The sequence below is a fragment of the Homo sapiens genome, chromosome 7 (genome assembly GCF_000001405.40).
Source record: "Homo sapiens chromosome 7, GRCh38.p14 Primary Assembly".
In the NCBI taxonomy this organism is placed as follows: domain Eukaryota; kingdom Metazoa; phylum Chordata; class Mammalia; order Primates; family Hominidae; genus Homo; species Homo sapiens.
In genome coordinates this window covers 14,032,117-14,099,371 of record NC_000007.14, presented here as the reverse complement: position 1 = coordinate 14,099,371, position 67,255 = coordinate 14,032,117, and the positions used below count along the sequence as shown (strand labels likewise).

The 67,255-nt window shown below is 36.5% G+C and overlaps 1 long non-coding RNA gene and 2 pseudogenes across 1 annotated transcript, besides 3 other annotated features; 1 reads left to right on the top strand and 2 right to left on the bottom strand.

The window, feature by feature from the left end:
* Window positions 17,914-19,113: an enhancer, noted in NCBI's record as "MED14-independent group 3 enhancer chr7:14119884-14121083 (GRCh37/hg19 assembly coordinates)". NCBI's record gives its function as "activates an origin of replication core promoter dependent on BRD2, BRD4, P300/CBP and CDK7 cofactors, and independent of MED14, by STARR-seq in HCT116 cells {active_cell/tissue: HCT116}" and the evidence as "EXISTENCE:reporter gene assay evidence [ECO:0000049][PMID:35650434]".
* Window positions 27,973-28,871, top strand: RPL6P21 (ribosomal protein L6 pseudogene 21; annotated as a pseudogene).
* Window positions 33,641-34,142: an enhancer, noted in NCBI's record as "NANOG hESC enhancer chr7:14104855-14105356 (GRCh37/hg19 assembly coordinates)". NCBI's record gives its function as "activates a minimal SCP1, AML or CMV promoter by ChIP-STARR-seq in primed H9 embryonic stem cells {active_cell/tissue: H9 hESC(primed)}" and the evidence as "EXISTENCE:reporter gene assay evidence [ECO:0000049][PMID:30033119]".
* On the bottom strand, window positions 37,687-48,245 carry LOC105375162 (uncharacterized). The gene is made up of 3 exons (XR_927051.3): window positions 48,040-48,245; window positions 40,901-41,302; window positions 37,687-38,016 (listed from the first exon to the last, which is right to left on the bottom strand). It is a non-coding gene; the product is annotated as an uncharacterized LOC105375162 (long non-coding RNA).
* Window positions 45,333-46,363, bottom strand: LOC100423044 (solute carrier family 34 member 2 pseudogene; annotated as a pseudogene).
* Window positions 47,261-47,461: a silencer, noted in NCBI's record as "peak6401 fragment used in MPRA reporter construct". NCBI's record gives its function as "represses an SCP1 promoter by STARR-seq MPRAs in K562 erythroleukemia cells {active_cell/tissue: K562}" and the evidence as "EXISTENCE:reporter gene assay evidence [ECO:0000049][PMID:32103011]".
* Window positions 48,246-67,255: the final 19,010 nt, after the last annotated feature.

Genomic DNA, 67,255 nt, shown 5'->3' with positions numbered 1-67,255 from the left:
GTTTCTATTCTGATGTGAAGGATCCTATGTATCTAGAACATTGATACTGAAGGTGATAATGGAGGTAACAAAGTGAAGGAAAACAGTTTTCTAAAGAGGTTATAAAGGATGGAACCCAGAGCACTAGCAGTGACTGTCCTTGAAAATAAGGAGCCCAGTTATTCTGTTGCAAAAGAAAGGAAGAAGAGAAAAACAGGCACAAATATAAGCAGGTTGCAAGTTTAGGGATGGAAAATATAGAGAATCTAATTTTGGTGGTTTCAGTTTTCTTGATGAATTAAGTAACAACTTCATTGTCTGAGAATCCAGTAGGAAGAGAGGATATTAGATTACTTGGAATAAATAATAGCAGTTATTTTTAAAATTAAAAAATTCACAAAATGTTTAACGTGCCACTTTTCCAGAAGGTTAAAGAAACAAAAATGTATTTATTGTGTACACAAAATTCAACGAGTATTCCTAATGGTCAAGTTATCTTCCTCATGGTCACTTATGACCCAGTTCTTTCCAGCCTGTGACTTTACCGTCTTTCAGTTCTTCAGAATCTTCTTTATTCAGTCAGCAGATAAAGAAAGAGGATTGTGTGTAGAAGATATTTTTGTGGGTCATTTCTGAAAGTGATGGATATAACATTTGCCTATATTTCACTGGATGGAACTCAGGAAAATGGCTACATCTAACTGCAAAAGACGCTGGAAAATGTAGTCAGTTTGTGAGACCAGGAGAAAGAGGAAATTGGAGAGAAGCTAACTAGTTTCTGCTTCTGATGAATAATTAAATGTTTGATAACCAAGAAAGTGGTGTGAAACAATTTCAGATAGTAAGGAAATCAGCCAACTTGACATATAATATGATCGCTGGGCCATGATGACTATAAGTCAAAAATGTATTAAGTTAATAAGCTTAAATATGTAATCAAAATGTATAGGAGAACCCTTTGGCTCAGTTGGGTAATTTCCTCCAAGCTTTGCAGTTCATACTAGACACAGAAAAGAGAGGTGGTAGGGTTCACCCAGAGCTAGTTTTTTTCCTAGGTGAGTAAAACAGAGGGAGAAACAGACAACTAACTGAAAATATTTGCAAAAAAAGGAAAACTGTTTATGGACCATAGAAGCAAGGCAGATCTAAGAAGCTGATGGATATTTTAAAAGTGATGAAGTCAATGCATTGGGAAGCTTAGTGAAGCCAGATATTTGTGGCCATAGAAATATTTGACAGAAGAGCTTTTGAAATAAAGTTCTTTGCCTCAGAGTGGATTACTTTGGGTCTCATTTTTTAGTCTGTTGATAACAGGGCTTGTGAATATTATCACAAAAGGAAAAGGCAGCAATAGAATAAATGTAAAGGTCACTGGAAGACAGGATGTCAGGGAGCTGAGAGGCCAGGGGATAAGATTTGTACATATTAAAGTTATCAAGAAAAGTGACTTGAGTTAAAATGAAAATCAAGTTTGAGTCTGTCATGAACAAACTTGGTGAAAAGTCAGTTGTTAGATGACAGCAGAAATGAAATGCATAAGGTATTTTATCCAGAGTCATGAATCTCAAAAAAATGAATTCAAGGAAGTAATGGATTATAAGTTAACAATGGCAAGTAAGAAATTCTAAGAAATATACCTAGATCCTGTGGTAGGTAAGAAGTGAAACAACCTCAACTTATTAAAAAGAAGAAGAATTGAACCTAGTAAATGTCTAGATTTCACTTAAAGCAAGAATGAAAGAAAACTATTCTAAGAGGAGGCTAAAGATACAAGGGAGCTTTCTGATTACAGAGAGGGTGACCTAGACGTTGTTGTTGGAAAGATTTGTGGGTGCTTAGGCCTGCTTAGTGGATATCAAAGGAGGTACAGAGATAAGACTAGAATAATAATATAAACTGCAGAGCTCCAACATCTGGTGGTAACTGGTGACTGGAGTGAATAGAGATAAAAAGCATGCGCGGTTTGTAAGATGGTATGGAGGCAATATTCTTAGTATTATTCTAAATTATTATCTAAAGAAGCTTCTCCTAGCATGAGGGAAGAACAGAGAGGAAGTGAAAGAAATGGGACAAATGATAGAATATTTGAATGGTAGAATATATAGTTATTGGTGATTGATTATGAGATAAGAAAGAAAGAAGAGAAAAGAATGATTCCTTATTTGTGGCTTCAGCCATGGAATGGCTTTTGGTGTCATTACCAAATACAGTCAAGCACCCCATGACAAACTCTCAGTCAATGACGAACTACATATGCGGTGGTGCTCCTGTTACATTGTAATGGAGTTGAAAAATTCCTATCACCTAGTGACACTGTAGCTGTCATAACATCATAACATAAGGCATTACCCATGTGTTTGTGGTGATACTGGTATAAACAAACGTAACGTGCCGCCAGCCATGTAAAATATAGCATGTACAAGTACGAACGGACAATGATAATGATGATAAACGACTGTGTTCCTATTTTCGAGTGTATTTCTTCTACTTATATTTTTTAAAAGGTAACTGTAAAGCAGCCCTTCAAGAGGTATTCCTGAAGAAAGCATTACTATTATAGGAGATCATGTTATTATTAGAGGAGATGCATGCATGTTATTGCCTCTGAAGACCTTCCAGAGGGACAAGGTGGGAAGGTGGAAGTGAAATTGATGGTCCTGAACTTGTGTAGGCCTAAGGTAATGTGTGTGTTGTGTCTTAGCATTAATTTTTAAAAGAACTCAAAAAGTAGAAAAAGAAGTTTAAAAGTAGAAAAAAAGTTTATAGAATAAGGTTATAAAGAAAATATTTTTGTATAGTTATATGTACCCTGTATTGGGTTTTAAGCTAAATGTTATTACAAAAGAGTCCAGAAGTTAAAAAAAATAAAGAAGTTGTAAAGTAAAAGAGTTACAGTAAGCTAAGGTTAACTTATTATTGAAGAAATTTTTTAAATAAAGTTAGTGTAGACTAAGTGTAGTGTTTTTAAAATCTGTAGTAGTGGACAGCAATGTCCTAGGCCTTCACATTCAGTCACCACTCATTTACTGACTCAGCACAATAACTAACAGTACTATGTAAGCTCCGTTCATGGTAGGTGTCCTACACAGATGTATCTTTTTTTATCTTTTTATTTTATTTATTTATTTATTTTTAAGGCAAGTTCTCACTCTATTACCCAGACTGGAGTACAGAGGCACCATCATGATTCACTGCAGCCTCAACCTCCTGGATTCAAACAATCATCCCACCTCAGACTCCTTAGTAGCTGAGACTACAGACTCACGCCACTACATCTGGCTAAATTTTTGTAGAGATAGGGTTTCATCATGTTGCCCTGGCTGGTCTCAAACTCCTGACCTCAAGCAATGTGCCCACCTCAGCCTCCCAAAGTGCTGGGATTACAGGCATAAGCCACCATGCCCAGTCCATTTTTAATCTTTCCTACCACATTCTTACCACACTTTCTTTTATGTTTAGATACATAAATGCTTACCATTATGATACAATTGCCCACAGTATTAAGACAGTAACATGCTGCACAGGTTTGTAGCCTAGGAACAGTAGGCAATACCACATAGCTTAGGTGTGTGGTAGACTATACCATCTAGGTTTGTGTAAGTACACTTTATGCTGTTTACACAATGACAAAACCATCTAATGATGCATTTCTCAGAATGTATCCTTGTCAGTAAGCTATGACTGTACAGGGAACACTGCCCAAGGACACAGATATTGTAGCCTGTTTCATTGAAACATGCTTTGAAGGAGAAAAAAGATAAATTAATAATTCAAATGGAGACGTTGAATTGAATATCTGCCAGAGGAAAAAGCTGTCTGGGCTATGGAAATAGAGGCATATCAACATTTATGTATTGGGTAGAGGTTGAAGAACAGGCAAAACAGACTAAAAAGCAGCAGCCAGACAGGTCAGAGAAAAACCTTCGGAAGCCTGTGTTATTACAAGAGCCATACAACAGGAAGGAGAGATAAATCAATAGTCAGAAAGATGCCAGATGCCAACAGGTAAATAAGCAAGAAGATTTTAAAATGTCAGTTGATTTTTACGACATGGAACACCCATAGTTTCTACTTGCGTAGTTGCCCAGAGTTTTCTGGAATGAGATCCCTACTAAGTATTCAGATTTCTTGAACACTGAAAATTATTCCATTATTTTCAATGCACGGGGAAGTTTAGATTATTATAAGATATTATACTCAGTGGAGAATTGAGTATAATTATACTCAATGGAATATTGAGTATACTCAATGGACTTGAGTATAATATAATAATTTCACTGCTCTATTCATAGTCTGTAATTTAAAATATTTATTTCAGGCATAGTGATTTAAATAGCATTATTGTTAGACAATGTATTTAGCAGTTTAAAAACTAATAAATCAGCCTCTGCAAATGCCATTTTCAGTACAGACATTAGTTCAGTTTTGTTAGAGTATACTCTAAATATGTATCAATAGTGGAGAAATAATTTGTAGAGAAAAGTAATTTATCACAGATGACTATCGTGCCGCAAATCTCCTATACTAAATACAGTACCTATTGAACTTTGGTAAACAACATTTTATGTTAATAATATCAACTTCAATTTCCAAATTAAAAAATTATTATACGTAGAGTACCTTAAGTGACTTTATTTTTTCTTAAGCAAAACAAAATTTAGCACTCAATGTAATGAAAATGTAATTTATTCACTAAAAGGAATTTAACTTATAACTACTATAAATCCTGTCAAGTCCTGAAGTCAAGTACTGAGATACTAATTTACAGTAGTTAGGGCTTACAAAGAGGAAGCTGAAGTTGAAGAAATAAGAAATCCTTCCACAATTTAGGATATGCCCCTTAAGTCTGACAGCTTTATTAACACTTTTTTGAGTTAAAAAATATATATATATACCACATAATATATATTCATAATTTGCTCAATATTGTAATAACTTCTGGACCTAGAAAATTCAAAATGTTTTACAGTAAAGGCCAAATGCATGTTTACTTTTGGCTTTTTTTTCTCCTTTTCTTTCATTCCTTTAGGCAACCTTAGATTAACAATACATTCCCCTCAATGCTGAAATACAATGTAGCGATCTGCTTGTTAGAGTTACAGGGAGTCCCAGTTATTAGCTCTTCTTAATTGTCCAAATTATTTTCAATATCTGGACCATCGAAATCCATATTGTCATACATTCACTGTTCTTGTGTTGACAACGATCACTAGGCAGCCAGCATAGTATAGGGAGGTCAGTGAGGCAATTTGGAAAACAAAAATCATGAGTGGCTAGCCATGCAACAATTTTCAAAGCTTCCTTGAATTGCTCATTGATTCTACAACTTAAGTTACAATAACTATGTGGCAGGGCTGAGTAGTACACTTTCTCAGATTTGCAAACCAAAGTCAAAGGCAAAAGATTGTTTAAGAAACCAGTTCTCTTTCTAATTAGAACAATCCTTTGCATTTATTCTATAGAGCTAATTATTTTTAAATAATATAAACAACCTCAAATGAAATATATTAACTGGTATAACTGACTAAGGATTCCTCTGAATAATGTATTACAATCTTAATTATTTGTCAGCTTTATTAATTCTAAAAGTATGGTTCCATCTGGCTGATGACAGCATAGTTCCAACGAACCAGAATATAATGGTTAAGAACATGAATGCCGAAACAAGATTGCATGCCTTGGAATCCTGAGTCTACCAATTTCTGTGTGGCACTGATGAAGTTATTTAGCCTGTTGGTGTGTGTTTCCTTATTTATAAAGTGGGAATCATAATGCTATCTTTCACGTATGTTTGAGTAAGGACTAAATTAGTTAATACATATGAAGAATTTAGGACATAGCCTGGCATAAATTAGGCTGTATATGAAGATTTGCTATAATAAACATTAGCTAGAATAGTTTTCTCTCATTTTCAGAAAAACAACCTCAATGTCTCTTAAATTCTGACAATTAGTTTGTTGGGCAAAGCGCCACCATCATCTATTGCAGATCCTTAAAAGAAATTCCGGAGGGTACAACCAGAATTTGGGAAGCATGCCCCATAGGTTTATTCAACCTTCATTTATAAAGTACCTAATATGTGCTAGATTAGAAAAAAGTGAGTAAGTCTGTCCTCAAAAACTGCTCCATTGTATTTGTAAGCATTTAAGTCGATAGATTTCATTTAATAGTGATGGTGCTACAGTGAACGTATCCAAAATGGACTGTGGAACAGGGAACACAGGGGGAAATGAGCAACTACATCTGCTCAGCAGCAACAGTCCAGATTCACAAATGTGGTCAGACCTGAACGGATCCTTGAAGCCTGACTGAAAAACCCATTCTGTTTCAGTGATTAAACATCTTAGCTATCAAGAAGCATTATAAAAGTTTCTGCCCTTTAAAATTAAATGTATCATAAAACTTTATCTTGACATCTGTCTTGGGACTTTAGGCGAAGGCATGGGGTTGACACGAGCTCTAGATTTCTTGCTCTTCTTTAATTCTCTCTAACAAAAGTCACAGATGAATATAGAGCATAAATGGTTTGTATTATGAAACCCATTACTTCCTCCTCTTTACATGTCTTCAAAGATCAAAGAAAATGCCACAAACATTATTCTTAAGGATAAAAGGATGAGGGGGGAAAGCTACAGAAATATTTGAATACCAAAATGTATTAAAATGACAGAACCCCATCAATGAATACTTAGTTGAAGGGTAGATGGAACTGTAGGCAGTTGTAATAGCATTTAACTTTTTCTGTATTTTAGGCTAATGTTCAAATACACAGTTTCATCAAGTTTGGCTTGGCAGTCACATCCCACTCATTCTGAGGGCGTATGGCAGAGAGGAGAGAAGCCAGTCTGCTCACAGAGTAGATGGATCTCAATCTCTTACTCATCTCATGGAGAAAAGCTTTTTTTAGTTGTAGTGCTGCCAACATGCAAAGTGAGGAGCAGCTGAAGTGGCTTATAATCATCTGCACACACTTTGGGACATTGATAACTTCTTTTGTGTACAAAGAACATCAGAGGAAGCATAGCAACTTAGAATTAGAAGGGTTACATCTACTTTACTACTTCACTCCCTACAGTTAAAAGAGAAAGGGTAGAAAGCAGGGAAAGATCAAATGGGCTGAACTAAATTACACATCTAGCCCATAGTAAAATCAAGCCTAGAATCCAGATTTCCTGGATTCTAATCATGTTTTATTTATACGACATTATGAATTCTTCCTGATAATGGTAAGTGAATATAGAACACCCTCCAAATTCTGGTAAAGTGCTTTCTGAAAACTTCTCATATTCCAGAAGCATGAATTTTATTTTTTCAAATGCAATGGAATATAACTGAAAGATGTCAGTGATACCTTCAGACTTTAAATGCATCTATAATATGGGACCACAGTGTATTTACACAGCTATTAAAATAAATGTCTCCTAAAGCACATTTTCTTCTAAAGTTACATGTTTCATATTACGAGTTAATTGCTTTTTCAGATTTTTACCAAAGTTTTATCTTTCACAACAAGAACAAATTTTGTACTATTTGGAACATTTGCTGAATCAGGTTCACAATCAGTTTTTCTTGTTTTCATATAGTACTTATGGTAGGATTGATAACTTCAAATTTTCATGTTGCCATATAATTTGACATACTCATTTTTAATTTATTGAAACTGTTAATTTGTGGATACAGCCATTAATACTTTTAATAAAGCTCCACCACTGGCACCTGGATTTGATTCCAGAGTCATTTTTATAAACAAACAGAGTTTTTTTAGCTCTCTACTGGAATTTTGTATGCTGTACATTTTAGAAGAGAACGTAAAGCCACAATGAAATGTGGGTGTTCAGTGGTCACCTCACTCGCTACCTGGAGCTCATTTCTACACTGTAGCCTTTTGCTTTTAGTTGCTCAAGCTCGTAATTAGCTAAATTACAAATTTCTATATAACATAGACATCTATCATTTGAGTGCCCCCTTCAAAACTCATGTTGAAATTTAATTGACAGAATAACAGTATTGGGATGTGGAACATTTAAGAGATGATTAGAGGGTGAGGGCTCTACCCTCAATAATAGATTGATGCTGCTGTCAAGGAATGGGTTAGTTATCTTGGGACTGGGCTCTTGATAAAAAGAACAGGTTTGACCCACCTTCTCCTCTCTCTACCTTGCATGTTCATTTACCCTTCTTCCATGAAATAAAGCAACAAGAAGGCCTCACAAGATGCCAGTACCAGGTTCTTGGACTTCTCAGCCTCGACAGCAATGAGCTGAATCAATCTTTCTCCTATATAAATTACCAGTCTGTGGTAATCTATACACAGAAATGGATTAATACACAGACCTATGGAATCTCTCAACAATCATCTTAAGCAGTGTGTTAAATCTATCATGTCAAGAGTAACCTACATTTGATTATATCTATCTTCTAGCCTGCACCTCAGAATGCACTTTTTTCCTCACTTGAATTAGCATTGTTTGGTTACATAGAGTGTGTCCCTGTGTACCATTTTTTTGCATGTATATATATATATATATATATACACACACACAATAGATATTCAATACCTGCAAAGTTTTCCAAAGCAAGCATAGCACATTACATAATAAAACCTTTTCTTCTCTCTCTTTCAACCAAAGAACTTTTGGCTGTTAGAATCTCTGAAGAAACCCTTCAATGATGTATTTAAAGCATTTTTGAATGGTACAACAAAATTTCAGCAAGTTCATTTCAAGAGGAGAAAGCTTATTTCTATGATCTCCTCCAGCAATTTGCTCTTTGCAGTTTTTCTCTCATCAGCACTTTGATCCTTTTCTGAAATAGGCTTTTTATCTCTAGGTTAGAGCTCTTCTCCTTATGCAATTGTCCCAGGTTCATGCTGATCTCCACAGTTCTTTCTTCAACTTCTCACTAGTTGGTAGCAATCTCTTTGTACTGAAAATATTTCCCTTTCCAATAAGCTAGTCCTCCTACCCTAAATCAATACCATTTAATCTATAACTCTGCTGATGTTTTAAACTTTGAATAATTTATAGATCTGATAGTAAATGGATTAGGTTATACCAAATAACCATTCTTTTAAGAAATAAGTTATATATGATCTTTTCAAGTTTACAGAACTCAAACTAAACCCTATAATAAATGTGAACTTATGAACCAATTATAGTAAAAAAAATAATGATTTCTTATAGTTTTCAGTCTGTATTTTGTTCTAGTAGTCCATGTGGGTTCAGGAATAAACGCTCAAAGATAGAAGATATAAATAAGTGGTAACATTTTACATTTTCACAGGGTTTCACCCTTTCATCTGTGTTCTATGAAGAGAACTGTCTAATATCTTGGCATTTATTCTAATGGAAAAAAAACTCATTTGTGATATCGTAATATATCAAAAGGCAGAATTTTAAAGCCTTGAGTGACAGCAATTTGAAAAAGAAACATTTACTTTTTAAATCTCATTGGAAAAAAACGATTGATTTCTATAACCCAAGACTTTGAAAAAATCTATCTCATAGTTTGAAAAGAGTGGGAGGACTATTTTTGAAAAGAATATTATGTTTGATTTAGGATTGAAATGTGTTATACTTAACATGTATTTTCGTGGTAATTCTTTTATAATGAACTTATGGTATGTGATCTAAATCAGGCTGAACAGATTATTTTCTGGAATATTTGCTGAAGTTGTCAAAAGAAAAGCTAGTGTTTTGGTGTTGTTAGATGGTATTATACCAGCCTGGAATTGGCAGAGGCTATCTCTACACTATGAGATTGCTGTCTGAAAATAAAAAGAACCTATAAGAAAACAGAGATTTGAAATGGAAGACAGAGATCTTGTTTCAGCATGCTTCATCACTCCTAGGGATTCCATTTATAAAAGTCAAAAATACTCCTTATTGCTTAAGCAAAACCTAGCAGATGATTAAGTTTTATCTGTCACCATGGAAAAGAGAAGGACTGAGAAAAATAAACAGAACAAATAAGCATATAGAAAAGGAATATAATTGAAGAAATAGACACAAATTTAAAAATTACAATTTTTTGAAGTTATTGGGGAAGTTACTGTTAACACCATAAGACTAATAAGAGAAGATGAGATTATGCAAAAGAATCAGTATGAGAAAAAATAAATAAATATTATTGCCAAAGTTAAAAATTTACTAAAAAGCCAAACAATACAATAAATGGATAAAGAATAAATCAGTACTAAATCAGTACCGTGAAAATTTAAATCAAATACATTTCTAGAATATAGAGGCAAAACACAAAGAGATGAAAATGGTTAATGTCAAGTTTGAAAGACATAAAGTATGTATTTAGGAACTCCAACATCAAGTCCCCAGAAAATTGTTAGAAGGGAAGAATGAAAGGAAGAAATTTAAAAGTGAGAAAGAAACACTAGAGAATATTTTATTTTCAAGCTGAAGAAAGACTCAAGTCTTCAGATGGAAAGAGAATATCAGAAACAAAATTGGAACATATTATAGAACAAAAGCCTTACATAAAGATACCTTCCATTAAAGTTAAGAATAAAACAATAAAGGTAATAAGCTAAGGACAAGAAGAAAATTTTAAAGTCTTCTAAAAGGAATAGTATATGATCCCTTAAAAAAACAATAAAATTGACATTAGACTTCTCATCACAAACAGGAAGTCAGACCAAAACATTTTACATTTTAGAGTAAAAATACTTTGAATTTATAAGTCTATACATAAAAATTATAATTTGAATGAACAGGCCAATAAAGTTATTTTTTAGACATATAAGAAATCTCTATTATAACCACCTTTTTAAAACATGATTTTAGGCCAGTCATGGTGGCTCACATCTGTAATCCCAGCACTTTGGGAGGCTGAGGTGGGCAGATCACCTGAGGTCAGGAGTTCAAGACCAGCCTGACCAACATGGTGAAACCCTGTCTCTACTAAAAATACAAAAATTAGCCAGGCATGATGACGGGCGCCTATAATCCCAGCTACTTGGGAGGCTGAGGCAGCAGAATCACTTGAACCCAGGAGGCAGAGGTTGCAGGGAGCTGAGATCACACCACTGCCAGCCTGGATGACAGAGCAAGACTCCATCTCAAAAACAAACAAACAAACAAACATGTTTCTAGAGCCCCCAGTCAATGTAATAAGGACAGGCAAATACTGGTGAGTGGTGTCTTAGCTTAGATTTCCAAAGAAGCAGACCTTGAGGCAAAAATTTGTGTGCTACTATTTTTTCAGAAATACAGTAGGTTGGCTGTAAAAAAACTTTAGCAACCTCGGATTTTGCTATCCTTGAAGGTCCTAGAACAAATCACCAGTGTATGTGAGAGACAGCAGGAGTGAGCCAGGAAACAAGAAAGACAAAACAAACAATATAAGGTTGCATTACTGAGTTGGCCACTATTTGGAGTCAAGCACAACTAGTTGCTCTGTCTCACAGTGCTGTCTTCAAAAAGTCTAGTCTTGGAGAAAAAAATGGAGTTAAGATTCATCCATTAATGCCTATGCTCTATTGGTTTCTCATCGAGAGTTAATACTACCAAACTTTTGGTTTTCAAATGCTTGAAAATGTACAGTATCTTATACCTTATTATCAAGAGGGAAGCCATGAAGTTTGAGGCAAGGAGTGAACAGTGGGGGACATTATGCAAGACTGGGGACAGGTGAACCACAGAGGACCTAAAGTGGCACATAGGACAAGTCTAATACAATTGGTATAAACATTGGAAAAGAAGAGATACAACTACCTTGTTTGCAGAATGTGCGATTGCCTGGTTAGAAATGTAAGGCACTCCAGAATTTGATAAGTGGTTACCTCTGAGAAGATAGCAACTGGGGGGACTGAAGGAGGATTTTTATATTTTGTTCTAAATATATGAGTTTCTTTCCTATAATGAAAAATCTCACTGTACAATTATCATTAAATGTGAAAAAATTTTAATATATATTTTAAAAGTAAGAAAAGGTACATCTTCACAACCTTCCCTGATCATTTCACTAGAAAATGGATTGTCTCTCAAAAGGACTTAGCTTAAACTGTATTACCATCTAGCTGTTACCTGATCTTCTATATGAGAAAGAAAACATACAGATGATCACTTAGCAATCAGAATAGCATTGGAATACTTCTTAAGCATTTGCTTTATTCCCTCACTGTGATTTATAAGTATTTTCACAAATATTGTTTGAATGAATGGAACATAATAAGAGAACACATTTCCTCAATTTGTTACCACAGCCACAGAAAATAATTTAGTACAAAGAACCTCACATAAAAATTGCATTTCTAGATTTACTAACTTAAAGGTCACAGAAAATTCAAGGTTTTGGCACTAAAACCAGTTAGTAAATGTTATAGATGACATTTTTTAAATAATCCAAAATTATTTATAGTTTATGTTTATTTTGGAAAGCAACAAAAACTAGCAATAATTTTGTAAATTTGTCTCACATGTAACCTGACTTTAGATATACTAATTGCAATTGCAACTGTTACCATAGAATTATTGTAGAAGTGTAAACCAGCCATCTACATTTGATATTTATTTGCTTAACATATATATTGTTAATATGAAGTTCTTTTTACAAAATAAATGTCAACCACTTCTTCAATAATTGTTGTTTAAACAAAGGGGATTCAAAATACCATAGAAGAGGAACAATCAAATGCATTCAAGATTTCACAGTCTAATACTGGGTTCTTTTAACCAATGGTCTCCAGACTGGAGTATGTGAACCAAAATGGATACACAAGATGATACAGCAGAATGCAAAATAAAATAGTAAAACTTGTATATGTGCTTATTTCAACCTCTCCCTTTTTAATAATCATTTTTTCTCATTTTTTAGCTTTATGATTTTACATTTTTACGCTATCATATTAGGCATTGGCCTAACATTCTCAATATACATCTTTAAATTATTACAATATATTTTAAACTAGAAATTTTCTACTTCCTATAAAATGTCTTATACGCAAACACACACACAAACAAGCAGGAAGTTTTAAAAATATAATATTATTTTCCATTTGCCCACATCTGTAAACTTTATAATACCCTTTACTTTTTTTTCACCTATAGTTTCATACTTCAGACTTAGGATCTTTTTTCCTTTATCCTTTTTTTATTTCTTAATGTGAAATTGCTGGTAAGAGAATTTCTTGTTGTTGGAAAACATTTTAACTATGCCTTCATTGTTTTATAAATATATTTTTGCTGGTTATAGAATTTTGAGTTGATATTTACTTTTTCTTTCAGTATTTTACATGTTATTCCACTGTCTTCTGGCTTCCATAGTTTCTGTTGAAAATCATCCATAAGTCTTCAGTATTAGCTATGATATTTAATTAGCTTAAAAGTCATCATTTCTATGCTCACAATGAGAAAAAAGCTGAACAAACTGAAAATCAACAGCTATTCTTAGAGCTTTCAGAGAACTGGGATGACAGGACAACCCCGAACCCTGAAAATTATAGAGACAAACAAACAAATAGAATATCAGAGCTGAGTTCAGCTTACTAGAAGAATAAGGTGCTGGAGCTAATAACTTAAAAGAATGCTGAAATGATAGTTAACAAATTGCCGGGGGCTGAGCATGACTAGTTTGAGGGTTAAAATTCCTGGCAGGACAATTTTTGGAAGGTTCCTCACATTTTTATGAGTTTTACCTCCAGAAGTCGCAACTGATTCTCCTGATAAAGAACAGAGAACAGACTCTCTGTGCTTCTGGAAGGGAGAAGGAAAAGTAACCACTTTGGAAAACACACAAGGAAAAAGTAAACACTTTTAAATATGCCTGGAACATTCAATTCTCCATATCAGAGGCCTACCCTGAAGGCAAACTACTTTACCAGAGCCTTATCTGACCTAGAAGGTCAATGAAACAACTCCAGTCCATGCTATTCTTCCTGTTTCAAATAAAGAGAGGGAAAAACAAAGACTAAGAAACTCTTCGGAAAGTCACATCCCAGGGATTCAGGCCTACTAAAAAAAATCTGAGATTTAAATAAAACACGCACTGTAGAAAAGCTTCGCCTCCCCTATGCCTACCACCACATCAACAGAGCCCAGTGTAATAGTGAATTATAACAGAGAGGTAAAAGATATACTTTCTACAGAAATCCAGTAATAGTAGACTTATAACAGAGAGAGGTGAAAAATACAGTTTCTATGTAAACTCAAACACAACAAGGAAGACAAAGGAATTAAGTCTAGAGGAAACTTCTGACAACTACATCAAACGTTAAGCACAGCCTAACTCCTAGCTAGATAAACATAAACTTCACACCAAAGTCCTATTTAGTGTGGACTTAGTTCTTATTACCTGATACATTATGTATAGCTTTCAAGAAAAAAAAATGCAAGGCATGCTAAAACATAGTCTGGAGAGGCAAAGCAAGTTTCAGAACAAGACATAGGTATGGATTGCAGAGATTTTGGAATTCTCGGGCTTGGAATCAAAAATAACTATGATTAATATACTAAAAGCTCTAAAGAAAAATCACACGCAATAGGCAAGAACAGATTGGTAACATAAGCAGAGAGATAGAAACACTAAGGGAGAATTAAAATGCTAGAAATAAACACTGTGAACAGAAATGAAGAATGCTTTTGATGCCCTGATCAGAACACTGAACAAAGCCAACCAAACACAAAAAGGAACAATAGCAGCAAAAAAGTAATAGAAGATCCAAAAACTTCAGGATGATTACGAGAGATGTAACATTCACATACCAGAAGGAAAACCAGAAGGAGACAGGAGAAAGAGGAACACAAAAATGTGAAGAAATAATGGCTCCAAATTTTCCAAACTTAATCACACACCAAATCACAGATTAGCATAGTTCAGAGAACACTAAACAAGATAAACACTAAAAGGTCTACATCTAGGCTTATCATATTCAAGTTTCAAAAGGCCAACGACAAACAGAAAATATTGAAAGAAGCCAGAAGAGAAAATAATTGCTTACCTATCTAGGCACAGAATAAAAATTACATCAAATTTCTCTTCAGAAACCACCAGCAAGAAGAGAGTGGAATCAATTATTTAAAGTGATGAAAGAAAAAGAAACGGTAGTCTAGGTGAATTTGGGTTTTAATTAGGTCTTCATCTAAGTTTTGATTGAGTCCCTAGCTAATCTCTGCTTCCTTGGCTGTGAAACATTGTAGGAGACTCATTTCCCCCATTAACAGGTTTTGAGATTAGCTTTTTAGCCTTTCAGGCCATGGAGGTTCAAAATCCAACATGTATCTTGAGGCAGAGATAAGCAAGCAGTTCCTCCAGGAGGATGTTTCAAAATACAGAATATTTCACTGTCTTTTAAAGATGCCTCCAACTCAGTCTCCAGTCTCCCATACCACTCCACAAGCCTGCAAATATGTCAGAGTGAATGCCGGCCATATATTTGGGATTCCTCAAGCGTCAATCTAAATTTAAAACTATGCAACTGTTAAAAGCTCTGCTGGCTTCTCTTTCCTACAGCAAAGTTCCCCTATCTAAACCAAACTATTCTCACCTCACACCAGTATTTTCTAAATGCCACCAGGAAAGAAAACAGCTGGAGGTCTAGAGATTGTAGCTCTCCTAGGAAAGTCTCTTTCATTTCTGGAATTCTATTTCACCTAGTCTTCACTCACATAGAGTACTCTGATATTCTCAAAATTCTGATTTTAGAAATTATCTATTATTTTCATCTGCTGTGGCAGATGCGTTGGCCTACCACAACGTGTTACATCTGTCCCAGAAGCCACCTTTTTCATTTTAAGTGATATTTTAAAATATATTTTACAATGTAGTTCGAACCCTAAAGTAGAAGTACAAGTTTATTCTTTATTGCCAAAATTAATACACTATACTGGGGGAACATACTTTAAAAATTGTTTTACAGATATGGGTATAATAGTGTTTGGTCATCACAATTCATGAAAATTATACTCTTAGACTTCTCCAAAGGCCACCCATATTTGATTTCTTAGCATGTTCACAAATCGACTTCAGATGAATTCAAGTCCTTCAATGGTATTTGCTGAGAAATATTTATACATATGAGGAAACTAATTTTTATAGAAAATATATACACACAGACATTTGCAACTGTCCTTAAAGATAAAGCAATATTCTTCATTGGTGGAATTCTTTGGAAGAATGATGAACTAAAGGAGCATTTTTAAATAAATTTCAACTTTTATTTTAGATACAGGGAGTACAAGTGCAAGTTTGTTATATGGGGATATTGCTTGATGTGGAGGTTTGGGGTATGAATCCCATCACCCAGGTAGTGAGCATAATACTGAATAGGTAGCTTTTCCACTCACACACATTTCTACCTCCCCACTGTATGAGTCCACAGTGTCTACTGTTCCCATGTTTATGTCCATGTGGTTAGGAGCACTTTTTTAAACAGATAAGAACCATATACTTTTTGCAGAGAATCATTTTACTTATTTAAACATGTACCTATATATTAAATTAGTTTTCTTCTTGAATTATTGATATTCATATTAAAGGCCTAATAAAAGAAAGATATTGTATATTTTACCATACAATTTAAACCAATTATGATGAGTTTTATCTTCCATACACGAACCTAAACTACTAGTGGTTCTATTTCCTGCTGCATCTTCTTCTACATATCTTCCAGATGTTCCCATCAGTAAGATTTTTTTGGATATTCAGTCCTTTATGGTAGTTTTATATTTCTCAAACTTTAGTATTTTTTTTATCTCTTGTCTTATTTTACTTTCTTGGAACTATTCTGCCAAGCTTTCTGTGCTGTCTGAAAAGCATTCAGCTATCTGAACATCTGGAAATAAAACCTTGCAATTAACAGTCACATTTTCATCACTGGAAGTCTGTTAGTTTGTGAACATCTTGCTCTTGCTTTTCTACTAGGTATGTTGAGAAACTGCACCATCTGGGTCTAATGAAACAAAAATTAAACTGAGCATCAGAATACTCATGACATGGTTGCCCAAAGCATCTCTGTACCTTATTTCGTCTAGGCATTTGTTTTACCTTTTCTGGGCTGAGTGCTTTTTTTACTCCATGATGCTGAATTGCCATTGACACAAAATGAGAGTATACCAATGTCCTCTCAACAATGATTTAAAATTTAAATGTTCTGATGGAGCTAGAGTTCTTAAGACAAGTTCTGAATATTAATAACACAACACATTCATTTTGTGCATCCAGTCTTGTTTTGACTTGAATTAAATAAAATAACTTAGGAATCTTATACTTTCTCTTGGCTGTCACACACAGAAAAGAATCTACTTTAATTTATGAGGCTATAAGCTACTGTATCTCAAATTCTGGCTCCCTTAGAACAGAAATATGAAACTACCTAGTGTTGTATTGTTATGTTACTTTGTCCTGAAGCCTTGCAGGAACAAAATATAGATAACATTTTATTTAATTATTGTAAATTATTAATTAGAAATGTGCTAAAATATTGGACTGGTTTTCAGGTGAATCATTAAAATGTAAACTAAGTTTTGTACTTAGAACTTTAGGTCAGTAAATGAAGCTGGAAATAGTTAAATCCACAGGTTTTCTAATTCAACTAAGTGGATTTCTAATAATTTTGAATAATCCTTTTGGGTGGGGATTTGATGGAAACAACGGCATGAGAAATGTGGGTAATGTAAATAAGTAGGGTTCTTAGACGCTTTCACATCCTCATCAGAGAAGTTTGATTTTCATCTGGTTTACATGATAATATTCTTCATACACTTGAATAAACTTTTCCATGACTTAAAAAAGAAAAAAACAATGTAATTGATGCTATCAGTGCTTTACTCTAGATTTTTTTTTTTTTTTTAAACAAAAGGAGGTCTAGAGGTCTTTTTCAGAAGCTAATTCATGAGAGAATTAGGATGCTTCGCCTACCTTTAAGTTTTACGGTCTTTGAAATGGACCAATTAGAGAAATGAAAAAAATACAAGAAAAGAATATTAAGAAATTCAAGAAAGCACCAAATTTATAACATCATTCAAATTAATAAAGACTTTGTAGAGGTTTTTGTAAATGTATCATTTCTGAAGAAAAGATGGGTTGAGGACTATTGATAATTGTAGCTTCAGTTTTTACACAGACACATACACATAAGGGATCTTCCCAAAAGTTCATAAACAATGCGTATTATTTTAGAAACAAGCATGAATTTCAAGGTTTTCGCATTTAAAAAATGGTACTAACTTGTTATAACATGTCTGAACAGGATCCGAGTTTGAGTCACTAAAAAGGATAAGATATCAGTTTGAAAAGAGACCAGAGCAACTTGAATTCTGCTAAAATTGAAGCAAGAACAAATATCAAATTTATGGTGAAGCTTAGGTGGAAGAACGGTAAAATCGTTGGTGCTTTATGAAAAGTTTTTTGGGACAATGCCCCAAAGAAAGCAGCAGTTTACAAATGGGTAACTCATTTTACGAAGGGACAAGAGGATCTGGAGGATAAAGCCTGCAGTGGCGGATCATCCACATCAGTTCGTGAGGAAAAAAATTAATCTTGTTCATGACTTAACTTGAGAGGACAGATTAACAGCACAGATAAAACAGATAAAATGATTAACACAGATAAACACAGCACAAATAAAATGATTAACAGCACAGATAAAAACCAGCACTATACTCATCTCAATTGGTTCAGCTTCACAATTCCGACTGAAGAATTAAAGTTGAGCAAACGTTCCACTGAATGCATGCCACAATCATTGCACCCAGATCAGCTGCAGACAAGAGCAGAGCTTTCAATGGAAATTTTAAACAAGTAGAATTGGCCAGGTGCAGTGGCTTAAGCCTGTAATCCCAGCACTTTGAGAGGCCGAGGCAGGAGGATTGCCTGAGCTCAGGAGTTCGCCACCAGCCTGGGCAACACAGTGAAACTCTACTAAAATAGAAAAAAATATCCACGTCTAGCTGCATGCACCTGTAGTCCCAGCTACTCAGGAGGCTGAGGCAGGAGAACTCCAGGAGCCAAGGGTTGCAGTGAGCCAAGATCGCACCACTGTACTCCAGCTTGGGCAACAGAGCGAGACTCCATCTAAAAAAAAAAGTGAAATCATGATTCTGAAGCATTTCTCTGAAGAATTGTAACAGGAAATGAAACATGACCTTTCCAGTACAATTCTGAAGACAAAGCACAACCAACGACTAGCAAGGGCAAGAGGTAGAAGTGGTCCAGTCAAAGCAAAAGCAGACCAACCAAGAGCAACAATCACGGCAACAGTTGTTTGGGATGCTGAAGGCATTTTGCTTGTTGACTTTCTAGAGGGCCAAAGAACAGTAACATCTGCCTATCATTAGAGTGTTTTGAGAAAATTAGCCAAAGCTTTAGCAGAAAACACCTGGGGAAACTTCACCAGAGAGTCTTTCTCTACCACGATGATGCTCCTGCTCATTCCCCTCGTGAAACATTAATAATTTTGCAACAGTTTTGATGGGAAATCATTAGGCATTCACCTTACAGTCCTGATTTGGTTTCTTCTGACTTCCTTTTGTTTCCCAATCATAAAACATCTTTAAAAGGCATCCATTTTTTTTCAATTAATAATGTAAAAAAGGCTGTATTGACATAGTTAAATTTCCAGGACCCTCAGTATTTTTAGGAATGGACTACATGGCTGGTATCATTACTTTACAAAAGCTTGACTTGTAATTACTTACAAGTCTTGACCTTGATGGAGTTCATGTTGAGAAATAAAGTTTATAATTTTTATTTTTATCTTAATTCCGTTTTTCTTTTTTTTTCTTTCTTTTTTTTTTTTTTGAGACAGAGCCTCATGCCGCCTAGGCTGGAGTGCAGTGGCACGATCTTGACTCACTGCAACCTCCACCTCCCGGGTTCAAGCGACCTGCCTCAGCCTCCCAAGTAGCTGGGACAACAGGCGTGTGACCCCACGCCTGGCTGATTTTTTTGTATTTTTAGTAGATACGGGGTTTCACCATGTTCGCCAGGATCGTCTTGATCTCCTGACCTCAGGTGATCTGCCCGCCTTGGCCTCCCAAAGTGCTGGAATTACAGGCATGAGCCACCATGCCCAGCCCAATTCCATTTTTCTGCAAACTTTTTGAAGTCCCCTCGTGTTTGTGTATATACATATGTGTATTATCTGTCTGTGTATATATATATAAATGAGGCATTATATTTATAAATATCTATATATTCATAGATTATATAGTTTTAGGGAAGCATATTAGGAAATGCATATATATAATATGCATTAGGAAAGCTATATATATGAATATACATAGCTAATGTATATTATGTGTATATATATAATGCATATTATATATATGCATACATATATATAGATGGCTGGATAATTAGATATGCATTAGGAAAGCTGGTAGAAATTTAGAGCACTTTTTACTTGACACTTCTCTTTTACTCAAAACTATTCTGAAAATCCTATCCCCAATCTGCTCAATAAGAATCTCACCAAAAAAAATTTCAAATACATGTTATAGTCAATATTAATAATCCAGCATGTTATTAACTATTCTAACTAGGGACAAAAGTCTCAAAACTATGAAGGCAGCTGAACAGTCAAGTTCTTCAGTGGAACTGTACAAAAGGCAATAATAATTACTGTAATTGTACCATTGATTTAAAAAAATTTATAAGTGGGAAGAATTCTCAGATTTTTTAATAATTATCACAGCAGTTTTGGTCATTTAAAGAAATGAACTTTTCACCTGTATTTCTTGAAATCTAACCAATTTTTGGTAAATCTATTAGCATCCACTGTCTCAAATGAAACAACAGAGCTCTAAAGTAGAAATCTTTTTTGCATAGGGAGTTGGGCTAGCAAACGACATTTACCCCGATTATTTGTCATTTCAAAAAGCTTACTATTTGAAATGACAGAGTGCTCGTGTTCTCCCAAAATTCGTAAGTTGAAATCCTAATCTCAATGTGATGGCATTTGGAGGTGGGGCCTTTGGGAGTTCATTAAGTCATGAAAGTAGAGCCCTTATGAATGGGATTAGTGCCCTAATAACAAGCAGACAGAGAGGCTGCCATCTGAGCTGCAATGAGAAGTTGGCAGTCTGCAAGTGAAGGAGGGCTCTCTTCAGAACCCAATCATGCTGGTACCCTGATCTTGGAATTCCTGCCTTCAACACTATGAGACATTTCTGCTGTTTAAGCCTGGTGGCTTCATTCTTTATAGTCGCCCAAACTTATTAGTATATTAGTATTGGAAACAAAGAATGTAATCTGGACTCAAATGCGCATTTATTATGGTGAAATAACAGATTTGGGGGTGGTAGTGATTCTATTAGTCATTAACTACTCACTAGTCTGATAGCATTGCATAATCAAATAAATAGTAGGTCGGGCATGGTGGGCTCACACCTGTAATCCCAGCACTTTGGGAAGCCAAGGTGGGTGGATCACCTGAGGTCGAGAGTTCAAAACCAGGCTGGCCAACATGGTGAAATCCCGTCTCTACTAAAAATACAAAAATTAGCCAGGCGTGTGGCGCGTGCCTGTAATCCCAACTACTCGGGAGGCTGAGGCACGAGAATCGTTTGAATCCAGGAGGCAGAGGTTGCAGTGAGCAGAGAGTGTTCCACTTCACTCCAGCCTGGACAACAGAGTGAGACTTTATCTCAAAAAAAAGAAAAAAAGAAAAAAGATAGCAAAAATCCACCTGCAGATTACGTTTGTACTTTTGTAATAGCCTGCTAAAGGTTGGTATGTGTTGAAATAGATAGCTAGACTAGCCATCAATATCAGCACAAACTTTCTTGTTACTTTTATACTAACTTTACAAGTCCTTTGCCTCTCTAATTTTCAGCTATCTGTATTTTATGGTATACACCTGCTAAATCAAGTCTGAGTCCTCTTCAGGTCAATTCTCCTCCATAGGCATAATTATCTGAGGAGTTTTTTATTTACTCTGCTAATGCATTTTACATCACATCAACATTAGGCTATTTTTTAAATGTTTTAACTGTGATGAAAAAGCTGTAATAAAGAGAGTAAAAATAAAGTAAACAATTATTTGTATATAAGATATTATAACAGATGGGACATACAGCAGGAAATCTTCTATGATCATATGCCAGCTCCTTTTTTTTTAATCTTCATCATCACAATTAATGGCCACACAATGTTCATTCAGATTACTATGAATCTGTGTTCTTCAGATTTCATTTGATAAATATTCTCAGTAAGTTGTTTCCTTCCATGGGTCTTTGTTAATAGACATATCTTGAGAAACAAAGAATCAAAATACATGGCCATATTAATATTGTTTCATGTAGTCATAGTCAGAGCTTTTATCAGTTTATCCATTTTGAGGACATAGCCCACTCCTTCATGTGTGTTTGTTAGTGTGCCTGTTAGCCAGCTCAGTTTAGTCCTTCTCTTCCTTTAGAAGAGGAAGAGATTCCAGCAGAGTGCTTGCTCCAGGACATCTGAGTTGAAGCTAAATGAGCTAGTATTCTTTTGCTCCAAGCCTCTCACAAGGAGAGACAGAATTATATTAGTGTTTCCTTTTTTTAACCTCCATTAATTAACTATCTTTCCCTCATTTACAATCTCACTTTTCTTCCTTCTATCATTAATTTTTATCTAAAGCTTTTCCACTGAGATGGGTCTCTCTGGTCCAGCCAATGGTCTGGTCCATATTGCTGATAACAAGATGACACATACTAAGGCTTCCTCTTTTATTCTATTCCCAGTCATAGTGAGTTAGATGGGAAAAGTACAAAGAAATAGAATCATTACACAAAATATTTGCCACAAGGTTGTCAGGCCAAACTTGGCAGTCTGGAGAAGAAATAATTTATCCCATCAATCGCTTTGGGATTCTTTCAGTTATATTCAGATTAATAGACATAATTTCTTTTTTGGGATATTACCAGCCTCTGGGACAGTAACTCTAACCTAGGAATAATTGGGTATAGCACTGAAAAGAAATTGTTTACATACAAGGGAAGATTTGAATGTAGTAAGCTCCTGCATCATCTCTTCTCCCGTCTTTTCCAATTTTATTTCAAATGCACAATAATTTATCTAACAGAGACCCATAATAATCCTCTTGGTAAAATAAAATTAATAAAGATAAAGCTGGAAGTTGTAGGGCAGCCCTTCAATCCTTTGTTACCTGCATCTTTTTAAATAGGTGTTTTAATTGCACATGTCAGTTTTTATTAACCCACCACTTCGGGAATATATTTTAAAAGTCTATTGAATGTGATATTTCTGTTTCTTTACCCATCATTTCTCTAGAAGTTAATAACTTAATCTGATGAAATGTAATTAAGAGGACCAAAATGATAGAGTATTTCTTTTTTTTTTTTTTTTGGTCACGGTTCTTTGATAACATAAGCAGCTTTGGCTTCAGTTAGTGAGTATGGGAATCCAAACCCAGAATGTGTATCAAGTTCTGTCAATATCCTTTTAAGTACCCTCCCCTGGAGCAATAGGTTAAAAGCCAATGTAATCTACTTGCCAACTATACGCTGGCAAGGGTGAACTGCAGATTTTGCCTTTTCCATTGGCATACAGAAAAAATTATATTGGTAGAGGCCACCAGGGTGTGTTGTAATTTGGCACATCATTGCATGGTTTGAATTTGTCTGTGTTCACCCATGTCTTGGACCGAGGTTACCACTTCAAGAAATCCAAGTAGAACATCAACTTCTTGAGTTCAGTCATCTCAGATCCTGACACAGGGTTGCTGTGTTGAGCATCAGTGTGCCTTTGATTTTTTTTCTCAGAATTTCCACAGAGATTTACAAAGAGCAGTACACCAGGTGGAGGCCCCTCTGTGGTCCATCTGATCCATTTTCCAGAACAAATTGAAAGCCAAAAAGTCAATATAGTCATTATAAAAAGCCAAAGAGTAGAGCCTTTTTTTTTTTTTAAGTTCTTCTATCATTGCGAAGAACACAGCCTGTAATACAGGCTCTGTACTTTTCCATGAGTATTTTACTGTTTGCTGAATGCAGAACAGCTGATTTATTTTGCTGTAGAGACAGGGTCTTGCTATGTTGACAAGGCTAGTATCAAACTCCTGGCCTCAAGCAATCCTCTTACCTCAGCCTACCAAAGTGCTGGGTTTACAGGTGTGAGCCATTGCACCCAGCCCTGATTTTCATGCCAGGTCTTGGCATTTGCTTTTGGAACTGTCTTTTGTGAACCAGGGCAATTGCCTTACATTCTAAGACAATTGCTCAAAAATATGCCCGTTCAACAATAGTACCATGCAAATCCTTAAGCAGCCTTACAGTAGGTCATAGGAAGAAAAAGGCTACTTGCTTACTAATGTAAGAAGTCTTTCCTGTAAATTATCTGGTAGGATGCTCTTACATATGCCCTTTTTATTCCATCTTATGTGGAAACTTCTTTCGGCATCTCCCTCTTTTTTTGCAATGCTTTACTGGGGCTTTAATATGGCCTTAAACAATTTACTTATTCGGGCTGTCTGTGTAGGTGCCCAATAATAAGCCAGTAACTATCTTTTAAAAGGAGTATACCAGAGAGGAGCATCTGGTCATTTTATAATTCAAAAGACAAGAGATAACTGTTCAGTAGCAGTGGTTATGGGGTTTTATGAAAGACTCCAGTTGGCTAAATATGAGTGGCCAACACTTCTAGTATCATTTCAACATTAGGACCATGTTATCCAAAAGAATAACTAGCATTACAGCCCTCAATTAAACATGGCCTTCTTTAAAAGATTTTAAGGATCAGATCTAACAGTATTCCAAATGACGGATGTGATTTCTGTAAAAGTCAAGAAAGGCCAATAGACATTGTTCAGGTTAAGAAACAGGCAGTAAAAATCATTCATTTTTAGTGGTCTGCAATAAGTCATAGGTTGCTCAAGTCCATGCAATGCTCAAAAGATTCACTGTCTATGTGGGGCTCTGAATTTTTGTGAGGTTAATCAACCATTCCTGATTATCATGCAATTTATGACTATAGTAAATTTGATTTTGGCTTGATTCTTAGGTTCTAAAATAATTATAATATCATCAATAGAAAACTGCCAGTTCTACTAGATCTACAACCCATGTTATCATATCACAACATTATAGGAGAGAATTCAAGGGTTTTTAATCATACATTACAAATGCTATCCAGACTGTTTTTACCCTACTACAATAGCATCCTCACATCCCTGTAAATTGATTTTGTTAGCCCTAAAAGACTCATGAGCAGGACTAGGCAGCACTATACACTGTGCTTCTTTATCTAATAGACCTCAAATAGTTTCCATTCCACCCCAGGCCATTTCAACCACACAATGTATTACTGGAGATTGGATCTAAAGGCACTGACCTTCATGTCAATTTTATTCTTATATTACAAAATAAATGTTAAAAGAGAGTATTTTGGCATCTAATACTGGAAGCTCATTAGAACTTTTCCTTGCTTGTATTTTATCTAGGTGCAAATAAGATGAGCATATCTTTCTCGATATTTTTAACATCAGGGGGTATTTGAGGAGAGATGGTTATGAGTCCCACAATTTCCTATGAAATTCCACCAAGCTTCAGGTGATCACACTATCAGTTTCCTCCTTTTGCATACCAATTTTAATCAGCCATCCCAGGACTTCCCTTCGATGTAATTAGACTCTGAATAGTTGCCTCTTTTATTATCTTGAAGTTTCATATGAGGAAGTGGAAGGAACAAAAAGTTATTGCCTGCCTCCCATGAGGGAGCTTGTTTCCATGGAGGTGAAGGGTTACAATCAGGAAGTATCCCACTACATCACATGCCAGGAAAGGAAGGCCTCTTTGTCCCTCTAGACCTGAGACTTTCTTCTCACATTGAGCAACACCAGGCAGCCCAGTCTGGCTAAACCCCTCTCACTTCCATCCCTTCAAGCAGTATGAACAGGGAGCAGTGGGAGCCTCGGTAGTCCCAGATAAACCAAAGGCCAAAATAAAAACCATAAAGACCCAAAAAAAGTATAAAATTAAACTGTTATTAGAACAGCAGCCCACAAAAGTAGGCTAAGATGTGCACGCTAAAGCTTAACAGCGTGACTGACTGCTAAAATAAAAGATTCAAATAGGAGCCAGAATCTCCTAACACAATAGATAACAGTTCCAGAATACAATAAAAACATCACCCATCATACTAAGAATTAGGAAAATAAAAATTTGAATGAAAAAAGACTATCAACTAATGCCAACACTGAGATAAAGCAGCTGTTGGAATTATCTGACATAAAACTTTAACACAGTCATCAAAAAACACTTCAACATCAATTATAGATTTTTCTTGAAATAAATAAAAACAGAAAACTCAGAAAAGAAATAGAACTTATAAAAAGAACCAGTGGAAACAAACAGAAAATATAGAACTGCTGGCTTGGTTCAATGTAAGACTGGAGATGACAGAGGATAAAATAAGTGAACTTGAGGACAATCAATAGAATTTACCAAATCTGAATAAAAGGCAGAAAAATAGACAAAATATATGTGAACAGAGCCTCAGGAGCCTGTGATATATAGCAGTCATATCATTAGAGTCCCATAAGAAGAGAGAAAAAGAATGGGACTGAAATAGTATTTAAAGAAATCATTACTGAAAACTCTCCAAACTTGACAAAAGACACAAACCTTCGATCTAAGGAGTCCTGTGAACCCCAAACAGAATAAACCCAAGCAAATCTACACTAAAGCACAAAATCATTAACTTCTGAAAATAGCCAGAGAGACAGCACATTATCTACAGGGGAATACCAATTCAGATGATTTCTTATCTGTAACCATGAAGGCCAGAGCACGTGGCACAATATTTTTCCAGTGCTGAAAGAAAGAAACTGTTAACTTTCTTCTTCAGGAATTAAGGGGTAATTTGCCAGGAACCTCACATCTCTCCTTTTGGCAACTAATGGTACAACTAGACAGAAAATAAGCAAGGCTACAGATGAACTTACATAGAACACTCTACCCAACAACAGCATAATGTACATTTTTTTAAATGTAACCATGGAAAATTTACCAAGATAAGTCATACCCTGACCAGAAAATAAACCTTAAGAAAATTTAAAGAATTTAAATCATACAGTGTGTTCTCTGACTATAATGAGTCTAGTTAGAAATCAATAACAGAAATACAACAGGAAAATGTCTAAATACATGGAAAGCAAACAACAAACCACCAAAAAGCCCATAAAAAGATGGAAGGAAGAAAATCATAAAGGGCAGAAGTCAATAAAATTTAAAAATTGGAGAACAATAGGGACAATCAATTAAACAAAAGCTGTTTCTTCCAAAAAAATTAACAAAATTGACAAACCTCTGCAAAACTGACAAGAATAAAACAAACACAAATCATCAATATCAGGAATTAAATAGGGGATATCATCACAGATTCTATAGCCATTGAAAGAATAATGAGGCCGGGCACGGTGGCTCACGCCTGTAATCCCAGCACTTTGGGAGGCTGAGACGGGCGGATCATGAGGTCAAGAGATAGAGACCATCCTGGCTAACATGGTGAAACCCCATCTCTACTAAAATTACAAAAAAATTAGCCGGGCGTGGTGGCAGGCGCCTGTAGTCGCAGCTACTCTGGAGGCTGAGGCAGGAGAATGGAGTGAACCTGCCATTGCACTCCAGCCTGGGCGACGAGCGAGACTCTGTCTCAAAAAAATAATAATAATAATAAAATAATGAGAAAGTATAACAGACAATTTTACATACATAAATTTGATAACGTAATGTAACAAATTCCTCAAAAGCCACAAACTACCTAAACTGACCCAAGGTGAAATAAATGTTATAAATATTCCTATAGCTATTAAAGAAATTTGATTCATATTTTGAAAGGACGCAAAAAGGAAATCTCTAGCTCTAGCTGGTTTTGTTGGTGAATTCAACCAAACATTTAAAGAAGAATTAACATCACTTTTGCAAATTTTACACTACTTATTTCAGAATTAGAAAAAGAAGGGACACTTTCTAATTTATTTTACCAAAACCAAAGGAAGTACAAAAAAAATTACCGGCCAGTATCTCTCAAGAATTTACATGACTCTTTCCCATCTTGCAAGATGGCAGATGAAAAAGCTGATAAACTGGATACTAAAGAGAAGAAACTCAAAGCCAAGAGGGCTGATGGTGACAGGGTGAAAAAGGGTGACATGACCTCAAAGCTAAAAAGCCCACGAAAGGGAAGCTTCATTGCAGCTGAAATCCTGTCCTTGTCTGAGGAACTGGCAGATGTTCCCAATCTGCTACATATTGCAGAAGGGCCATGCACAAGAGGAAGTACTTAGCCGCTAAATCCAAAGTTGAAAAAAAAAAAAAAAAATGAAGGAAAGGTGTGTGGTGACAAGCAGGGTGGTGCCCAGATAGTTAAACTTCGCAAAATCCCTAGATATTATTCTACTGGAGATGTGCCTCGAAAGCTGTTGAGCCACAGCCAAAAACCCTTCAGTCAGCACTTGAGAAAACTACGAGCCACAGTCACCCCCGGGGCCATTCTGATCATTCTCACTGAGTGCTACAGAGGCAAGAGGGTGGTTTTCCTGAAGCAGGTGGCTAGTGGCTTGTTAGTTGTGACTGGATCTCTGGCCCTCAATTGAGTTCCTCTACAAAGAACACACCAGAAATTTGTCATTGCCATCTCAACCAAAATTAATATCAGTAATGTAAAAATCCCAAAACATCTTACTGACATTTCAAGAAGAAGCGGCTATGGAAGCCCACACACCAGGAAGGTGAGATCTTCAACACAGAAAAAACAAATACAAGATTACAGGGCAGCACAAGATTGATCAGAAAACTGTGGACTCACTAATTTTCCCCAAAATCAAAGCTATTCCTCAGCTCCAGGACCACCTGCATCTGTGTTTGCACTGACAAATGGAATTTATCCTCACAAATTGGTGTTCTAAATTTCTTAAGAACCAAATTACATAATTGATAACAACAAAGAATTTACATGAAAAACCATCAACAAAAATATTAGTAAACCCAATTTAACAATATGCATAAAAAGAACTTTCCTGCATTACCAAATAACATTAATTCCAAGTATGTTAAGACTGATTAAACATTTGAATATCATTCAGTGTAATCCACTGAATGAAGAAACACCTGAGGCTGGGTAATTTATAAAGGAAAAAGGTTTAACTGACTCACAGTCCCGCAGGGTTGGGGAGGCCTCAGGAAACCTACAGTCAGTCATGGCAGAAGGGGAAGCAAACACATCCTTCTTCACACCGCAGCGGGAAAGAGAGGAGTGCCTCTTATAAAACGACCAGATCTCGTGAGAACTCACTCACTATCACAAGAACAGCATGGGGGTAATTGTCCCTATGATTCAATTACCTCACCCTGGTTCCTTCCCACAACACCTGGAGATAATGGAAACTACAATTTAAGATGATACTTAGGTGGAGACACAGTCAAACCATATCACAATCATGTCAATAAGCTAAAAAAAAACATATGAGCATTTTAAGTGGCCCACAAAAATAACAAAATCCAAAATTGATTCATGATTTATAAAAAAAGGAACGTTCAGCAAATGAGAGATAGAGAAGTACCACAGTTTGCTGAAGAGCAACTGTAAAAACCCTACAGTCAACATTTTACTTAATGGTTGAAGACTATAATACACTTTCTCTTTAAGATCAGGAAGAAGACAAGAATATCTACTCTCATTACTCTTATTGAACATATTACTGGAAACTTTAATTACTGCGATAGTGCAAGATAAAGAAATAAAAGGGATACAGCTTATAAAGTAAGAAACTGCTCCTAAAGTTGAACAATGTGGTACAATAAAAGATCAAGTCACAAAAATGAATCATGTATTTATACACTAATGATGAACATTCTGAAACGGAAATTAAAAACACAGTATCATTTATGATCACTCCAAAGAAAATGAAATACTTAGGTCTATACTTAACCAAAAATATACAGAATCCACATGCTATAATTTTTTTTTTTAGACGGAGTCTTGCTCTGTTGCCAGGTTGGAGTGCAGTGGCGCGATCTTGGCTCACTACAACCTTCGACTCCCTAGTTCAAGCGGTTCTCCTGCCCTAGCCTCCCGAGTAGCTGGGATTACAGGCACGCATCACAACGCTCAGCTAATTTTTGTATTTAGTGTAGAGACGGAGTTTCACCATGTTGGCTAGGACGGTCTCGATCTCCTGACCTCGTGATCTGCCTGCCTCGGCCCCCCAAAGTGCTGGGATTACAGGCATGAGCCACCGTGCCCGGCCTACATGCTATAAATTTTAAGATATTGACAAAAGAAATGAATGAATATCTAAGTAAATGGAGAAGCATACCTTGCATGAATTGGGTTGGAATTTTCTTCAAATTGGTTTATAGACTTAATGTAATTCCAAAGGACCTACAATAGCTTATGCAATTTTGACAAAGAAGGAAAGAAAGAAAAACAGAAGAAAAGAGAATAATGCAAGAGGAGTCAGTCTACTCAACATTAAGGCTTACTCTATAAACGTAACTATAATTTTATATATTTTTTATATATATATAATTTTATATATACATACATATAAAGATTTTTACAGTCCAGGAGTAGGCAATGAATTATTATTAGACTTGACACCAAAGGCCCAATCCATAAAGAAAAAAATGTATAAATTCAACCTCATTAAAATTAAAAACTTTTGCTCTGCAAAATACTATTAAGAGGATGAAAAAACAAACCAAAGCCTGAAAGAGAATATTTTCAAAACACATATCTGTCAAAAGACTAGTATCTAGACTAGATAAATTACTCCCAAAACTTAACAGTTAAAGAAACAAATAATCCAATTAGAAAATGGGCAAAATACAAAGAGATACATCACCCATGAAGATATAAAAATCCTTCAGTAATAAGCATATGAAAATATGTTCATATCATTAGACATTAGGAAAATATAAACTCAAACCACAATGTAATGTCACTAATCTTTTTTCTATTTTTAAAATGTTTCATCTTAAAAGGTTATATAGGCCGGGTTTGGTGGCTCATGCCTGTAATCCCAGCACTTTGGGAGGCTGGGGCAGGAGGATCATGAGGTCAAGAGATGGAGACTATCCTGGCTAACACGGTAAAACCACATCTCTACAAAAATACAAAAAATTAGCTGGGCATGGTGGTGGGCGCCTGTGGTCCCAGCTACTTGGGAGGCTGAGGCAGGAGAGAGAATTGCTTGAACCCAGGAGACGGAGCTTGCAGTGAGCCGAGATGGCGCCACTGCACTCCAGCCTGGGCAACAGAGCGAGACCCCATCTCAAAAAAAAAAAAAAAAAAAAAGTTATATACATGGTCCAAAGAAAATAATACAAAAATAAATAAATAAAATGTTATATAAATGGAGTAATATAATATGTAATCTTTTAAGATGGAGTTCTTTTTTAAATTCAATAATTCCCTGGAGATGTATCCAAGTTGGTATGTATCAATAGTTCCTTCCTTTTTGTTGCTAAGAAGTATTCAATAGTATGGATGTGCCATAGTTTGTTAAACATGGAAGAGAGATTAGTGGTCCGCAAGGGACAGAGATGGAAAACTTTTGTGGGGAGGGAGGTTGACGTGATTATAAAAGAGCAATAGGAAGAAACCTAGTGGTGATGGAAGTGTTCTTTCTCTTAGCTGTGGTGGATACATGAAACCACTATGTGATAAAATTGTACAGACTGAATACACACACAAACACCTACAGATGAGTATAAGCAAAAACAGGTAAATCTGTGTAAGACAGGTAGATTATATCAGTGCCAATATCTTGAATTTGATATTGTAATAGTGGCTTTGTAAATGTTATTGTTAGGGGGCGGTGGGTGGGGTGGTGGGTCCTTGCTCCCAGAGCTCCCAAGATGGTGGCAGGCCACTTCCAAAATGGCAGCGGGCTGCTTCCAATACGGTGGCAAGCCTTGTGTTCTCTGACCTGGGGTTCTTGGCCTCACGGATTCCAAGGAATGGAATCTTGGGCCATGTGGTGAGTGTTATAGCCCTGTTAGAAGCCGTGGGTCACGGAAGAGAACCGTGGAACCCAGTGACTAGGATTCAGCTTGATGAGGACGAACCTGAGCACTTAGCCGTGCAGGAACAATGGCAAGCCTTTAGCCCCATCGGGAGGGGCAATGGGCCCCTGGCTGGAATAGGAGCGCAGCAGACACCCTGCCAGATCTGGAGGGATGGAAGTCAGAGGCGGGTCTACGATGGCGGCAAACAGCAGTGGTGGGCGGAGTGAAAGCTCAGCTCCAGCCCTAACAAACACAGACCAAAAGAGAATGCAGTTGCAAGATTTAACAGAGTGAAGACAGAGCTCCCATACAAAGGGAGGAGACCCAAAGAGGGTAGCCGTTGCCGGCTCGAATGCCTGGGTTTATATCCCGATCATTGTCCCTCCCGCTGTGCTCTCAGGCAATAGATAATTGGCTATTTCTTTACCTCCTGTTTTTGCCTAATTAGCATTTTATTGAGCTCTCTTTACTATCTGATTGGTCGGGTGTGAGGTAAGTTGCAAGCCCAGTGTTTAAAGGTGGAAGCGGTCATCTTCCCAGCTAGGGTTAAGGATTCTTACTCGGCCTAGGAAATCCAGCAAGTCCTGTCTCTCATTATCATCTCTTTTATAAACACATATGAATCCATAATTGTCTTAATACAATTTTTCATTGAACAATGGACTAAAAATCAGGGAGTTTATTGTTTCTTATGACAGAACTTCCATAGGAATGTGGGCTTCAAAATAGGTTTGATCAAAGTTGGGATTCTGTTTTCTGGGAGTCCCCTGGCTCTATCCTCCTTAACATTTCAGCTTCTACCTCAAGCTAATTGCCCTTGGAGCAGCAAAATGGCTGTAGCAATTCCAGATTTCGTAAGCATATTCCATACTCTCCAGAGCAACTCTGATTTATACAATTGTGGTTAGGGGCATCTCTTGTATGGAAGGACTTAGCCCTGGGTTACTGCCTTTTACTGAACCATTTAATTTGCCAAGGATGGAGAAATTATTCTGATGAGTTTGTGCCAATCAGGTCCCACCTTATAGCTGGTATCAGTGCCAAGTAACCACATCACTATTGTCAAAGAATGCTGCAGGGTGGAGGACAATGCAACTCTTCACTTCACTAGTAAATCCATCTCTGGAAAGATACTTGCAGATAATAGTAAAATGCTACAAAGATTAATCAACAGGTGTTATGATAGATACTGACTGTGGGTAGCTTTTAGAGAGGATGGCCAAAAAAAGCATCTTGGAGAAGGTGATGTTGAAGCTGAGATCCAAATGAGAAGGAACTGGCCTTGTGAAGAGTTTGGGGAAGAACAATCTAGGCAGATCGATTATGGCCTAGTTGCTTATTTCATTGTTCACCTCAAAGTCTGTAACGTTAACAAGGTCAGGGACCATGCCCACTGACTCTCTGCTACACCTACCTGAGTCTTGCAATGATTTGGTACTTAATAAATATTGCTGATTAAAAAATGAAGAGGGGCTGGGCGCCATGGCTCACGCCTGTAATCCCAGCACTTTGGGAGGCTGAGGCGGGTGGATCGCCAGGTCAGGAGTTTGAGACCAGCCTGACCAACATGGTGAAACCCCGTCTCTACTAAAAATACAAAAATTAGCCTGGCATGGTGGCGCATGCCTGTAATCCCAGCTACACAGGAGGCTGAAGCAGGAGAATTGCTTGAACCCGGAGGTGGAGGTTGCAGTGAGTGGAGATCGTGCCACTGCACTCTAGCCTGGGGGATAGAGAGATTCTGTCTCAAAAAAAAAAAGAATGAGGAGGAAGGCAACTCCAGCACAAAAATAGCTTGATGAAATGAAATATTTTGTAATTGTCTCTGAAAGACTGGAAAGGAGAAACCCTGTTTTAGGCCGGCGGGATAGATGAACAAAGGCAAAGGCATAGCACGTTAGGAAACAGTGGGAAATCTAAAGTGAAACAAATGGGCTATCATGCTGGGTAAACAGGAAAGGAACTTAAATAAGTAAGATTGGTTTCAATTACGGAGGGTTTTAAAATCCAGATGTAACTTACCTCTGATGGCTTAGGCACTGGGGAATCGTTAGAAGTTCTTGAGCAATGAAGTAGAATTAAAAAAAAAAAAAGAATTTAAATGAGATTATTCTGGAAGCAAGGAGTAGGCTCATATATAAAATTAACAATTATGCTCTTCAGTGATAAATGTCATGTATATATGAAAACAAATACTGTTGAAAAGACACTAAATAACCAGATTATGTTATAATATTATTGAGTGGTTATTATGTGTTCAATATTATTCTAAATATTTTATATGTACTTATGTAATTCTCATGCAACTCTATGAGGTTAAGTATTATTTTTTTCTATTACAGATGGAAACTGAGGCACAGAGAGCTAAGGAAATTGTCCAAGTTCACCTCAGGTAATAAGATATGGAGCTGAGTGGCACTGTATTCTTTATCAACACTTGATCTTATCATTCCATAATCCTATGGAGATAACAGGATTTTAAAGTTTTTTAAAAAGAGTAGGAATAGACAACATGTGGACTCACCTACAAAATATTTCAAATTTTGGCTCAGCATTTCTAAGGAATAGTTGAAATCTTTTTATCAAATGTCACCTATCAGCTCTTGAACTATATTCACCAGACATTCAATTATCTTTTTAAAAAGGCATGAGAACTTTACTTTTCTGTATATATTTTCACTGTGTTCTTTTCATGAATTCCTTTTATGTAGGGCCTGAGTTAGTTATTAAATATTTTCTCCTGGAATCTTTTCTTTTTTCACATTTAAGTATTTTCACTAGCAATCTATAATACTTAATTTTGAGGGTGTTTTCTTACAATCTTTTCACTTCAATTTTATTAAACTCTTTTAAAATATCTGAACACTTCTGACTTATACTCTAAGTAGATAATTCTACTTGTAAATAAAATGTTTAAGTTAAGGAGAACACCCACAAAATATTGCATAAAAACATGTTCTTTAGAACACAGATACTTGCTTTAGAAATTCATTACTCTCTATAAGGTAAATAGTTAAATACTATTTATTTACTTAATTCAGGAGAAAGCACTCCTGTGGTATCGAAATTGGTTCTTCATCTCTCCTCACCAAAAACACTCATGCCTTTATTATTTTCTTTTTCTTTTTATTTTTTTGAGACGGAGTTTCACTCTTGTCTCCCATGCTGAAGTGCAATGGAGTGATCTCGGCTCACTGCAACCTCCGCCTCCCAGGTTCAAGCGATTTTCCTGCTTCAGCCTCCCGAGTAGCTGGGATTACAGTCCACCACCATGCCCAGCTAATTTCTGTATGTTTAGTAGAGACAGAGTTTCACCATGTTGGCCAGGCTGGTCTCGAACTCCTGACTTCAGGTCATCCGCCCACCTTGGCCTCCCAAAGTGCTGGGATTACAGGCATGAGCCACCGCACCCGGCAGCCTTTATTATTTTCAACTCTAGGTATTAGAAACATAGATTTCAGTTGAGTGCTATTTCAAAAATGTATTTTAAAGCATTTTAAAAGTTTTTCCCAAACATTTGATTTGCTATTTTAATCTAATTTTATACTTTTCAACTATGAAAGAGTAAATTATTCAGACAGACATTTTTTAATGTCTCCTTTCAGTCACTCTCTAATATGGCATGATCTAGCCATAATTTTCTTTGAGGAAGTTAATATTTAGGCACTAATTTTTATGTTCTATGAATGCGATATTGATTACATACTATAATGTTTAATCAGCTTTTCTAAGCAGAGATGCTCTTCATTTTTTCAAATTCTATAAGATCTTTTAGCTGTAATTAAAGAGTCAGCTATACTGGAAGCCATTGTACTTTGCTTTTTCCAGTATTATCGCATAATTATTGATTGCCAGACTACTTTTAATTCTCTCTTGTTGGTATACATCATTTTAAAATACGTATTGTATTTAAAAATCCCATAAATTACCATGTTGTATCCTTTAAATCTTTTTCCAAATTCTATTCTATACTTTTGTATCAATGTTTACCAAAAAAAATTGTACAGCAAATGTTTAGCCTATTAGCTATGTAATTAATGACTAAGCACATTAACATGGAGAAAAGCTTCACTTCTATTCTCCATTTTGTAAAGTTTTCCATGCCACAGTGGACTAATATCTATGAATCTAATTCTGCAGAAATGTTTTGGGCACTCATCCTAGAGAAACGAATCACTGAATAACCAGTGAAGATATTCTGAGATTTTTTTTTTTTTTTTTTTTTTGTTAATGAAAGAAATTTTTTTTTTTTTTTTTTGCTGGGAAGGCCTCAGGAAACTTATCATGGCAGAAGGAGAAGCAAACACGTCTTTCTTCACATGGAGGCAGGAAGAAGTGCCAAGCAAAAGGGGGAAAAGCCCCTTATAAAACCATCAGATCCCTGAGATAGTTTGCTCAGAATGATGGTTTCCAGCTTCAGCCTGTGTGGGGTGAGGGGAGGGGGGAGGGGTAGCATTAGGAGATATACCTAATGTAAATGACGAGTTAATGGGTGCAGCACACCAACATGGCACATGTATACATATGTAACAAACCTGCATGTTGTGCACATGTACCCTGGAACTTACAGTGTAATAAAAAAAAAATCAGATCTAGTGAGAGCTCACTCACTATCATTAGAATAGCATGAGGGTAAACACCCCCATGATTCAACTACCTCCCACTGGATCTTTCACGACATGCGGGGATTATGGAAACTACAATTCAAGATGAGATTTGGGTGGGGACACAGCCAAACCATATCAGTCCTATTGTACTCCTTTCTGCCCTTAGGTGGAGTACAGGTTGTCATTTTTTAATTATTATTATACTTTAAGTTCTGGGATACATGTGCAGAGCGTGCAGGTTTGTTACCTAGGTATACACGCGCCATGGTGGTTTGCTGCACCCATCAACCCGTCGTCTACATTAGATATTTCTCAGAACGCTATCCCTCCCCTAGCCCCCCACCTCCCAACAGGCTCCAATGTGTGATGTTCCCCTACCTGTGTCCATGTGTTGACTTACAGCCCCGGAGCATATGTGTATGTCAGCAAAATTACATGCTTTCTCAAAAGATAAATTAACCTGCATGGCTAACAATTCATTTAAGGAAACTCAAGCAAATCCTGTTTAGATATTTACTCTTTTTACATATCTTTGCTTTAGCTCATTGATTCATGAGACTGAACAAATTAAAATAGAAATAGGGACACATTAAGCCTCTCTTATTCAATTACTCCACATATATTTAACCTTAATTATATTGGTTTGCCTTTCTCCTGTGGCTGTTAAATATTATAGTATGCAAAACTATTCCTGGTACTATTGACAAATATGTCAAGCCTTGTGTTCATCAAATCTAAGTGTTCTGCATTTTGTCATGTGCAGTCAGTTGTAGGCACTGAGGTCAATTTCATAAAATTCTGTGAGAGTCAAAGGACAAGGGCAAGAATCTCAAACAGAGGAAACTCAGTTGTTGTGTCCTGCCTATTTGTAGCCAGTTTTCGTGATCAAAAGAAACAGACATTCATTCAAATTAGTCCAAGAGAAATGGAATTTATTATGAAGAGGATATATCCATCTAAATTCAATCAGGAAAAAGAAATCATAGTAATTTGAACAGGAACTTTTTAATGTAAAGAATTATTAAATATGGCAGGGAAGTAAATATAAGGATGTAAAGAGAACTCTGCTGGTTAGCCTAGGGCTCAGGGAAATGATGCAATGAAGGACAAGGTTGAAGTGGGGATTCCAAGGTGGGGTTCAGGTCTTGTTGGAGAAGGTGTAGTTGCAACCTCCAGAGAAGTTTCCTAGGACACTCAGATCAGAGCTGGTCCATGGTCGCTGGGCAAGCAGGAAATGAGGTGGCAGAGAGCCACAGTTCATAAGTGAATGTATAAAGAGGGAGTGAGGATGGGGCTTTTGCATGAGAATTAGAACATGTGGTCTTCAGGTAGAGAGGGTCATGGGAAGCAGCCTTTCTAGGCAGGCAGCTGAGGTGAGACTTTGGCAGGTGTACAGAATTAGAAGAATCCTTCATCCTCTCTCAATGTCTCTCCTGCATCCTCTACTGACAGTACTTAACATGTGTTCACTGTAACAGAGAAATGTTTGGAGATCAATCCATTATTGCAGTGCAGGTACTACAGGGTGAATTTAAAGCTGAGGGACAATAAAGTGACAATTATTGCACAGATGAGAATGGAATAACTGACACTAAAAAATCATAAGGAATGAAGTCTGTACTTAGAAACCAGTTTTTTTGTTTGTTTTGTTTCTCTCTCTGGACTGAAAATTTTTTCTCAATATAATTCTCAGTCTACCCTTCTGGCCCCATTGTTGGCTTCCTTCTATATTATTTTATTTTATTATTTTATTTTATTTTTTGAAATGGAGTTTCACTCTTGTCACCCAGGCTGGAGTGAAGTGGCGCCATCTTGGCTCACCGCAACCTTCAACTCCTGGGTTCAAGCGATTCTCCTGCTTCAGCCTCCCAAGTAGCTGGGATTACAGGCATGTACCACCACGCCCAGCTAATTTTGTATTTTTAGTAGAGACAGGGTTTCTCCATGTTGGTCAGGCTGGTCTCGAACTCCCAAACTTAGGTGATCCACCCACCTCAGCCTCCCAAAGTGCTGGGATTACAGATGTGAGCCACCGCACCTAGGCTCTATATAATTTTACCTTGTACATGACCATCATGACCTCTCTAACTCTTCTCTGTATGAGACATTTCAGTTCAACTTCCATTTCTAAATGACGCTTTCTATCAGTAGTTAATATCCTAAGTCATTTCTAAATGACGCTTTCTATCAGTAGTTAATATCCTAAGTTCTTGAAAGAGAGTCTTTTTAACAAACTTTATTGTTTTGTGCCAGCCTCATTAAGCATATACATGAACTGTTCTGGGGCCCATTCCTAGTCTAATTGGTTCTGTACCTGGAGCTGAGTCACATAATAAAAAACATGCTCCCAGGAAACCCTCTACAGCAGGAGTCATAGATGGATAGTTCCTTATTGCAAGAGGCCATGGCCTGAGAGAGTGATTGGAGTATATATATATATTTAATACATATTAAATATATATTATATTATATTATATTATATTATATTATATTATATTATATTATATTATATTTGGTTTCCCATTCCAAAAATCCTGAGACAGGATTCTGAACAACCAGACTTAAGTCCAAGACCCACCTTTGGATTGAGAAACTATGAGAAGAGGCACAGACACTCTGCCAAACTTCTCCTGCCTCCCCTATTACCATATGCATGAGAGTAGGAGGTAATTTTCAAAAGAAGGAATCACAGGTCATCGATTTCTTAGGTGCTCTGCATAATCATGTGGAGGGAAATCAAATGTCTAGAAAAATTACACATATGCTTCCCATTCTCATATCTTATCACTTGATTAAAAAAAATTTGGTTGTCTTAGGTAAAAATACTTCCCGAAAACCTCTGATAATTACCCTCCTCAGTGTATCACTTCTTTTCTGCCATCTCCTTCTACCCACAAAAGAATTAAGTAGTCCAAAAAAATCCTGTGAAATGAAATTAATTGGAGAAAGCCTACTCAAACTACCATACAACCTGAATATTTGACTGTTTTTAAAAGATATTTTTTTACATTCAACAAGCATAACCAAAAAACAGATATTTTACCTTACTGGGTAGAAAATAATTTAAAATTAGTTTGGCAAAATACCAATATGAGCTGAACAGTACCTGTCAAAGACTAAAATTATGTGGTTTATAGTGAAGATGTAATTTAGATTCATGGAAAATTCATCAAAAGTTGAAAGCTTCTGCTTTTCTTAAGAGAATATTTTCCTCTGTAACATAATGCATAATGTTCACTTGTTTGGCAAGTCCTTTTGTTTCCCTTGGAGAATAAAAAGAAAATTCTACCCAACCGTACATGTCCAACATATCACAAATTCTGAAACAGAACTTCATTAGCAACTGTAGAATAACCTTAACCATGGCTTCTCAGTATAGACTGTATAGTGATATAAGCTTGGGTGCCACATGAAAAAATAATAAACAACATGGCAAAAACTACCTCAGCTATGTCAATTTCACATATAAAGAAGAAGAAATGTCTCAGACAAGTATTGTGTTCTATATACATTAATTGACATAGCCATCTATTAAGCAAAATAACATTCATGGCCTGATGAAATTACTGAAGATTAAATATTTCAAGATTTATCATTATCTTGATGATGATTACCATAATGATAAATTTTAATCATTATCATATCATTTCATTAAAAAGGAAAAAGGCCTCAAACCTAAATCTCATGACTGTTTAATATAATGATAAAGTTAAAAGTCAACTCAGTGGAGTTCACAAGGTGCAATGTAGGCTGAGTGAGTGAATAAGTTGGGCAGGGAGGAGAGACAATCATCTTTAAAAGCTATTGATAATTTCTCAAAAATCGACTTAGAAAGTAGAAATAAGATACTTATTGCCTAAAGGATCCTTACTTCTAGACTAGTCTGGAGGCTCAAATCCTTCCAAATGGATACAACTTTGTCCATCTGGATTTCTTGATATGACAATGCTGCCAGGGAAAGTCTTCATTTATATTTGAAGTTGTGTTTATTATACTTAATTTTTAAGTACGTGCAAATAAATAGCTATTGAGTCATAGTTTAAAATAGTTTAAAATACAAAATAAATGATAAACTTTATAACTTTATATATAACTGATATATTATTATTTTGGAGCAGATTTAATTTTTTAAACTAAGGAGCCTAATTTGAAAGAGGTGTTATACTTAGTATATTATTTTGAATGGGCCTAACAATTTTTAAATTCTGCAAGGACATGATATTATTTATTTTCTTTTTGCAAGAAAGATTTGTTTCCTCTATTATACAAAATAAAAGTTTTAAAACTGAAAAAATACAGGTACATAAATATTTATACATATCTTTCTACCATAAGTTTAAGAAACCGTCCTACCCTCATAAGATTCCTGTTCCGTCCATATGGTTGGAGTAAGGTGGACATAAAGGTATTCAGTCTTTGTGGCTGGGGTGAAGTGGACACCATGCAATTTAGTTCACAGGGTTGAGATTCGGTGGAAGCAGTGCCATTCAGGCTATGCAGTTGCAGGGAAGTGGATACCTGCTCTCTGTGCTTCCTGGGGAGACTCGTGAGTCAGGCCTAGTCAGAGTATTCTGTTCAGCCAGTTACAGCAAATGACTGAAGGCTGCATATGGGACACAGCTAAGTCACTTGAAGTCTTACTTAGACCTTCTTAAAAGTGATTAGGAGCAAAGCTCAATCTTTATGCCATTGCCATCATAGTAGGATCTGAGTTTGAGCTGCTGATTGCCATCTTTTTTTCTGTGTAGGGAGGGCCTGAATAAGAAAGAAGTCAATATAAAGAAAGAACTAATAAGTAAAGTAAGAGAGTCATTTTGAACTCATTTCAGTCCATAGAACCAACGATACCTGAAATGTCTATTAGACTTTTATTTTATTCTAAATAGAAATAAATTACTGTCTGTTTCTTAAGCTATTTCCATTTGAACTTCGATCACATGCAACCAGAGTGTTATCAAGTACAACAACAATTATCAACTAAGATGATCAAAACTTAGACTTCCTTAAAGCCTATTCAGTGTGCTGTATTGAATTGTTTAACGCATGCCTAAAAGTAACTTAGGGGGAATGGAAATATTTTTCCACTGTGTGAACTTCACGATACATTCACACTCACAACAAATATTTATTGGATGCCTACTATGTTGCTGACTTTGTGTTATTATTGGAGACATAACAATTAGCATAATTTTTTTTTTTGAGATGGAGTCTCACTCTGTCGCCCAGGCTAGAGTGCAGTGGTGTGATCTCGGCTCACTGCAAACTCCGCCTCCTGGGTTCAACTGATTCACCTGCCTCAGCCTCCCAAGTAGCTGGGATTATAGGCGCCCACCACCGCGCCCAGCTAATTTTGCATTTTTAGTAGAGATGGGGTTTCACCATGTTGGCCGGGCTGGTCTCGAATTCCTGACCTCATGACCCACCCGCCTTGGCCTCCCAAAGTGCTGGGATTACAGGTGTGAGCCACTGCGCCCGGCCAGCATAATTTTCTAATCTTACTTTGCAAAGTCATCATAGCAACCTTGTGTGCTACCAGATGCTCTTCAGGAAGATTATTCCTCAACCACCAAAGGTTTTAGTCACTGAAGTCCCAGACCTCAGTCCCTCACCAGGAACTACTTTGGTCTAAGGAGGTTGCCTGTTTAAAGTTATAGCCCATACAATTTTTATAAGAAAATATAATTTTTGCAAACGAAGTATTAATAAAAAGGATTTTTAACAAGACCCCAAAATCACAAACACTAAAGTAATTTATTCTTTTGATTGCATTAAAACTAAGAATTTGTCTTTATCGAGTAAGACCATAAAAGAAAAACAGGAGCTACAAGTCAGATGAAAATATTTCAAACCATGTAAATAATAAAGGATTACTATTGACAACATTAACACCTGCATATTAAGGCTTTTTAAAAATCAAGCCATAAAGAAGCCAAACATAGAACGTCAGTCGTTTTACAGAAGTGAGAGAGTTAAATGACCATCATACGAAAAAGTGTTCAACCTCACTAGTGCTCAGAAAAAATACGTTTTAAAACCAAGACTTGATATTGTTTTACTAACTACATGGGCGACATTTAATAAGTCTGAAAATTCTTAATTTGATAAGGATGTGCTGTAATTAGAATTCTAATGAACTGCTAGTAAAAATGTTAATTGGTATAAGTACTTTGGGAAACAATTTGGCATTACGTTGCAAAGTTGAACATGGCAGTAATCTGTGACCTAGCAATTCCAATCCTTGGTTCACCCTGTAGAAACTTTTGTACAAATTATAGGAGACATATTGTTCATAAAATTTTTTCATAGTGGAAAAAGCTAGAAACAAACAAAATAACCTGTTTACAAACAGAACAGGTAAGTAGACAATGATAGTCACTCTTTGAAAGATTATACAGCCATAGAAATTAACTATAGCTACACAAAACAATTTAGATGAACTTTAGAAGCATTATGTTGAATGAAAAAAAGAAAATCACAGTATATGATATTTTTCTAAAGCTTAAAACAAGCAAAACTAAACAACATATTGTTTAAGAACACATACATGTGTGGTAAAACTTTTTTTAAAAAAAGAAGAAAAGAGAGCAAGGGAATAATAAATGTAAAAGTCAGGATAGAGCTGTGAAAAGAAAAATCTTAGACAAAACAAATTTAACAGACTTTAATTGAGCAATGAACAATTTGCGAATGGGTCAGCCCCTCAACCAGAATAGGTTCAGAGAGACTCCCATGTAGCCACATTATGGACAGAAAAAGGAAAGTGACGTACAAAAAGCAGAAGTGAGGTACGGAAGCAGTCAGATTGGTTACAGCTCCACGTTTGCTTTATTTGAACCCAGTTTGAACAGTTGGCTGTCTTTGATAGGTCAAAACTTGGTGATTGGCATAAGAATTAGCCACAGTCTGTTTCTTCATCCAGTTAGGTTAGTTTACTATGTTCAGAGAAACATTTTGGCTATACTTAAAATATGTGAGGCAGCTCTAGGTGAAATTTACATTAACAGTGCTAGCTAATGTTTGATACAATGGTACAACGTTTGGATAGTGGAGGGAAAAACAGGTAGATTTATCAGCATTGATAAATTCTAGTGTTTGAGTTGGGATTTGGGATTCAGAGTATTTGTTTTATTATTATACTTCATATCTTACATGTAAGTTATATGTTTACTATTTTGTGAGTGTTAAAATTATATATTCTTTTAAAAGAGAATTGTCCACATAACTTGAATACTAATTCAAACAAACTAACAAAAAAATTATAAAAATATCAGGGGAATTTGAAGTCTGGCCAAACATTAAATGACATTAAGGAATAATGTCAATTTTTAAGATGTGTATGATATTATGTGGTTTTTTTTTTTTAGAGTTCTCTTTTAGAGGCACATATAAAATATTTACAGATTAAATGATATAATGACTGGAATTCACTTCAAGGTAATATGGAGATTGACATGAAGTAGGTGGGGCAATGGTGAAACAACACTCGGCATGTGTTGATCATTGTTGAAGTGGATATTAGAAACACAAAGATTGGCCGGGTGGAGTGGCTCACGCCTGTAATCCCAGCACTTTGGGAGGCCGAGGCGGGTGGATCACGAGGTCAGGAGATCGAGACCATCCTGGCTAACATGGTGAAACCCCGTCTCTACTAAAAAATACAAAAAATTAGCTGGGCGTGGTGGCACGCGCCTATAATCCCAGCTACTCGGGAGGCTGAGGCAGGAGAATGGCGTGAACCCAGGAGGCGGAGCTTGCAGTGAGCCAAGATTGCACCACTGCACTCCAGCTTGGGTGACAGAGCGAGACTCCGTCTCAAAAAAAAAAAAAAAAGCCACACGCAAAGACTTATTTATTGTTCTCTCTACTTTGGATTTTGTTTGAAATGTTGTTAATGATGAGAGCATCAAAGAAAACCAAATTCTTTCCAAATAAAATTTTTATTAAATGACTCTTAATTTTTGACCATTATACTATATTTAAAAATGTCACAGAGCACAGTGGCTTGCACCTGTAGCTCAAGCTACTCAGTTGGCTGAGGGAAGATTGTTTGAGGCCAGGAGTTCAAGACCAGGCTGAGCTAGATAGCCAAACCCTGTCTCTAAAAAATAACTTTAAAAAAAAATTAGCTTGAACCCAAGAGTTCGGGGCTGCAGTGAATTATGATAATGCCACTGTACGCTGGCCTGGGAGACACAGTGAGAGCCCATCTCTTTAAAAAAATTAACTCACCTCTAAGAAAAGGCAGTATCAGTTTCCTCTTCTCTTCCCTTTTTATCAATAATATTATCCTATTCTTAATCAGTTCAACTTAAAACTGTGAAAATCATCTATTTTATGTCAATACTTAAGGTCATCAAAGCCTACTACACGTCTTCCATCAAAATGCCTTTTGCTTATCTCACCTTATTTTCTCAATGGCCTGCCCCACTCATAACCAACACAGTAACCTCTAGTGACTCTCATCACTTACTTAAAAAGTCCAGACTTCCTTGGCTGCCTCTCCTGGCCACCTGCAACTGATCATCTTTGCCTTTCGGTTTCTTTTACACTCTCTTTTTCACACTACTCTATCCACAAAGATCCCACATGCATTAGCCCTTCTACTTTCATGTTCACACTCATCTGGCTACCTTCAATAAGAAGCTAAACAATTGTTCCTTTCTAATCCAACATATATTCACCCGTCAAGGCCCCTTTTCTTTCTTTTTTTTTTTTTTCGGTGGGGGGAAGTTGATTATTTTTATTTCTCTCTTCCCACAACAAGTAAAAAAAAAAAAAAAGAAATTACAATCAATGCAAGTACAAGGATTCAATTTTTTAAAATCATTGGTACAAAGATGGCCACGGCTCCTGCCCTGGTTTAACCCACATATTTAAAGAATGTGTCGGGGCAGGCATGGCCACAGAGATAGTACTACAAAATATACAAAGTGTTTTTTTTCCCCTCACATTTCATAGCACCCTGCCTCAGTTCCAAATGAGAGCACTAGAAACACAAATCACTGAGACCATTTACTGTATAACTTATGAAAAATGCTGTACAGGTGTGTGACGATAAACATAGAGTAAAAATGGCTCTGTTCGGGAATTGGTATCTACAAGGGGGAAGGTCAGGGGAGGGCTGTCTGATATTTTGACCTGCTGGGATGATGGGGAAGCTGGGATAAGGGAAGACCTGGTCTTGCAGCGTGGCTGCACCCCACTCTCCCTTTCCTAGATAAGGCTGAAGCTCACTGACCAGGGAGAACTGGGATGGCTGAGCATGATGGGGGCAGTGGTGTAATAAGACAAGGGGCTGTGAAAGGCATGGAGAAGGCATCTAGGGTGAAAAGGAGCACACCCCTTTAATCCACGATCCATGATCCATGAGCACTTGATTGTACTCAATGATCCCAGTTCACTGGGCAGTCCAGTCAGGTCCAGGCTGCCTCTCCCTGAGAAAAGTTTGGAGCTTTATAGGCATGGAGAGGGGGCAGAAAATCAAAGCCCATCTACAAGAAAATGGAAAAGTGCTTGGAAAAAGATTCCAGTGGGTGGGTGGATGGAAAGAAGGAAGTTAACCCAGGAAATCATCTTGAACAGAAAGTGAGGAGGAGGCAGAGAGGTGGAGAACTATTCCATGCACAGATGCTCTCTGGAAATCAAGGTGACGACATACAGGCTACGCAGCCTAGAGAACTTGCACGTTTTATTTCAAAAGATCCAGCAGAGAGGGTTTTCTATGTGACCAAGAGAGTAGCAGTAGACTTTAGCCATAATGCTCTTTAATTTGATTTCAAAATTAGCTAAATTAAGAACCTGGGGCCCTTTCGGCAGATAAACCATCTCCCCTGAATACTACGCTACCCATTCCCTACACTCCTCCTCCATCTGCAAAGGCCTCTTTTCTTCAGCAAAACCTTCCCTAACCCATCTAGCCTTCAGTGACCTCCCTTTGAAACAGCCGAGTATGAAGAGGTCCCCGGAGAGCCTGTGACCGGCCTGCACACTGGGAGGAGTGGACACTGGGATGGAGCCTGGGGAAGTTCATGTGTTTGCAGGGGTGGGTAGCGGATCCCTCATCTTCCTGGGTCGAATCTGGGATTCAGTCTGCCAGGCGAGAAGCCTATACTAGCAGGACTCTCACTCTGCTGAGTCCCTGTTTCCCCTTTTTTTCCCTTTTCACCCAGTAAGTTTTATTTTTCTCACCCTTTAAAGTGTCTGCGAGCCTAATATTTCATGGCCGTGTGACAAGAACCCATCTCTTAGCTGAACTAAGGAGAAAGGCCTACAACACCTTCTTGCTGAAATACTTTCTTCTTTTGGCATTTATAATACCATGTCCACCTGAATTTCCTTCAGATTCACTGATCTCTCCTGTTTGGTATTCTTTTCTGACTTGTCTTTTACTCGACTTCAAAAGGTTTATATTCCCTGGACTCCCCTCTGCCCCATTTCTCTTTATCATTTGTTTGTTTGTTTTTGAGATGGAGTCTCACTCTGTCGCCCAGGCTGGAGTGCAGTGGCGCAATCTCGGGTCACTACAGCCTCTGTCTCCTGGGTTCCAGCTATTCTCCTGCCTAAACTACTGGGTAGCTGGGATTACATGCACGTGCCACCATTCCCAGCTAAATTTTTTTTTGTATTTTAGTAAAGACAGGGTTTCACCATGTTGGCCAGGCTGGTCTCGAACTCCTGACCTCAGGTGATCTGCCCTCCTGACCTCGGCCTCCCAAGGTGCTGGGATTACAGGAGTGAGCCACCACACCCTGAGCCACCACGCCTGGCACCCATTTCCGTTTCTCTTATCTGTAAAGAAACCTCAGTTAGTCCCATGTTTATTATATAAACACCAGTGACTCCAAAATCCTTATCTCCAGCTCACATCTCTCCCTCTAGAAGTCCAGAAAGCAGAACTATTGATTATTCTCTCAATATCAGTCAGTTTGTTGAGGAGAATATTAACCATGCTAAGCATTTTATAGAAGAAATGACTTAACTCAGAGAACTAGAGAATTATTCAGTATTCCTCCCTTATCCATGGTTTCACATTCCTAAGTTCAGTTACCTGATGTTTAACCACAGTCCAAAAATATTACATGCAGTAAGATATTTTGAGAGAGACCACATTCACATAATTTTATTAGAGTATATTGTTATCATTGTTTTATTTTATCTATTTTGTTATCATTGTTAGTCTCTTATTGTGCCTAATTTGTAAATTAAAATTTATCTTAGGTATGTATATATAGAAAAAAAAAACATAATATGTACAGGATTTGGTACTATCCACAGTTTCAGGCATCCACTGGAAGCTGTGGAGCATATCCCCTGTGTATAACGGGGGGACTGTTGTACAACCATTGGCAAGACTGGGGAAGCCACAGCAAGAGACAGGAAATCAGGATATTCAGAAAACACAGAAACCACTGTTAATAGTCTCAGCTACTTGCAGCACTCAGGGAAGTGATTATCAGGAGGACATCTTAAAGCCACTGGGGAAAATTCCATACCTGCCATCTCCAATGCCCATATAGCTGCCTGCAGCTCCCACTGAAGATCAATGGCTTCTTCTTCTTGTTCACCTTCCAAGTCTCACACACGAGTTTCTCACTGGCAAAACCTAAACCAGTAACTGCTAGTAAGTGAGTCTAAGAAAGGTAGATTCCAGGCTTTCTGTCACTGCAATACAGAGGACAATTTAAGAGTAAAATTTCTGAGAATCAATAAGCAATATCTAGACACAACCAAACTTCATACTTTTCAGTCTTTCTAACTCAATAAATAATATTACAATACATTCAGTTCTTCAAACCAATTATTTTGAGTTCAGGGATACATGTGCAAGATGTGCTGGTTTGTTACTTAGGTAAACATACGCCTTGGTGATTTGCTGCACAGATCATCCCATCATCCAGGTATTCAGCCCAGCATCCACCAACTATTCTTCCTGATCCTCTCTCTCTTCACACGCCCCACCCTCAAACAAGCCCCAGTGTGTGTTTTTCCCTACTATGTGTCCATGTCCTTTTTTTAACATATAACTCACATACAGCACATCAGGCAAGTCCTATCAACTCAACTTCTAAAACAATCCTAGGTCCTTTCCTTTTGCTATCTCCACTAACACCTCCTAGTCTAGGCCACTCTCTTTTCTCACTTGGATGGTTACAGCTTGAAGATTCTCACTTCAGAGTGTCTCTTTGGTCTCATGGCATATTACTCACCACCTCAACCAGTATGCCCCAACCAAAATTTTATCAATTATCTTCGAACTTACCAAATGTATTCCACTGGCCTGCAATGTTATCCCCTCAACACTCACCTGGCTGATAACATTTTATCATGCACATCTCAGCTTAATACTCATCTCAGAGGGATGTTCTTTCCTACTCTAAAATAGTACCTGATACCTTAATTCTCTACATAACATTTATTGCTTTCAGAATTTCTTTTAATTTACTAGTTTATTGTCCATCTTGTCCTTCAGCATTAAGTGTCACAAACAAGGAACTTGTTTGTTTGCAACCATGATATAGTGCCTAGAACAGTATATGGAGATTAAAAATGCTTACTTAATGTGCTCAGCGACTGACCAATCAAGCATGTGTTGTCATAAGTGTGAGCTTTCTAGAATAATTGTGATATTTTTTATACATTTAGGTCTTACTGAACACAACAGTCTTGATGTCATAATTTTCCTATGACTCTTTCTAAGTACCATGCCCTGTTTATAGCCTCTACTAAACAAGTAGTCCTCAGGAAACCATTCTGTGCTATAGGACAGTACTGCCATGGTCGTAGACGGTGTCCTAGGAGTTTGTCTGAAGACAGTCAGTTCTTAGTCTGGTCAATTACCTAAATTGTAAACATATTTGCGAAGGAAGATACTATCTCTTATAATCTTCATATAGTAGACAGAGAAAAGCAAACAGTAGTGGAAACTGAAGCCAAAAGTTTATGATGAACAGAGACAGGAGTGTGGTTGTGTGGGGTACAGGGCAGACAAGAGTTACATTTAAGCAGAAAGTATATGCAAATAGAAACTAGGCAAAACAGAAAGTATGTTCTGTATATATTATATAACTGAATGGGAGAAGGAAGAGCAAGACCTCACTGGAGTTGCTAAACTGAGTTCATGGTTCAGTATGAGAGTAAGGACCCACGAATGCTTACACTCGACTGCCTTGAATTGACTTGGAACTATCACGGAGTAAACCTCAAAATTCCTGGCTTCCTGGGCATGTGTACTCACAATCACTTCCCCAAAGTGTGGAGAAGCTTGGCTGAGTTTCCCTCTTCATACTAAAATACACCTAACTAGATAGTTCACTGCTCTAATTTTTACATTTGTGTCTTATCGTTTTATCTTTTATTCAGTAAATATTTATTCAGCATCTGCTATGCATTAGGCACTGTTCTAGGTTTTAGGGTAAGATGTTGAATGAAAAAAGATCAAAAAACCCTAGTCTGCTGAAAATTACATCATAGAAAGAGAGATAAACAATAAAGAAAATAAATAAGTTAAATATAGTTTACAGGATAGTGATAATGCTAAGAAAAAGAAAGTAAGACAAAGAAAGGGGGTATAGTATACTGAAGAAAAAAGGAGGGATGACTTTTAGATAAGGTGGCCATGGAAGGACTCGGCCAGAAGGTTACTTTTGAGTAAAAGTTTGAGGAAAATAAGAGCACTACTATGAACACACTTGAAAAATTCTATGCAGAGGGAAGAACAAAAGAGGCCTTGTGTTGGCAAAGTGCCAAGTGTGTTCAAAGAACAGCAGAATAAGCACAGGTAAGAATGAAGTTTGGCATTTTCTTCTGAGACTTTCTCCTTTCACTGTGGAATAGAAAGTGAAGTCATCAGCTGAGAGTGAGGATGGGGAAGGAGGCATTAGGTTTCTCTGTAAGTTCCCGGTTATAATGTCTTTCACTTAGTAGGTACAACACTTAATATTCGTTGACTGTGTAACTGACCAAAAAGAAAGAAAGAAAGGCAGTAGCTATGCAGTAGAGGCCCAACACTAGTCACTACTGTGTTGAGTAGGTTGATTACTTACAGTCTTTAAGATACAGTTTTTTGGCCAGGCGCACTGGCTCACGCCTATAATCCCAGCATTTTGGGAAGCCAAGGTGGGTGGATCACCTGAGGTCAGGAGTTCAAAACCAGCCTGGCCAACATGGTGAAACCACATCTCTACTAAAAAATACAAAAATTACCTGGGTGCAGTGGCGTGCACATGTAATCCCAGCTGCTCGGGAGGCTGAGGCAGGAGAATCATTGAACCTGGGAGGTGAAGGTTGCAGTGAGCCAAGATTGTGCCACTGCACTCCAGCCTGGGTGACAGAGTGTGACTCCATCTCAAAAAAAAAAAAAAAAAAAAAAGAAGATACAGTTTTTCTCATTAGTAAAATTAGGCTCATAATAGCTACTTTATATTAGTCCATTCTCACATTGCTATAAAGAACTACCTAAGACTGGGTAATTTAGAAAGAAATGAGGTTTAGTTGACTCACAGTTCCACATGGCTGGGGAGGCCTCAGGAAACTTAAAACAATGGCAAAAGGCAAAGGGGAAGCAAGGCTTGTCTTACATGGCGGCAGGAGAGAGAGAGAGAGCAAAAGGGGAAGTCCCACATCCTTTTAAACAACCATATCTCGTGAGAACTCACTATCACAAAAATAGCAAAGGGGAAGTTAGTCCCCATGATCCAATCACCTCCCACCAGATCCCTCCTCTGACACGTGGGTATTACAATTCTAGATTTGGGTGAGGACACAGAGCCAAACCATATCATACTTAGCGTAGGGTAAAAAGTACTATTGACTGCATTTGTGGCAAAGTAATTAGAAAATGATGACTCTTGAGTGCTTAGTTCTTTTGTTTTAAATATAATTTATGTAATTAGAAGTTTATATAATTTAATTTTTAATATTATTAAAATTATTAACTTTAATAAATGTTATTAAAATTATTGTTACTTTTAATAAAATTTAACAATCAGCTTTCAGTAAAGATAAATTGGCTCCAAGACATCACTATACCTACCCTTGCCCTCTAGTAAGGGTTGGATAAAATAATAAGGGAGAGCTTAGGCTGGGCACAGTGGCTCACGTCTGTAGTCCCAGCTCTTTGGGAGGCTGAGGTAGGCAGACCAAGAGGTCAGGAGTTGGAGACCAGCCTGACCAATATGGTGAAACCCCGTCTCTACAAAAAATACAAAAATTAGCCAGGCGTGGTGGCGTGCACCTGTAATCCCAGCTACTCAGGAGGCTGAGGCAGGAGAATTGCTTGAACCTGGGAGGCGGAAGTTGCAGTGAGCCAAGATCACACCACTACACTCTAGCCTGGGTGACAGAGTGAGAATCCATCTCAATAATAATAATAATAAAAGAATAATAATAATAATAATAGCTTAAATTTGTTCAAAACCTGTATAAAGTGTTATTTTGAGATGTTATAGCAGAAACAAGAAAAGCAAAAGATAGAGTACCGCCTTATGTTCGTTGGAATTTATCATGTATCTTCAAACAGAATAATTAAAAATTAATGAACAAGTTAAATTTCTCACTTAACTTAGGTGAGATAGAAAAAAAGCTTTCTTACCACAAATATGGAAGAAGATTTTAACCTTTTCTTACTCAATGTCTAAAGAGTTGATCAATTTACTCTTTTTTGTTTTATTATTTTACTGTTTAGACATGCATCTCTCTATACATAGAAGGGCCAACTATACAACTTCTAAGAGATTTCTTTAAGTTATGAGCTAGTTATCTTTGGAATTTTGAGTACCATTTGATATTAAGAATCCTTTCCATCTGGTAATAAGAGGCACAAATGGTGAAGAAGCTTAAGTAACACCTTTTCACAGTGCATAGACAGTGAGCTATGTATTAATTCTGGTGAACTCTCTGCATATTTTATTGTAAGCTTGCGGATTGTATGTTGTTTATCAAAGTGCAGAAATAAATATAAACCAGATAGTTATTAATACATGTGGCTTTAGTTTCATAATATCTAAATATATTTACCTTTTTTTGAAAGGCATATTTATTTTTAGTTTAACCTTTCATAAAATGCACCTTCAAAAAATCTCTAAGTAGAGATTAAAAGGTATCATAATATCTACCTTAGTATATATATTGTGATTAGAGAGAAATGGTATCTACCACACTGTAACCTTTTCAAGCAAAATTAAAGGGAACTTTTAAAATATTTCATTATCCCTCTTCTATTCCTCATTCCTTCACCCCACCCAGTAAGTCTAAGAAAGATAAATACAGAGGAAAAACTTGGAACACCTTAAGACACATTCATGTATAAATCATAACTAATATGCAAATGATGTAATAGAAACAGAGTATGGCTTTTCTAAAGTAAATAATATGTATTTACTCTATTTTTAAGCCCACTAGTTTTTAAAAATAGGTTAGTGATTCCTCGACCTATCAGTCTCCTTTGCTATTGATGTTGGGGCTTATTTTGTTTTGTCAACATGTTTCCCTCACATCTTCAGAACCAATCTGGTGATTTTTCACTGCTCTATATACATTTATTTAATATAATGGTTAACGTACAACTCATTCACCTCTACTTAAAAAAAGAAAAAAACAACTCAAAGAAAGAAACAATACCTCAATAATTCCTCAGAAATTAAAAGAATTCAGTTATATCCTTCTAGAAACAGAGATGGATGTCCTCAAAGTACAGATTGATATACATCATATTTGCAGTGCCTCAAATCCAATGTTTCATTTCAAAATTTCATTTTTTAGTTTCTAAATAAACAAAACCTGTTTTTTATTATGTTTTCATCAGAAAAACAATATTGTCTAGGAAATTTCTTAACAAAAATTTGCAAATAATAGAAAAGTTAATGTTAAATATATCAAGAAATCTAATCATCCTTGAGTGATTTATACATGTGTAACTTTAAAGGCAGTACAAAGACAATGGGAAGTCTTGCTATCTGTTCTCTGGCAGGCCATATGCATGCTACAACATGCTCTGACCGGTCATAAAGTTTCCTTTTTGCCGCAGAGTCAATGTTCAGGATTATCTGGATACTCCTTATTGGAAGATAGTTACCTTCCCATTTATTATATTATTTTATAATATGTAATTTATAAGTTTAATCTATACGCTTTTCAATAATGATTTCTTGTATTGAACTCATTTCAATATCAGTTTCATAATTTTTAAGAAATCCTTTTCCCCCAATTCTTAGTATTATTTTGCCCTTTAAATTTGTTTAAGACTGAGTGTGGTGGCTCAGCCTATAACCTCAGCACTTTGGGAGGCCAAGGCAAGTGGATTGCTTGAGTCCAAGAGTTCGAGACCAGACTGGGCAATAAAACCCAACTCTACAAAAAATATAACAATTGGGCTTGTGGCATAAGCCTGTAGTTCCAGCTGCTTGGGAGGCTGAAAAGGGAAAATAACTTGAGCATGGAAGATTGAGGCTGCAGTGAGCCAAGATCACGCCACTGCAGTCCAACCTGGGCTACAGAGCAAGACCCTATCTCAAAAAGAATTTTTTTTTTTGTTTAAAAAACATGTCTTGTAAATTTGTTTGAGTTCATTGTAGATCCTGGATATTAGCCCTTTGTCAGATGAGTAGATTGCAAAAATTTTCTCCCATTCTGTAGGTTGCTTGTTCACTCTGATGGTAGTCTCTTTTGCTGTGCAGAAGCTCTTTAGTTTAACTAGATCCCATTTGTCAATTTTGGCTTTTGTTGCCCTTGCTTTTTGTGGTTTAGCCATGAAGTCCTTGCCCATGCCTATGTCCAGAATGGTATTGCCTAGGTTTTCTTCTAGGGTTTTTATGGTTACAGGTCTAACATTTAAGTCTTTAATCCATCTTGAATTAATTTTTGTATAAGGTGTAAGGAAGGGATCCAGTTTCAGCTTTCTACATATGGCTAGCCAGTTTTCCCAGCACCATTTATTAAATAGGGAATCCTTTCACCATTGCTTGTTTTTTTCAGGTTTGTCAAAGATCAGATAGTTGTAGATATGCGGCATTATTTCTGAGGGCTCTGTTTTGTTCCATTGGTCTATATCTCTGTTTTGGTACAATTACCATGCTGTTTTGGTTACTGTAGCCTTGTAGTATAGTTTGAAGTCAGGTAACATGATGCCTCCAGCTTTGTTCTTTTGGCTTAGGATTGACTTGGCAATGCAGGCTCTTTTTTGGTTCCATATGAACTTTAAAGTAGTTTTTTCCAATTCTGTGAAGAAAGTCATTGGTAGCTTGATGGGGACGGCATTGAATCTGTAAATTACCTTGGGCAGTATGGCCATTTTCACAGTATTGATTCTTCCTACCCATGAGCATTTACAAGAAAAAAACAAACAACCCCATCAAAAAGTGGGCGAAGGACATGAACAGACAGTTCTCAAAAGAAGACATTTATGCAGCCAAAAGACACGTGAAAAAATGCTCATCATCACTGGCCATCAGAGAAATGCAAATCAAAACCACAATGAGATACCATCTCACACCAGTTAGAATGGCGATCATTAAAAAGTCAGGAAACAACAGGTGCTGGAGAGGATGTGGAGAAATAGGAACACTTTTACACTGTTGGTGGGACTGTAAACTAGTTCAACCACGGTGGAAGACAGTGTGGCGATTCCTCAGGGATCTAGAACTAGAAATACCATTTGACCCAGCAATCCCATTACTGGGTATATACCCAAAGGATTATAAACATGCTGCTATAAAGACACATGCACACGTATGTTTATTGCGGCACTATTCACAATAGCAAAGACTTGGAACGAAGCCAAATGTCCAACAACGATAGACTGGATTAAGAAAATGTGGCACATATACACCATGGAATACTATGCAGCCATAAAAAACGATGAGTTCATGTCCTTGGTAGGGACATGGATGAAGCTGGAAACCATCATTCTCCGCAAACTATCGCAAGGACAAAAAACCAAACACTGCATGTTCTCACTCATAGGTGGGAATTGAGCAATGAGTACACATGGACACAGGAAGGGGAACATCACACTGGGGCCTGTTGTGGGGTGGGGGGAGGGGAGAGGGATAGCATTAGGAGATATACCTAATGTTAAATGACGAGTTAATGGGTGCAGCACACCAACATGGCACATGTATACATATGTAACTAACCTGCACGCTGTGCTCATGTACCCTAAAACTTAAAGTATTAAAAAAAAAAGCATCTTAGCCAAATATATAATTCAATACAAAATACCAAACTATCAGAGATTCTTAACCGTTTTTAGTTCCGTGGACCTTTTTGGTAGCCTACTGAAGCCTAAGTTATCAGAAAAAACATTTTGGAATGCATAAACAAAATATGTAGACTTATAAAGGAAGCCTACTATATTGAAATACTGATATTCAAATATTTTATCAATTGTGTAATTCTATTCACACATCAAATAACAAGACCTAGCAATATGCAAAATAACTACCAAAGCAATGATGATCATAAACAATAATTTGTGATACCGCCAAGAACTGTAATGTGACTTAAAAATATCTCTAATGTCTATTCGTGATAAAATTATAAGTACTGCTGCTGCCGTTGCTGCCTACATTCATAATTGAAGGAAATGCTAAATTTCTTTTGGTGGCTAATGAGAATAAAGATGTAAATTTTCCCCATCCAACTTCACACAGCCCTTGAAATCAATTTATGGACCTTGGGGTTGGTGGACCTAATGTTATGAACCTCTGACATAAAATTTTAAATTTTACAAAAGGGCCTTCCTTATAATACCTACAATTTAGAATGTCTTCCACTAAGTTGTTTAGTTTTTTTTATTCCTTTCATAGTGAACACAGATTTGATTCCTTCTTTGTCTTTTTCCCCATCCCTTTAGCTAGTATTGTGTTTGACTCAAATGGAAAATTCTCTGAACACTTGTTATTTGGGTGAATCTGAGAGAAGGCAAAAATGTCTCATTTTTTTGTTTTACTTTGCATGGTATGATCAAAATGTAAAGTTTAAGTGAGAAAACCATAGCCTGGATTCCCTACTGTGTGCTAGTTATATGTCTACTTAACTTTTCATTTTAGGAAGTGCTACAACTTCCCAGGACTGTCTGTGCCACGTATTTTTGCTTTTAAAGAAAGGGCTGAACCCTCACATGCAAGTATGAATAAGACTTTCTTCAAAGAAGAGATGAATAATGCTCTCTTTTTCATTTATCTTGATAAGATGCTTTGAAGATAATATATAAGAAAGCTGAGATGCTAAGAGTTTAAGTCATTTGGTTCTAAATCACAATTATTATGCAGTTAAACCTCATTCTGGTTTTCTGAAATTTAGTTCAGGGTCTCCTATTGCTCAGCCATATTAGGTAAAAAACTTTCCAGAATATTTCCCAAAAGTATAATCATTTTAGTGAAGTTAGCATTTTCTTTCTTCTCTGATAAGTGATCACTATTTGTCATCTATATGGTATCAAAAACCAAGTTTGTTATGTTTTTCATTTGTCCATAAAGAACAAACTTACGGTTTACGGAAATTAATCAGTAAAAGGTTATTCCATTTCTTAATTATTTATAATGTATCTACTATAACTGTTTCTGAAACATATATGGAAGTGTTCGCAATTCTTGTCAGTATGAGAGGTGTCCCAGCTAGAAAACCCTGCTTAATTACAAATGTGCTCACTCAATTAGATATTTTATACAATTAATATTATAGCATGTTGAAAACTGAATACACAATAAGAAAAATAAGACATGAAAGTGAAATGAAATAATTTGATGGCAGAAAAAGTAAGAAGTAAATTCACAATCAAAAAGTCAAGGGCAAGACCCTTTTCTGATATCTAACAGAATAGTGATCTAAAGTTTCAAACAGAACCTATTTTGGAGCTCCTCCCCCTCATGAAATGGGAATCTCATAGGAATGTAGCTTCAACAAATAGTTTTTGAAAATCTGCTGTATTGAGGACAGGGTGCCAGGTGATTGGTAACATAAAAATGGAACATGAAATGATGCCTGTCATTGAAAAGCTTGAGAATATTGATTGACTCATTCACTCAGTGTACCTACTGTGGGGCTCTTCCCATGCTGAGAATACAGCAATGAGTATAATAGACAATGACTCTTCTGTCTCAGAGCCTACATTCTAGTAGCGGAGGCCTATATTGCCTATAAATAGGCAATAAACCTGTAATCTTTGATATTGTTAAGTACTATGAAAAGCAACATAAGTAGAGCAGAATACAGGATGGAAAGTAAAGTGTGTTGCTATTTTAGATAATGCTGTCAGTAAAGGCCTCCTCCAAGAGGATGGCACTTGAGTGGAGGCTTTAATGAGAACAAGCCATAGGAATATATGGGGGAAACAATTTCACAGATGTCCTAAAATCTATGCATTAATAGATTCAAGGCTTATGGCACAGCAGATCAAAAATCATGGAATGGGCTGGGGGTGGTGGCTCACGCCTGTAATCCCAGCACTTTGGGAGGCCAAGGTGGGTGGATCATGAGGTCAGGAGATCGAGACCATCCTGGCTAACACAGTGAAACACCGTATCTACTAAAAGTAAAAAAAATTAGCCAGGCGCAGTGGCGGGCACCTGTAGTCCCAGCTGCTCGGGAGGCTGAGGCAGGAGAATGGCGTGAACCCAGAATGCAGAGCTTGCAGTGAGCCAAGATCGCTCCACTGCACTCTGGCCTGGGCCAAAGAGCGAGACTATGTCTCAAAAAAAAAAAAAAAAAAAAAATCCTGGAATGAGAAGATATGTAGTATGTCAAGAAACAGCAAAAAGACCATTTTAACTTGAGCTAAGTGAGAGAGCAAATGATGGTAACTGAGGTCAGGACTTGATGACTATGCCAAGGACTTTGGGTGTTATTCTAAGTGTGACAAACACAATTGGAGGCTTTTGAGCAGACAGTTGATTCAATCTTTCTTCCATACATATATGTATAAGGCACCATGCTAGATAAAATAAGTAAGACATAAATTTTTCTCATCACTTAGGGAAACAGGAGAGTGTAGACAGACACATTAAGCAAGGAAATGCTATGAAAGCTGACACTTTTGTACCGCAATGAAAACATCTGACTGCACCAGATACAGGCTGCAATCCTGGAACTTGAGAAAGTGCTGATTGAAGAGGGAGACAGGATGACAACTGACACTGATTGCCCAATAAAAAATGTCAGAAGGAAAAAAAATAGACTGAAAATGTCCACATAAAGAGGAAGAAGATGACACGAATCTAGAAGACATCAAGAGTGTGAACAGAGACGGAAGAGCTCAGGGTACCATGTCACGGAAACCAAGCGAAAGATAGTTTGAGGTAGGAGGATTGTTCAACCACTCAAGTCATATAAGCCTAGAATAAAGGCTGGGAAGAACCAAAGGGGCATTACACTTAGGGCCATGTATTCATTCATCCATTTGGTCAATTTTTTGAATACTGTTTCCATCCAAGACACTGAATTAGTTTCTTACCAGGGACAGTGTTGAGTAAAAAAAGGTAGAAGTTGCCATGTGTTCATGACATGTACAGAAAAGTGGATCATGTCAATGGTAAAAATGAAAAAATAATCACACAAATACAGTTTTAAAAACTAATAGTAATAACTGCTATAAAAGGATAGTGCATGGTACTATTAAAATACATAATGTGGAGCTTGATCTAGAGTGGGAAGCCGAGAAGAGTTTTCTGAGAAAACAATGAAAGAGCTGAGATCTGAGGTCCTGAGTAACCCAACAGGGCAGCTTTAGTTCAGAGTTGGGAATGAAAGGGAGTGAGGGTCGTCCCAGTGGTTTTTAAGAGAGTCTTAGTTTGTTCCAGAAATTAGAAAAATAGTTAATGTCTATATCATTTATTTTTCTGAAAATCTGTTTATGAAATTTTAAATCTCTATAGTATTGAAAAAGTAGTAATTTCATTTCATCCAACCTAAACTACAGTAATGGCCAGAAGATTAAGTAAAGTGAGAGAAGGCGAGAGAGAGACAGAGAGAGAGAGATGAAGATAGAAGTATTACTGATATAATAATTATAATAATCTCTTAGAATAACAAAGATAGAAACTTTGAGTTGCAGCCCCAGAAAAAGTGTAAGAGCATCATTTCGGGTGACTCAGAGCATGAGTGGGATTCTAGAATGCTTAACAGTTGCAAAATTAGAAAAGATTTACAAAATAACAATCACATTGTCTTCAAGACTTTTACTTTGGAGATCCTTAAAATTATGTTTAATCCTCCTCTCCCGTCAACTGTGGGAACTTTGGGAATGTACTTCCCAAACTTCTCTTTCAGCAACAGTTTCATCTTCTTTAAATAGGTTAATAGCTATTTAACATGGGTCTTGTGTAGATTACATGGAATAATATATGAAAGGCACCTTGTTTAACCCTATAATAATAATAAACAGTAGCTGTATTAATGGTGTATTAATGGTAATGACGGTGATGATTATGATAGTGATGACGTTTATGCTGTTGATGATGACAATGACAACATGATGTACATGAATTTATTCACTGTGCTGGGCAGCGGAGAGCTAAAAGACATAGATCCCGACCTCAAAAGACTTACCATCTAGTTGTTGACACACACAAATTGTTAAAACACATACAAATTGCACTGTGCTTTTAAAAACTGAAAAGTGCAAATAAAGACTAGAGGAGATCAGAGGAGGGTCTTCTTACACAAAATGTGGGATCTCAATGATAACTATGACTGCCATGAACCTTAACCCCTTTCTTATATGCTGTACTAGGTTCTTAGAACTTCTGCAACAACTTACAGTTACCACAAACTGGGAAGCTTAATACAAAGTGAATTTATTGTCTTGCAGTTCTGGAAGCTACAAACTTGAAATCCACATGCTGGCATGTCCATGCTTCCTCTGAAATCTGTAGGGGGATCCTTTCTTGCGTTTTCCTAGCTTCTGGTAGTCTGCCAACCATCACTGGCATTATCTGGCTTGTAGATGCATCACTCCAGTCTTTGCCTCCATTGTTACGTAGCATTCTGCCTTTGTATCTCTGCATCTTCACATGGCTGTCTTATTATAACGACACGAGTCTTACTTGATTAGAGGCTCACCGGACTCCAGTGTGAGCTCATTTTAATTAAATATAACTGCAAAAACCCTATTTCCAAATAAGGTCACATTCTAAGGAACTGGGGGGTTAGGATTTCAACATATCTTTTTGGATGGGGAGAAGAACATACAACTCAACCCGTAATGTATCAACTCTGTTGATGTAAGGATTCTTTTTTCTCATGGAACTGTATGTTCAGTTTTATAAGAAAAGTGAAAAGAATAGTAGGGATTTCTTTTAGCTAAAAATGACAATAAGCCAACTTAAAATGAAAACTTTTTGGAGAGAAGCTCACAAAATTGAAGACAGGTGTTGAAACTAAGGGTGGCTCTGGTACTCTCCCTCTTTATCTTTCACCTTTTCTTCTCTTTGAGTACCTGCCATTTCCTCTCAGGCTTATCTTTGTATCACTGGGTATATGTTCTAGGACCACAATTTTAAGTAAAGAATTAGAGAATAACCCCGTGTCCTTTAACAGAAAAAGCCTAGAAAAGGACTCTGACTAACCTTGTTTTGGGCCTGGGCAAATGACTTGGTTGCTATAGGTACTATGATCATGGCCTAGCATAGTCATAGGCCCAACACTTTTGTCTGATGCAATAAGTCTTTTCCAAAAACTGGAGAAGAAAGTTGTCCTGGGTAGGTATATTTGTTTGCTAGGGCTTCCGTAACAAAATGCAATCATCTGTTGGTATCCATGAAGGATTTGTTCCAGGACACCCCTGTGGATATGAACATCTACAGATGCTCAAGTCCCTTATATAAAATGGCATAGCATTTGCATATAACCTACACACATCCTACCCTATTATTTAAATGATCTCTAGATTACTTAGACTTACTCATAATACCTAATATAATGTAATTACTCTGTAAATAGTAGACGTTCGTTTTTTAATTTTATTATTTTTTATTGTTATTTTTATTTTTATTGACTATTTTCCCCCAAATATTTTTGGTCCATGGTAGGTTGAATCCATAGATGGGGAACCCAGGGATATGGAGGGCGGACTGCACCATAGACTAACTGGCTTAAACAATAGAAATTGATTTTTCATAGTTCTGGAGGCCAGAAGTCCAACATCAAGTTGTTGGCGGGGTTGACTCCTCCTGAGGCCCCTCTCCTTGACCTACAGATAGCTATCTTCTTGCTGTGTTCTCACATGGACTTCCCTCTCTGCATGCTCACGTCTGTGTCTTTATTGTTTCTTCTTATACAGACACCCATTGTATTGAATTAGGGCCCACCCATACGACTTCATTTTACCTTAATCGCTTCTTTAAAGGCTTTATCTCCAAATACAGCTACAATCTGAGGTACTGCGGGTTAGGGCATCCACCTGTGAATCTCGCAGGAACACAATTCAACCCATAACAATACACAAAGGTGAGAGCCATCAAGCATTTGTCTTATTAATCACTATATCCTGATTGGACCGGGTGCTCTGCTAGGCAGAGTGTATCACACAATCTTTATAGGAATCTTGTGAGGCTAACTCAGTCATTGCCTGGAATGTTACATATGAAGTTGAAGCTGAGAAAAGTTCATATTTTGTCCAAGGCAATACAGGAAAGCTGAAATTCAAACCCAAATTGTTTATCTGATTCCAAATTCTCCATGCTCAACACCACATTGTACTTACAGAATTTTTTTGCAGCTGGGGAGTAGTTCATTTTTTGTTTTGTTTTAGATGTGTTATGTCTTTCTCTAAAGATGAAGAATGATGCTAAAACAAAGAACAAGTTTAAATCCTATAGTCTTTTGTATTATAGACTTTGGGCAGCTTAGAGAAAATGTGGAGGGTTTCCATATGTCTCTTCCCAATTTCTGTTCATAGGCAAAAAGAAGACAGATCATTTTGGGGGGAAATTGATAAATCTTTTTAAGAAAACATCAAAATTTTAAAGAACAGATATACTTCACACTGTGGAGAAAATTTATTTTAAATAGAAGCTTGTGTTAGTCTGTATGTTTTTAATTGGAAATTGCATTAATTAGCAAAATATAAGTCTTATCTTTTGATCAGTGAATAATTAAAGACCATTTCAGCTCAGTGGCATCTATACAATTGCCTTATACCACAAAGACCAAAAATTCAGCACAATTTATTTTAGTTGAAGCATCTCTTAATGTTTACGCTTGTATTTCCTAAACACAGAACTACAGCTAATCTTTAAAAAATAGTAATTTTAGAATCTTATCACAAACATAAACTACACATTAATAATATACAATAATAAAAAACACATTAATCATTGCTTTTTGTAGCGTATGTGCACTAATCGTTTTGGGGGCAGAGTAAAGTTTGTGGTTGACTATAATATCAGGCTAATTCTTTATAGAAAATAAAGGGGAGAAAGAGGGCCACATTCACTTATTTGCTTGTTGATGATATGCTCAAGATCAATAACTGAAACCTCACATAACGCAAGAATACTAAGCAATTTTATTTCATAATAGGTTGTGGAAAGTGACCACACTTTGCATTTCCTGACTTTGTGGTAGTTTGGGGCTTTCAGTGGCTCCATCAACATAAAGAAAATGAGAGTCTAGTGATCTTCACCTTCATAGTACTGCAAAAATACATGAAAAAACTAACAGTCAGGAGGAAGCAGACAGATCTATACAGCAGTTCAAATTTCAGCCCAAACTCCATCTCCACATATACTTTCACATTATTTCGAAGTGCTTAAAACTTCTAAATGTGATGCAGGCCAAACTATTAGCACTTGGAACCTATTAGGTCTCTATAATGATGTTGCATTGCCTTTGAGCAGAAATAATATTCTTTTGAATTCAGTTTGTTAAACTGACTTCAACAGAGCTCATTATTTAATTGATGGCTATTATTTAATATTATTAAACTAGCTTTACTTATTGAGAAAAATTAAGTTCAGAATTAAGAACTTTATCATGATCTCAGCTAACCTTTTGAAAAAATGAAATTGAGATAGTCAAAATATGTCTGATCATTCTTTACATACGAGTTATCTAAGACTGAATAAACTAAAAAGTTGTCAGATGGCATTATAGAATATATATTTAATAATCAGAATTTGAAGTTGGAAAATTAGTAAGATATTAGGAAAAGAGCAAAACACATGATGTTTAATATTAAGAATGTTACTATGTTAATGTTTATTACAAAGTAATGTAAGGTAACTAGTATTTGATTTCTGTTTTACTGATATAATGGCTAAGACAGCAGAAGAAATTCTAAGATACCTCTGGCTGTACAGAAATTAAAGAAGTGAATGAAATGCAGCACACTGTATAGAAATGCACAAAGTATAACCATTTCAAGGCCCTTGAGATGATTATATTTGATAATGCTTATGTCTGAATGCTTACCAGAGATATAGACTTCTAAGCACACAAAAGGAAGTAAAACTCTCCTCTTGGCCTCTTTTATTTGGTCTCTGGCTAAACAAGAGACTGTCTATCTCGAGTTGTCAAAACATTCTGGCTACATGGTTATCCCGACTTAAAAGCAACATATTGGCACTGCCACTAATGAGAAAAATGGAAGAGATTTGGGTCATCATTGATCAAACTTGACTAGTGGCAAAAACTTCAAGGCCTACTTAAACAACGTGATACCTAGTTATTATACCTCCTGGTGCCACATGTTAGTATAGTGACAAAATATTTAGACATGCATTACTCCAAGTAAACTTTAGACTCTATTAAAATTTAATACAGCCTTTGCTGAACTTTACATATGACCTTTGGTCTAAAAAGAAAATAGGCAATAAAAGACACTATTTCAATCTGTTTTATTTCATGATTCCATCTCAGAAAGGTTTAAAACATATTTAAATGCCTTATGTATAAAATCCTACATTATTTTGATTAAAATATTGGCAATTTTACAAAATGTTAGTTTTTAATTACCAAAAGGAACCAATCCATATTAAAAATTAAATGGTTGCATTTTTTAAAAAAACTCTGACTGCTTATTAAGCTTGAGTTAGCCATAAAAACATTTTTGGCTCCCCTACAACAAAAGAAAGATTTATCTAAGCTACACTATTTAAAAACATCCATTTAGGCTGTCAACAAGTACGTCAAATATCAACCCAATGTGATTTAAAGTTTCAAAGCGATAAAAGAGAAATATTCCTTGGGCTCTTACAGAATCTGCATGGTTTCATAGAATCAGAGAAGATTGAAAGGCTGGCACAAATACAAGACGAAGATTGACAGTTGCCTGGGGTAGCAGAGTTTAAAAGATGATCAAGTCCTCCAGTGTGTGCCTGTGTTCTGTGCCAGCCTAGATATGACCTCTACTTTTCCAATTCTCCCCCTTCTGTGTGCACATTCCTGTTCAGTCGCTATGCCAGTTCACGTTTACAACTACAGTTTTATTAGTCTCATTTTAAGTATATTTTGTATTGTAATTCCATTTATCTTTTTCCCACATGACCACTATCCTTCTATCATATGCACAGTCATTGAACATTCGCCACAATTTTTAGGAATAATAAGTGACAAGAACTTGGTTGTTGTCCTTAGGGAATTCACAAGCTAACAATTATCTGGTAAAGCTATTCAGGAAAAAGTGCACCATGAGTAAACTTTACAATGTCATCTTTTCAACTTTTATTTTATTCCTAAATGCCTCTAAGGATACTACTTAATTCTTACATTCTCCTTTCATAGGTAAAAATTATTAGTCTCTATTCATAGCTGAGTAAAGTAACATTCCCTGATTTTCAATCACTATTCTATCCATTAAATGAATAGCAATGTAATAACAAGCATAAATTCATTATCTTAGAAATTATATTTTTACCTCCTAGTGAAATTAATATTGCTTACTTCTTTTACTGTTAGATTCCAATATCTACTTAAAGAACTGCACTTACATTTTGTTGACCTGACAAGCACAGGCAACAAAAGCAAAAATAGACAAATGGGATTTCATAAAACTAAAAAGAGAAGGAAACAATTAACTGGGTGAAAAGGCAACCCATGGATTAGGAGAAAATACTTACACATCATGAATCTGATAAAGTGTTAATATCCAAAATGTATAAGAAACTAAAACATCTCAACAGCAAAAAAAAACTAATAAGTCACTGGGCACGGTGGCTCACGTCTGTAATCCCAGCACTTTGGGAGGCCAAGGCGGGCGGATCACGAGGTCAGGAGATCGAGACCATCCTGGCTAACACGGTGAAACCCCGTCTCTACTAAAAAATACAAAAAATTAGCCGGGCGTGGTGGTGGGAGCCTGTAGTCCCAGCTACTCGGGAGGCTGAGGCAGGAGAATGGCGTGAACCCGGGAGGTGGAGCTTGCAGTGAGCTGAGATTGAGCCACTGCACTCCAGCATGGGGGACAGAGCAAGACTCTGTCTCAAAACAACAACAACAACAACAAAAAACTAATAACTCAATTTAAAAAATAGGCAAAGAACCTGCCTAGGTATGTCTCAAAAAAGAACATACAAATAAACAACAGGTATATAAAAATGCTCAATATCACTAATCATCAGGGAAATGCAAAGTTAGACTATATGCCATTATTTCATGACTGTTAAAAGAACTCTCATCAAAAAAAAAAAAAGATAAGTGTGGCAAAGATGTGGAGAAAAAGGCACTCTTTACACTGTTGGTGGAAATTTAAATTAGTATAGCCACCATGAAAAACAGTATGAAGGTTCCTCAAAAAATTAAAAATTGAACTACCATATGATCTAGCAATCCCACTACTGGGTATATAGCCAAAGGAAACTTTGTATATAAAATCCACATGTAGAAGAGATATCTGAACTCCCATGTTCATTGCAGAATTATTCACAATGGCCAAAATATGCAATCAACTTAAGTGTCCCTCAAGACACTTGGGGACAAACATATATGGATAAAGAAAATGTGTACACACATAATGGAATGCTAGTCAGCCTTTAAAAAGAAGAAAATCCTCTCATTTGTGACAACATAGATGAACCTGGAGGACATAAGTGAAATAAGTAAGGCACAGAAAGACAAGTACTCATGATATCACTCATGAAATCTAAACAAGTTGAACTTATAGAAGCAGAGAGTAAAATGGTGGTTACCAGGAGCTGGGGTGGTAGTGAAGAAGATTGAGGAGATATTGGTCAAAAACTACAAGGTTTCAGTTAGACAGAAGGAGTAAGGTTTTGAAACCCATGGCACAGCATGGTGACTATAGTTAATGATAATGTAACATATATTTCAAAATTGCGAAGAGAGCAGATTTTAATTATTTGCACTATTAAAAAATGTATGTGAGGTGAGGGCTATGTTAATTAACTTGATTTAATCATTCTATAATTTTTGCATATCTCAAAACCTCACTTAATATATGCAGTTAATATAATAAATATATACCATTATTAATTGTCAATTGAAAATTACATTAAATTAAATTTTAAAATTCACATTTTGGTAGTAATGTCATCCAAAATATGAAAGTGGTAAATTCGAAAGTCAAGAATTTTGTGTATGTAAAAATAAAACATTGCATATGTAATGTTTATCACTGAATTGTCTTTATGAAATTGATGTATTTACTTCATGATGATCAATACATTCTCCCCTAAAGTACTCCATAAAGTAGAATATGCCTAGTATACATTATACTCAGAGTACCCTTCATATTGGATAAATAAACATCTCTTAGTT